The following is a 72,089-nucleotide window of genomic DNA, read 5'->3' as shown; positions in this document are numbered from 1 at the left end:
TATGTTTATACTGTGAATTGTCAAGAATTGTTATTAAAGCTGTTGCATTCATCAATCACAAAACCTGTCTCTCTGTCTCATTTGTTGTTCAGTGGGTTTAAATGAATATGTAGGGGAACTTCTTTAACCCTTTAAGTGCCAGCCGAATTCGTCATTTCGGTTCCCCCCAGTGCCAGACGTTTTTTAAGCATTTTGTACTCATTCACTTTAACAATGTTTTTTGGTAGGAAAACCTCCACGAAACTAGGGAAATTATATATCGTTTTTTTCGTCACTAATTGGGCTTCGACATACATACCAAATTTTATAACTTTTCTGGAGATATGATGTGTATTTTGGGTGAAATATGTAAAAAAAAAATAAAATTATGAAAAATTTCTGTATATTTTGAGGTTTTTTTCCATAGAAAAGTTAATTTTACTCACTTTTTTTTATTGTTTGTAAAAGCCCTGATACTCCCAATTCCAACGATACCAAATATGTGGTGGTACCCCACAGTTCCTGTCCAGAAGTAACCCCCAAACTAAAGCAATACTTAGTACAATATCACACCAGAACAAAGCAGAAAAGCGCTTGTAACAGTTAATGCAGCATAACTTATATGTAAATCTAAAATATCCCCTCATGTTTGGTATCTTTAGAAACTACAGACCTTCAGGTTTCTAGGTGCAATGTAGTTTTCACTCAAAAGCCAAATACCTTTTGTCAGTGCATTGTGAAATTTGGAACTTTTTATGACATTTTTTTTTTTTTCTAAAACGTAAACTTGGACGCATGATCAAATGTGGATTTGACAAAAAAAAATCTCATAAAAATTTTCTAACAAAGGCATATTTGAAAGACAAACTTCTCCTGAATAAAATGATGCCCCATATGTATGGGTGCACATAAAGACATGGGCACCAAACACTCCAAAGCAGGGGCAATGCACAAGGGCAATTACAGCTAAAAATGTGGGGGCTGCGCTCTATGTGCACTTCCTGCAGTTTTTCAGTGTTAACCCCCCCTACCTGTGAAATAACCCCCACAAACTATATATTTATGAAAAGTGCACACCTTCAGCTATTCAGAGACACCACTCTTCTCTTTCTACATGGAAAATTGTGGCCGCAGTCCCTTGCAGAAGTTAGCGCTTTGGTCAGAAATCAAGGAAAAACTAGATACAAACCTAGATTTCTCCCCAAAATCTCCATGGCAACTACCAAAAACTTACTAACCATCAATCTGCAAGTTCCCCTGAATAAAACGATACCCCATATGTATGGGTGCACATAAAGACGTGGCCACCAAATGCCCCAAAACAGGGGCAATGCATAAGGGCAATTTCAGTTGAAATTTTGGAGGCTGCGCTCTAGGTGCACTACCTGCAGTTTTTCAGTGATAACCCCCCCTACCTGTGAGATAACCCCCACAATCTATATATTTACGAAAAGTGCACACCTTCAGCTATTCAGAGACACTATTCTTCTCTTTCTACATGGAAAATTGTGGCCGCAGTCCCTTGCAGAAGTCAGCGCTTTGGTCAGAAATCAAGGAAAAACCAGATACAACCCTAGATTTTGGTCAGAAATCAAGGAAAAACCAGATAAAAACCTAGGATTTCTCCCCAAAATCTCCATGGCAACTACCAAAAACTTACTAAACCTCAATCTGCAAGTTCCCCTGAATAAAACGATACCCCATATGTATGGGTGCACATAAAGACGTGGCCACCAAATGCCCCAAAACAGGGGCAATGCATAAGGGCAATTTCAGTTGAAATTTTGGGGGCTGCGCTCTATGTGCACTACCTGCAGTTTTTCAGTGTTAACCCCCCCTACCTGTGAGATAACCCCCACAATCTATATATTTCCGAAAAGTGCACACCTTCAGCTATTCAGAGACACCACTCTTCTCTTTCTACATGGACAATTGTGGCCGCAGTCCCTTGCAGAAGTCAGCGCTTTGGTCAGAAATCAAGGAAAAACCAGATAAAAACCTAGATTTCTCCCCAAAATCTCCATGGCAACTACCAAAAACTTACTAAACATCAATCTGCAAGTTCCCCTGAATAAAACGATACCCCATATGTATGGGTGCACATAAAGACGTGGCCACCAAATGCCCCAAAACAGGGGCAATGCATAAGGGCAATTTCAGTTGAAATTTTGGGGGCTGCGCTCTATGTGCACTACCTGCAGTTTTTCAGTGTTAACCCCCCCTACCTGTGAGATAACCCCCACAATCTATATATTTCCGAAAAGTGCACACCTTCAGCTATTCAGAGACACCACTCTTCTCTTTCTACATGGAAAATTGTGGCCGCAGTCCCTTGCAGAAGTTAGCGCTTTGGTCAGAAATCAAGGAAAAACTAGATACAAACCTAGATTTCTCCCCAAAATCTCCATGGCAACTACCAAAAACTTACTAACCATCAATCTGCAAGTTCCCCTGAATAAAACGATACCCCATATGTATGGGTGCACATAAAGACGTGGCCACCAAATGCCCCCAAACAGGGGCAATGCATAAGGGGGGGCTGTGCTCTATCTGCAGTTATTTAGTCTAAACACCCCCATACCTGTGAAATAACCCCCACAAACTATATATTTCTGAAAAGTGCACACCTTCAGCTATTCAGAGACGCCACTCTCCTCTTTCTACATGGAAAATTGTGGCCGCAGTGCCTTGCAGAAGTCAGCGCTTTGGTCAGAAATCAAGGAAAAACCAGATACAAACCTAGATTTCTCCCCAAAATCTCCATGGCAACTACCAAAAACTTACTAAACCTCAATCTGCAAGTTCCCCTGAATAAAACGATACCCCATATGTATGGGTACACATAAAGACGTGGCCACCAAATGCCCCCAAACCGGGGCAATGCATAAGGGGGGGCTGTGCTCTATGTGCTCTACCTGCAGTTATTTAGTCTAAACACCCCCATACCTGTGAAATAACCCCCGCAAACTATATATTTCTGAAAAGTGCACACCTTCAGCTATTCAGAGACGCCACTCTCCTCTTTCTACATGAAAAATTGTGGCCGCAGTCCCTTGCAGAAGTCAGCGCTTTGGTCAGAAATCAAGGAAAAACCAGATAAAAAAACCTAGATTTCTCCCCAAAATCTCCATGGCAACTACCAAAAACTTACTAAACCTCAATTTGCAAGTTCCCCTGAATAAAACGATACCCCATATGTATGGGTGCACGTAAAGACGTGGCCACCAAATGCCCCAAAACAGGGGCAATGCATAAGGGCAATTTCAGTTGAAATTTTGGGGGCTGCGCTCTATGTGCACTACCTGCAGTTTTTCAGTGTTAACCACCCCTACCTGTGAGATAACCCCCACAATCTATATATTTCCGAAAAGTGCACACCTTCAGCTATTCAGAGACACCACTCTTCTCTTTCTACATGGAAAATTGTGGCCGCAGTCCCTTGCAGAAGTCAGCGCTTTGGTCAGAAATCAAGGAAAAAACAGATACAACCCTAGATTTTGGTCAGAAATCAAGGAAAAACCAGATAAAAACCTAGATTTCTCCCCAAAATCTCCATGGCAACTACCAAAAACTTACTAAACCTCAATCTGCAAGTTCCCCTGAATAAAACGATACCCCATATGTATGGGTACACATAAAGACGTGGCCACCAAATGCCCCCAAACAGGGGCAATGCATAAGGGGGGGCTGTGCTCTATGTGCTCTACCTGCAGTTATTTAGTCTAAACACCCCCATACCTGTGAAATAACCCCCGCAAACTATATATTTCTGAAAAGTGCACACCTTCAGCTATTCAGAGACGCCACTCTCCTCTTTCTACATGGAAAATTGTGGCCGCAGTCCCTTGCAGAAGTCAGCGCTTTGGTCAGAAATCAAGGAAAAACCAGATACAACCCTAGATTTTGGTCAGAAATCAAGGAAAAACCAGATACAAACCTAGATTTCTCCCCAAAATCTCCATGGCAACTACCAAAAACTTACTAAACCTCAATCTGCAAGTTCCCCTGAATAAAACGATACCCCATATGTATGGGTACACATAAAGACGTGGCCACCAAATGCCCCCAAACCGGGGCAATGCATAAGGGGGGGCTGTGCTCTATCTGCAGTTATTTAGTCTAAACACCCCCATACCTGTGAAATAACCCCCGCAAACTATATATTTCTGAAAAGTGCACACCTTCAGCTATTCAGAGACGCCACTCTCCTCTTTCTACATGAAAAATTGTGGCCCCAGTCCCTTGCAGAAGTCAGCGCTTTGGTCAGAAATCAAGGAAAAACCAGATAAAAAACCTAGATTTCTCCCCAAAATCTCCATGGCAACTACCAAAAACTTACTAACCATCAATCTGCAAGTTCCCCTGAATAAAACGATACCTATGTCTGGTTGCGCATAAGTACATGGCCACCAAACCTGAAAATGCATAATATTGGGGCTGCACTCTATGCACCCCTTTTTTTTTGCCTGCACCCGAATGAATGGAATACGCTCGGGTGCAGGCACATGTAGCCGATATACGCATGAAAACGCGTGAGAATGCAAAGTCTCGCGTTTTCATGCGTATATCGGCTACATGTGCCTGCACCCGAGCGTATCCCATTCATTCGGGTGCAGGCACAAGTAGCAAGCGTAGGGCTGAATTTTCGGCAAGCGTTTTTCCACTTGCTGAAAAAATCAGCCCTACGCCATGTGTGGCATCAGCCTAACCCTTGGCAATAGAAACTACCAGAACAATCTTAGCACCTCTGGACCTTTCTAGAACAACTGAAATCAAATGAAGTTAAAATGGAATAAAACCACTAAAAGCAATCAAAGAACAATAGTTGCAATGAAATCGGTGGTCAGAGCCCTGGATCCACCAATGTCACTGCAAAAGCAACCTTTTAGGGGCACTAAACACACAAAGAACAATGCAAAGATAAAACACCATAAAATCAGTAAAATCCAATAAAACCACCTAAACCAACAGAAGAACAATAATTGCAATGAAATCGGTGGTCAGAGCCCTGGATCCACCAACGTCACTGCAAATTCAGCACCCAATAGCAATAAAAAAGTTACAGTGCAATAGAATAATTCAAAACAGAAATCAATTATGAAAATGCCAAAAAAACACTAAAATGCAACCAAATAAATCAGATAATTATAGAGCAAGATCAGAAATAAAGTTTTAGTAAAAAAAAAGACTGCCAAAGAAAGCAAAGACAGAAAGAAAAGAAAAGAAAGAAAGAAAAAAAAAAAAAAAAAAAAAAAAAAAGTGTAAGTGTAAGTGTGTGTGTAAGTGTCTGTGTGTGCTTGGGAAAGTTGTAAATAAGTGTGTATGTGTACAAAAGTGTAATAATAACAAAGATAGAAGAAAAAATTGAAAAAAAAAAAAAAAATAAATTTTTAGACAGTTGAGATAGAAATAAGCAAAATAAACAGTGGTAGAGAGTTGTAGTTCAGCTTACCCAAGGCAGGCAGGCGATCAGAGGCGATCAGGGGCGATAAATCCAGCAGGAAGGCAGCAGGGGAGCTCCATCCGGTCCAACGTGCGCAGCAGGAGTGAGGGAGCCGACAGTAGGCGGCGACTTTTAAAGGGACAGCAGTGGACACGTCATCAATGCGTGTCCACTGCTGTCATTGGCTGGAGCGACGATCGGTGCGGCTGGGCGACCGGATCGGTGAGTATGTCCTTGTTCGCTCGTTGCCTAGGGGGTTGTGACGGCTTTACAAGCGCTGCGCTGCTTTAAAAGCGAGCGCAGCGCTTGTAAACCCGACAGTGCCATTGGACGTAGATTCTACGTCCCATGGCACTTTGGTCCCTTGGTACCTGGGACGTAGAATCTACGTCCCTTGGCACTTAAAGGGTTAAATATGTGGGGTTTATTTGCACAGGCCTACTTACTACTGCCCTAGTCATAAGTATTTTTTTGCTTGGACCCTATGGAAAATATTGTTCATGTATTTTGGAGCTTTTTAAATAATGGGTGTCTGTATAGCGGATCTTAGAATATTACATTATTGTTACATATCACAAATGCTGAAATCAGATCAGTGCAACTGGCATATATTATAATATACAAAATAAATATATCATGCAATCCACTCAGAAATGATGTTATTTATATATATATCTGATGGGCTGATGTTGCCCTAGAAACCACAGATTTGTTTGAAAACACAGTCCCATTCCAATGAATATAGGTTGTTTATATAAAAGCTATTTTTATACAGCGTTAGTGTATGTTTCCTAGATGTAACATTAACAACATGATGCACAAATGAAAATATACTATATATTTTGCTTTTAGAGTCCTTTTTAAATGTTCACTCTTGAAACATAAACCAGCAACTGTACTATGCATTTGGACTGTGCAGGGTTGACATGTGTGCTAGTACACTTCTAGAGTTCTTGCTCAACCAGAATGGTACAGTGTAAACCTAAAGTCAGACTTGGAAAAAATGCTGGTGGTGAAAATGCCAGTTCTTTCCAGTCTGTCGCCCATTTTTGCATGAAGTCTTTGCTTTGTTCTGAAATATAGACCGTAGAATGATCTTTATTCAACCAGTACCAGCCTCTTTCTTTGTGCCTAAGTATTACACTACAACACAAAATAAAGGCAGGACATTGGCAAAACCTAGGAGGAGAGCCTGCATGGTGGGGGCAGGCAATCAGGGTCAAAGAAAAAGGGTGTAAAGGCTTAAGGCAGTGGTCTCCATCCAGTGGCTTGTGAGCAACATGTTGCTCTTCAACCAATTGGATGTTGCTCCGAGTGGCCTTAAAACAGGCTTGGAGGCAAGTTTTAGTTGCATGAAAATCAGATGTTCTGTCAAACAGAGTCTCCTGTAGGGTGCCAGTCCATGTAGGGGCTACCAAATAACCAATAACAGTCCTTATTTGGCACCCCCATGGAAATCCTTTATGTTTGTGTTGCTCCCCAAGTCTTTTTACATTTGAATGTGGCTCATGGGTAAAAAAGGTTGGGGATCCCTGACTTAAGGCTAGTCAGCATTAGAATTTAATCTTACCCATATTTTCACAATTGGTAGGCAAAAGGAACAGGAAACATCCCGTTCCTTTAAGCATACAGTACCTGCTTTTCCTGGTCTCTTTTTCTGCTAGCTTGTATGTTGTGGGTAAAATACTATCTGCCATTGGCTTTAGTTTATACAGTATATACCTGTTGCTGTTTTACTATTTTGTGTATTGCATTATAAATCAATTAGAGGCATTCTAAAAATGAACATAAAAACTATAGCTATCAAAACTCTGCATTCAATTTCGAACTGATGAAGAGGAACAATGATATTTTTAGTGTTCTTGTTAAAAATGTATTTAGTTTTATAAAAAGCAATTTGATTTGATTTTTTATTAAATTCTTTTTTCCATTACTCTACTTATAATTGTTTTCCTTTTGTTCCCAACCCTAATAACTTAAAATTTTTCAAAATTGCTCAGCTAAATAATTCATCTTACTGCACAAAACTGCAAGGGTTTGGTTTGCTTAATGCTGAAATGGGATTCAAACAATGCAATGGGGGTATAGGGAATTACTAGAAGAAGAAAGTGGCCAGGGAGGCAAGGGAATGATAAATCAATCAAGGCATTTTAAAGAAGTCATGTAACATGTAGACTGAAAACCACTGCAAGTTGCATGAGTTGAAGGAGATAATCGTACGATAATCGGTGCGTGTATGGCATGTCGGCGAGTCGACCGATATCGCAGGAAGCTGCTGATATCGGACGACTCGCCGATCGGACCAGTTTGAAAATTTTGATCGGGCGCCATAGAAGGCACCTGACCAAAATTCTCCCTTCAGAGCTGAATCGGCAGAAGGAGGTAGAAATCCTATTGTTTCTACCTCCTTACCTGCCGATTCAGCCCTGAATGGTGTGTGGCGGATCTTTTACGATGTTTCGTGCGACCGATGGTCGTACGAAACATCGTCAGATCGCCACGTGTATGGCCACCTTTAGAAAGTTTTGGTCGGATAACGATAAAATCTTTGAATGTGTATGTGATGATATCTTTGGGGACCTACAATGCATTTCTCGGAGGCCACTTTTGTACGATTGTTGTCTGACAATTATTTCATGTTCAGAACATCCTACATTTTCTTATTTTTAGTACTTTATTCTACAATTTCAATCTGAATGTTAGCTTTAGATTGTTGCATTTAAACATATGGTTTATAAATGAACGGTCATTGGAAGATGACTAAAAACTAAACATGTATGGCCAGCTTTGCTGGTTTCTATGGGTTACTTCCCAGTTGTATATTTACCCAGTCTTAAAAAATAAGCCCAAATGTCAATGCATTCTGATCTTGACTAATTATAATGATACCTGTGTTAACTTTATGTGGGTCTGTACAAGAAACTTAATCTCTCTGTGCTTTGCTTGGGCACAGGCCTTAGATCAGTTATCTCCATTTTAAGTTCAGGCCTGCTATTGGGGTTCAGATTCTTTCTGCTCCATTGGCTCATCAAGAGACACATGAAAACATGGTGAAACCAGCCACCTTGTCATATTTGAAGGGTGATACAATTTGATCAGTTGTAACCTAAAAATGGTCTAATTTTGTTGTCCAGAGTCTCATAACTTGAAGGTTGAATTCAGTCCTTCTAATTCACTTATGTATGGGCCAAATCTAAATCCTGTTTACATAACAATTCTGCCACATCTTAATCCTAAATTTGGCACATCTCATTTAATAAGACATCAGCCTCAGATTTAGATTAACTGGCCTACAGGCTGCCCCACCCTCATCCATTGCTTGAGCCACCTCTGGGGGAAAGGGTTTCATGTGCATAAATAATTTTGTGTACAACTTTATTAATTAAAAAGATATTAGTACTAATAATATTTCTCTTTGAATAGTTGTCTTATATATGAAATAAAATAATTACAAAGCATAATTACAGAGCAAGATATGAATTATCATCTCATAACAATAAACACCAGGATTTATTGTTCATTTTGTATAAATAGAAAGCAAATGAAAAATATTTTATATATTGGAGCACTCAATCGCAATGGAATAAATGTAAAATATATTCTTCCTTTTTAAAACTGTAAACACACTATAAAAGACTATGGGGCACATTTACTAACCCACAAATCCGAATCCGAATTGGAAAAATTCCATTTGGAAAATGAACATTTTGCGACTTTTCGTATTTTTTGCATTTTTTTTCGGCGCCTTTACGACTTTTCGGAAATTGTTACGACTTTTTCGTTACCAATACGATTTACGCGAAAAAACGCTAGTTTTTCGTAGCCATTATGATTCACTCGTATCTTGTCGCGACTTTTTCATATTGAGCGCTCGTACGCGGCGGGCGAAACTTTCAGACTTGATTTTGGAAGCCTCCCATAGGACTCAATGGCACCCTGCAGCTCCAACCTGGCCCAAGAAAAGTCACCATACTGAAGCTTGAATGAATCCGAATCTTTCGTACTGGGCGCGAAGGCTACGAAAAAGTCGCGACTTTTCGCGCAAGTAGTAACGCTATGAAAAAATCACCAGATTTTGCGCAACATTCGGAATGGCAACGAAAAAGTTGCGAAATTTTCTGAAAAATCGCCAAATACCGATCATTACGAAAAAAACGCAATCGGACGCATTCGGCCCGTTCGTGAGTAAGTTAATGTGCCCCAAAGTTTTACTTTGGTCCACTTTGTGACCTAAACAATTGTCAAAACAGTTTTATTGTTTACCCATTAGGATTCTATGGGGCACATTTACTACAATCCGTTTTTCTGGGATTAAAACACGATATAGTATAAATTTGTAACCACAATAATTTCTGATGTTCTAAAATGTTTTGACAATGCTTTGATTAAAATGTTAGTGCTGAAAAGTTCGTAAACTCCACAAAAACCTTTCTGGGTTTGAAGCCTTCCATGTCTGGCTTTGGAAGCCCTCCATAGGACTCAATGGTACTTGACAGATCAAACCTGGCAAAAAGATAGTCCTGAGGAAAGTGTAACCAAAGCAGTAACGATTTTTTTTCGTGGAAATTTAACAAAAACCACGAAAAACTAATTTTAACTACGGTAACTTTTCGCATACATTCAGAAATGTTCTATAAGTTAAAAAAAATATGAAATTATCTCAAAATTGTTTAGTAAATGGGCCCCTATGTGTCTTAAATATTTTAAATTGCATTTAACATTAAAAGAAAGAAAGAGAAAAAGGTAGAAAAAGTGCATTCAGTGTCTACAATATTAAATGAATACAGAATTATGGTGGCTAAACGTAATTTGTCCCTATAGAATAACTTGAGTAAAACTGCAGTAATGTGTTTAAATATCAAACTGAATTTATGTCTTGCAAATTATTACAGGTATGGGATCCCTTATCCGGAAACCCGTTATCCAGAAAGCTCCAAATTAGGGAAAGCTTGTCTTCCATAGACTCCATTTTAATCAAATAATTCAGAATCTTAAAACTGATTTCCTTTTTCTCTGTAATAATAAAACTGTACCTTGTAATTGATCCCAACTAAGATATAAATAATACTTATTGGATGCAGAACAATGCTATTGGGTTTAATTAATGTTTTATTGATTTTTTAGTAGACTTAACGTATGGAGATCCAAACTACAGAAAGACCCCTTATTCGCAATACCCTTGGTCCCAAGCATTCTGGATAATGGGTCCTATACCTGTATAATAATATATATGATGTAATAGAGAAATATGGAGCTTCGTTGAAACTCTGTCTGCAATGGGTTTGTATGTTCTGCCTGTGCATGGGTTTCCTCTGGGTTCCTACCATACTCCAAAAACATATAGGCATGTTACATATTGACTCTCAATGATGATATGGGGACCTTAGATTTTGTATTCCACTGATGATGTGCTTTTGTTCTTTAATGATGGACATGACAATAGAAAGCATCACTGGATTCTGACTCAAAGCCTCCACATACACTGGCAGAAAGCAGCCCAAACATTTACTGCAGTCCATACATTTATACATTTAGGCACAGTATAAATTGAATTTTATCTGAAAACAAAATGTCCCTTATGCCCTATACTGCAGTATCATTAGTGTCATTGCCATGGATTGCAGAACCTACGGCACCGGCTCGAAAAAACCATAATGCTAGAGCCATATCGTTTTATTCTTCAGTCTATGAATGCTTACGCTGTGTGGCAGATAAAATATCTGCCATACACAATAGGTTAAATCTGACTCACTACCAAACAAATTATCTGATTTCTTACATGAAAATGGAAAGAGGATCTGTAAAATGATTTGAATATAAATACAAGTATTATATTTGCAGGTTGGTTCATAATTATTCTGATGTTACAATTATTTTGGAAACAATGGTTCTTTACTTTTTCTGTTACAGTTATGGGATCTGTTATGCAGAATGCTCAGGACCTTGGGTTTTCTAGATAAGCGATCTGCTAAAAAGTCATTTAAACATTAATTAAACCAAATAGTATTGTTTTGCTTTTAGTAAGGAATAATTTCATCTCAGTTAGGATCAAGTACAAGGTAATGTTTTCTTATTACAGAGATAAAGGAAATAATTTTTAAAAATGAGAATTATTTGCTTATAATGGAATCTATGGGAGATGGCCTATGTCATATTTGGCCAAGGACAGAGCAATTGCTGTTGAGTATTGATTTCTAATCAGCATTCTTCTCTAGTCTATTTGTAATCTGTAAAGTTAATATAAAATTCAATAAAATTCTTTAAATAATAAATCAGTGGCAATCTAATACTTTATACATTCTGTATTTGTTTTTTTTGCGTGTTTTTTTACTTACTCTGTATTTGGTTCTCCACTTTAAACTGCTAATTAGCTGTTAGGGCTTACTTACCATAGAAACCAGTCAGTGTTTTGGAAGTAAAACGGAAGATGGGAAGGATAGGGCCCGAGTAAATTAAAAAGCAGTACATCAAATAGCATATTATACTGGAACAAAAAAAGGAGGGAAGTCATGGAATTCGACATAAAATAAGTCTATCTATAACTTATTAACACATAGCGGCAGATTTATGGATATGTGAGTTAATGCTTCATACATAAAAACTCACCCACATTCTATTCATTTTAATAGGACTTAAGAAGAATATTTATCAACTAGTGAACCTTAACTTCCATTTATTGATAAATGCACTTCTAAAAATCCCATAGGAATGAATAGAACATGGGTGAGTTTGTATGTATTAAGCTCTAAACTCATATTTTAATAAATCTGCCCCTTAGTTTAAGGTTAACTTTTCCTTCATTCCCAATCAGCTGGGAGAGTTTGTCTCTAAATAACTAAGCAACAATATCTCTGGAAAAATGTAGGTACTGATTGGACATCATAACTACATTTAGAAACACATACATTAGGCTATACAGTATATTGCAACAGGGTCGGATGATACCATATTAACTGCCACAGTCACATCCACAAGTATGTCCTTTTATTACATGCATTGCACAACAATATAAGGAAAAGTTTAAAGCGTTCAGATCATTTGGAAAATCAGGGACAAGACACTTTAATAAAATCAAGGTTTTAAAGATTATTGAAGCAAAATGCGTAGCGTGCAGTTGGATATACTTGTTGATATGGTATGTCAGTCTACTTGTTCTCCAGCCCTATTGGTCTAGAATTTCCCACTGTGGGGCCCAAAATGATGGTAATATGAATACAAAATGGCCAATGCCTTACTAAAAGCTCTTTGTATGAGCAAAATGTTGACATTATACCAAAATATCATGCAAATAATTAATCAATTAGGGGCAGATTTACTCTAACATTTCTCTGTTTTTTTCATTTTTAAAATTCAGATAAACTTGTTTCCAAGAATGTCTGGAATTTACTAAAAAAATCTGAAATGAAGAAGCATGTGCAGGAAAAGTCGCAGAAGAGTTGTGCAAATTCAGATTTATTTTTTTTGGCTTGTCACAAGAATACTGTGACTTTTTCTAATTGTTACACAAAACCTTAAAGCAAAAGAAGGATCCTCCAGGGAAGGGACACATGCCACTGACATGATCTCAAGCAAGTTTTAGCTGACAAATTGTCGGATTTAAGATTTTAGCCATTTTGACACATAGTAAATCTTGACAAAAATCTGACAGCTAGTAAATGGCTCCATAATTTTCTATCATTGTTTACTTTTTCATAATATATACAACTGAGGGTAGTTGCAACTATTGCAATTGGTTCCTTCCTGTAATTATCTCTGTGAGCTCCTGACTGATGTGAACTTAAATATATAATTTTACAAAACAGATCTCTCCAAAGTTCTGCTACACCAAAAACGTCACTATTCTGATGGCATATGTTTTAAAGTAGAGTTACAGAAGGTGCATTTTCTTTTCTTCTTCTCGATGAGGGGCTCACTGAGCCTGCAATAAAACAGACTTTCCATAGTGAATATATGAAACATACTGGATTGTTCTGAGGTACATTGCGCCATTATATCCTATTACATTTGTTCATATATACGATTAAAATAATGAATAACACCTAAATCAAAAAGTTTCCTCAGCTGTATTAGGTGAATGAAAGTTCTGTAAAGGCTCCATGTGGAATAAAGACAATGAGCATGTTTCATACATAGAAGCAGCCACAAATATTCAAGCTCAGATCTATAAACAGTTATTAAGTTATCATGCCGCAAAATAACTATAACCAAAATCACGGCTGGTGCCTGGTTTTCTAATCTTTGAGGTACTTATAATTGGCAGCTTTTATACTTTAGTCTTTCCTGGTGACTCTTTTAAACATTACTATTTAATCAGTTTGAAAACAGAGACAGTCATTTCCAATCTGTTGATAGACATTACTGGTTTTACTGTAGCCAGTTCCAAATACCTCCTTTAGTGTTGGACCCCACTGTTAACAAGGCTTAATGCAATGCATACGAAGTGCAAATTAATTTGTATCTTTTGAAAGGTCTCTATGCCCTAAATGTGTTTAAGAAAAACATTACTGCAGAATAAATATCTAGAGGTTCTTTCCCGGTGGTATAATTAATCATGTTTCCCGAGAGTCTTCTTTTGTTTCATATTAAGTGTGACCAAATGTAATGTTAATAGTAACTGAAGTTATAAAGTGACATATTTTGAGACATTTCTGTCCCACTGGGTGCAGGATATGGCCTTTTATAGTAATTGTATAGCCTCCAATGCAATAGGTTTTTTTACAGGGGCATCATTGTACTATTATCCAAACTATATCAATGTGGAAATGTGAAAACATCTGGCCAGCACGAGCGTAAGAGACTAGGTTAAATAATGAATACAAATCATAACCTGTGATGTTGACCAATAAGAGCTGCGGAAAATGATGTTATGTAAGGAAATATAACTATCTATGATGATGGTAAGCTATTTATGGAAAAACAATAACTATACAGTACATGCACCAAATTTGCAGGCTGAAATCTGCCACCTGTTGCTTAACCTTCTGAGTAAAGTGTAAAAGGTAGAATATATACATGGTGGAACCCACCTGTCTTCAGATATTATGGAAGTCACATAATATTTTCTGGACGTTCCACAATTAGTTTATTGTTTGCCTGATTTCCTATATGGAGAGTCTTTTTTCGTGATTTAGCCAGAAAAAAAGTTAATAACCAAGGGTCTTTAATTAAGTACTATGTCTTGTGGTTACAAAGCTAAGTACTTCTTTCAAGATTATGAACTGTGGTTACAAAGCTAAGTACTTCTTTCAAGACAGCCACTTGGTTTTTATTAAGAATTATTTCATTAATTATTTTTTCATTTATTACATTGTCTCCCTTGTCCTTCCGTTGCATCATGTGGATGGCTGTGTATTATGTGTTTTGGCTTCTCCTCCTCCTTTTTTGCTTTACTGGGGCATGAGTAGAAGGCCCTGCTGACGTGCTATCTCAAAGGTTAGTGAAGTTAAATATATAGATAAATATATTAAGTCATTGGAGTTGGTTGGTCTGAAAGGAATGCAGGCAGACCTGGGGGCTGAATCATCTGATCTCCTGCACCAGCTTTATATTGTGAGGGACCTTTCTACAAAATGTGAGTGTTGCTGTTCAGTTCAAGTTGATAGATGTGTGATCATTGCTTTACATTGCACAGTAGTGTGCTCAGTAGTGTTCCTTTCTGTGTGTAATAAAGGTTTATTGTCTTCTGTCTGACGTTAGTATCCCTTACCATAATATTCTCACTGTAGCAATGCCTTCTTATACCATTGGATTATTTCTAATGTCACCTGATTCAGAGCCACCATTGGCTTTGCAAGGCAAGTCAAGTCAGTTCATGGGCTCACAACTGATCGATTTGCTTCTTCCTACATAACTGATAATATAGTCTTGATTTCCTATTTTTATGTTAGTATTACCTCACTTTTTTCTTTGTTCTGCTTCTTACCATTGCTCCTACCAAACATGCCCCAAACACCACATATCTCTCAAAGCCAATATATTCTAAATTCTGTATGCAAGCACAACCATATCCTAATAATGAAATATTTGAACTAAAACATTTTTTAAAAACCCCATTATTCTCTGTATTCAAGTCATGCACGATTGCCTAAGGTTACAGTCCTGCAACCTAAAACAAGTATTTATGATTTAGCAAAATAATGCAATCCAGCCACAGTTTGTGATGTGTTCGATCAATAAGTCTATTTTGGCTGGCAAGCACGTTATAATAAATTCTCACTTAAAGGACACTGCTGCATAGCTATGAAATTGCACATATACAGTGTAGTCATTTCTGTTCCGGAATTGGGAGATGACCCTAAAGCTATATACGTACTAGTTGTCAAACAACCATGTCTGTGCGCTGAAATTGTCTTAATTTGATATATCTGATCGTAAGATCTGGAAAAATCAATATATAATTTTCAGCAAAGGTAGGACAGTAATGTAACATAATGTCATACACAGTCGGAGACAAATATACTGATCATTGTTACAGATAAGGAACCCTTCTATATAACATAGCCTTCAGTTCAGCACTCCAGTGCTACAGTGTGCTAGCGCCACTATAATTAGCTTGGCCTGCTACAATCAACCAGCAATGTATTTTATAAAAAGGTGGTTCACTAAGCACTTGTATGCAAAATCAGATATCCCTACCATGAAATAAGTCATCCAAATAATACATATTTTATTTAACATTATAAAGGAGAGCGAAACACTAACTGACATTTAAAGGTCCTTATTTATAAATGTGAACTTGGTACAAGGGACAGGGCAGAAGGGGCACCAGGATATGGGGCCCACAAGCGCACCTTGTATGTGGGATAACTTTTGGCAGAAGCATCCTGCAGAGACAGACTCCTTATTTGAATCAATTGGAAGCGTTCTATAGTATGGTTATTGTAATGTCTTTCTGTCTTTTTCTTTTTCATCACCATTTTGTTATTTTGCTACTCCAAGGGCTGTTGGTCCAGGGTGGCACACTTGGGGATCCTGTCTACTTCACTAAGAGCAGACTATTTCTTCATTGCCTGCCTTACTATATTGAACTTCACAAGCCTGAGGGTTATTCTATAACAAATTTCTTCGGACAGTGGGGGCGCACCAGTGAAATGTTGCCCACTGGTACCTTAAAGCAGCCCTGCAGCCAGTTACAGTTTGCTGTTATTATTCTTCATGATGCTAGCTAAACAAAGCTAATCACTGTTAGTAAATTAGACCTAGTGATTTAAAATTTAATTTTAATTTAATGAAATAGTCCATCAATTACCCAACTTGCTTGTAAGCCATACACTTCCCAGTTTTCTAATGGAGATCACTGTCTCCAAAAAGGTGGGTTATTTAATTCAAGCAGGGGGACCAAAGGACATCCAATGAATAATTACAGTCCCTAATGTAAATAGAAATGTTTACTAGGTCAGACTGCAGTTAAATATGCTCTGTGAATCAGCCATAGGACTTTGTTTCTGGAGCACAGTACAACCTAAGTGCCCTAGTCTCATGGCTGCTACACTGCAAAGTGGACATTTGCTCATTTGTACTATGGCACTAAGCCCCACAAGGCTCAAAAATGGTAAGTAATGACACTTTCTGTGCCTACTCTTCCACCATACAGCTAACTACCACAAACAACAAATTAGGTGCTTAGACGGGCTCATTTACTAATAGCAGGCAAATTTGCACTAGTTCAGTAACCCATGGCAACCAATACAATAGTTACTTTTATGGATAATTTAGGTGTAACTGTACCCAGTGTTAATAAATGACCCCAAGGTAGCCTGACTTTTGTACTATCAGAGCATTTTAGTTCACCCAACTGTGTAGCTCCTGCTTCTTTGATTCCCTGCCTTTGCCTGGAAATGTATAATAACCACAGTGCCATGTAATCTTGTTAAAAGGTTACCAAACTCTATAGGTTTTTTTTTTGCTGGTTCATGATTCATACAGTAATGCCTCTGCTAGGAATGATTTCATTATCTGCTTTGCATTGGCTTGTTATTGCCCTTAGCCATTTTAAAACAATTCTATAACACTTTGTAAAGACATGAAGTATATGGGAAATAGAAAGAGACTTCTGAATCTGAAATCAAGGAAGCAAGTAGTGATGAGGGCCCCAGACTGATTCTCTCTGCAACTGCCATGTCTTATCCCCTCTGGTGACATCAGAGATGGGGCAGGTTAAACATGGTTATATAAGGAACAGTGACTTGCCAGATAGGATTGAGTGTATATTGAGTTTTTGTTGACCAGCACATCACTAGATACAAGGGAAGTACTATAATAAGTACAATTATACTGTAAGCTGTATGGGCAGGGCCACCACAGGGGGAGCATGTTGGTCTTCTGTCTGGAGGATAGGTGATGTAGGGGGCCAAGACTGCCACAAAAGGGACAAAACTTTCTCTTGAAGAGGCAAGGTTTGGCTAAAGCTGAGACAGGTATGGGCTGATCAGGGGCATGAACTTTCAGGCATACAAGCCCCACAACTTAATATGGCAACCCTGTCTATGGGACAGGGATTTTTCTTCATGTGTCGTTTATTCACTAGCCCCCAAATGTAATAAAAGGCACTAAGTTTATACATAAATGGATCTGCTAGGTATGTCATATATGGTTGGTCGATAACCCATATAAATCAGTAATACACACTTGCATATAATTTATCCATTTATATTTCCATAAGATAAACGAAACTATACACACAGATAACATTTGTACGAAACAAAGGATATGGACACCGTTCATCGCTATTGCTTATTATAGTCATCACTTGGAGGAAATTACCTGGTGGCTTTTTAAGTTTGTGGCATGAAAATGAGAGCAACTTTCAGATGATGCATGGGCATTTCTACTAAGGCAAGTTTGTGCCTGCAAAATAAAGCTGTGCTATGAGCAAGAGCCTAACAGTTTAAAGCATCCTTAGATTAAGTAAACAACCAATTAAAGCTTTCCTTGGCCTTTAATACTGTGCATGCAAAACAAATTATTTTAATGTAAGTGTCTCTTTAACCAGGACTTTTATGCATATTTATGTTAGTTTGTGAACCTTTACTGGCTGCAAATAGTGTAGGTGTTCTGAGCAGGCTGATTAGTTACTCTCTGTGCAAATGAATTTCCTGCAGGCCCTGTGTGGTTAACATCTGGGCACAATTCTTCCACTTTATCCTTCTGATTTACATCTGCTTTGCAGCTGGGGAACTTTCGTATGAGCAGCGTGGGATCACCCACCAGTCCTTCTGCTGGGAAAATTACCTGCCTCTACCAGCTCTACGCTTTATTGTTCTTTGTCACCCAACTCGGAAGCTGGACATGGTGCATGAAGTGGTTAATTTGATGGTTTGTGGAGATTCAGCGAGTCTCTGAAACTCAGAATAAATTCATGCAGAAATATCAAATAAAGAACTCCAAACACTTAAAAAAGACAAAGAATATGAAAAAGAGAAAAAGATGAGAACCCTAGAGAGTAATCAGCCATTATGGAGCATAATGAAACAGGCATGAAATCATGCAGTCTTCTGATATTTCCTTCTAGATATTTCCTACTCAGAATTACATAGTAAACCTTTTTTAGCCTGAAAATTTAAGTTTTAAAGTTTAAAGATTAAATGTTCCCGGAATGCACTTATAGAAAACACTATATACATTTCTCAGAAAACTTTTTTTTTGCTTTTAGTTATTTTTAAACAAGACATAGATCTTCGGGTGATTTGAATCTCAAAATACATAAATGGATCTGCTAGGTATGTCATATATGGTTGGCCGATAACCCATATAAATCAGTGACTGACATAGTTACATAGTTACATAGGGTTTAAAAAAAGACCATGAAGTCCATCAAGTTCAACCCTTCCAAGTGAACCCAGCACACTCAACCTATACTGACCTATCTATCCACTCACATACAGACCCATACTGACCTATCTATCCACTCACATACAGACCCATACTGACCTATCTATCTACTCACATACAGACCCATACTGACCTATCTATCCACTCACATACAGACCCACACTGACCTATCTATCTACTCACATACAGACCCATACTGACCTATCTATCCACTCACATACAGACCCATACTGACCTATCTATCCACTCACATACAGACCCATACTGACCTTATTAGGGAACAGGCAGAGGAAGTAAGATAGGAACCTCAATAAGTTTCTGACTGCACAGCGAGTTTGGGAGCTGCTAGCGAGTTTTGCATGTAATTTAAAGTGTTGCATGTAGATTAAGTGTATAGTAGGCGTTAAAAACAAAAAAGGCGTTTGAAACTTAAAAGGCACTATACAAGGGATTGCACTCGGGAGACTGTAAGTACCCAGTTGCAATATGAGTTCCAGTATGATTGCTGGTGTTACTCAGTGTGCATCTTGCCGCATGTATGTGGTCCTGGAGCAGCAGTTCCATGCAGCATTTACTTGTGAGAGATGCAGGTGGGTTTTCCTCTTGGAATCTGAGGTGCAGAATCTAAGAGGGGAACTGGCAGCACTGAGGGCAGCTGCAAACATGGGGGAGAACAGGAGGCTCACTGAGCAACCACTGGCAGGGGCCGGTGCAGTGGGGGGTGGAGAAGGGACAGTGGAGGTTAATGAGGGAGACAAATTTGTAACAGTTAAGAGGGGCAGTAGGGGACACAAGGGTAGGGGGGCTGGTTCACAGCTTGTACAATCCAACAGATTTGCCATTTAGGTGAAGATGCTGGGGAAGACAGCTCTGAGCTAGTATGTATGGAGCGGGCTGACTCTCAGAGCACCCTGGGAGCCGGCACCTCTAATACAGGTGGGGGGAATAGTGCTAGGAAGGGAAGGCAGGCTATAGTTGTAGGGGATTCAATTATTAGAAAGGTGGATAGGGTAATTTGTCGCAAAGACCCTACATGCCGAACTGTGTGTTGCTTGCCTGGTGCTAGGGTTCGGCATGTGGTGGAACGAGTGGACAGATTGTTGGGAGGGGCTGGGGAAGACCCGGCGGTCTTGGTACACATAGGTACCAATGACAAAGTTAGAGGAGGGGGGGAAGTCCTCAAGAACGATTTTAAAAAGCTAGGTGCAAAGTTGAGGGCGAGGACTTCCAAGGTAATTTTCTCAGAGATATTACCTGTGCCACGAGCAACATTAAGAAGGCAGCGGGAGCTTAGGGAGATTAATGCGTGGCTGAGAGATTGGTGTAGGGAGGAGGGCTTTGGGTTTCTCCAGAACTGGGCTTATTTCTCAGTCGGCTACAGGCTCTTTGCCAGGGATGGGCTGCACCTCAATGATGATGGGGCAGCTGCTTTGGGGGAAAAGATGGCTAGAGGGTTGGAGGAGATTTTAAACTAGGAGTGGGGGGGGAGGGTGCAGAGGGAAATTCTGTGGTAGACAGGATAGATGAGGTAGTGGGCATAGTAAGGGAAAATGGGGGAGGAGACTTGCTTCGGGATACTGATAATGGCAGGGAGGCCCATAAGTTGTTTACACGTCATTCTCACGCCGGAACCAGTATTAAATGTATGTTTACCAATGCAAGGAGTCTGACTGGTAAAATGGGAGAGCTGGAGGTGCTGGCGTTGGAGCGGAAATATGATGTGATTGGAGTTGCTGAAACTTGGTTGAATGAGTCTCATGACTGGGCAGTTAATATTGGGGGGTATACATTGTTTCGGAGGGACAGGGGCAATAGAAAAGGAGGAGGAGTGTGTCTGTTCATTAAGCAGGAATTAAAAGCAAATATTAGGGAGGAAGTGATGGGGGGAACAGAGGGAGCTGAATCCTTATGGGTTGAGCTTCTCACAGATAGTAAGGAATCTACCAAACTAATTGTAGGGGTATGCTATAGACCCCCTAATGTAAGCGAAGAGGAGGAGGCCCAGCTCCTGTTGCAAATAGAAAAGGCTGCTAGTTTGGGGCAAGTGATAATAATGGGGGATTTTAATTACCCTGATATTGACTGGGGCAATAGTACTGCCAGGACAGTAAATGGGAACAAGTTTATAAACTTGCTGCATGACAACTTTATGTCACAAGTTGTTGAGGAGCCAACCAGGAACCATGCTATACTAGATCTAGTGATCTCTAATGACCCAGAACGTATAGCAAATGTGCAAGTGGTTGAATCCCTGGGTAATAGTGACCATAATGTTATTTCATTTGATGTTTGGTGCAGGAAACAAATTTACACGGGGGCAACAAAGACACTGAATTTTAGGAAGGCAAATTTTAGCTCCTTAAGGGCAGCGCTTCAGGGCATAGATTGGGGCATTATGTTTTCTGATAAAAACACAGAGCAGAAATGGTTGTCATTTAAAATGATATTAAATCATTACTGTTCTCAATTTATTCCATTAATAAGAAAAAGTAGAAGTGTTAAGAATCACCCTATGTGGCTTAACTCTGAGGTAAAGAAGTTAATAGGGAGAAAAAGGAAAGCTTTTAAGAAATATAAGTCAGAGGGACAGTAGCTGCGTTTAATGATTTTAAACACTATAACAAGTGTTGTAAAACAGCAATCCGGAACGCAAAGATAGAAAATGAGGAGCGCATCGCGGCCGAGGCCAAGACTAACCCCAAAAAGTTTTTTAAGTATATTAATAGTAAAAAGATGCAGGTTGAGGGTGTGGCCCCATTGAGTTATAATAACAATATGGTTACAGCGGATACAGAAAAGGCAGATGTGCTTAACCAGTTCTTTTCTTCTGTGTATACAGTAGAGGAGCCAGTGGGCCAAGTCCCACCCAATAGCTGCACTGTTGCCTCAGCTCCAACTACACAGTGGTTGGCACAGGATATGGTGCTTAAAGGGTTACACACGATAAATGTAAACAAGGCACCTGGGCCAGATGGAATACACCCTCGGGTACTGAGAGAGCTAGGGGCAGAATTGCAGTGGCCCTTGTTTCTGATATTCTCAGACTCTCTTTCATCAGGTATGGTACCTAGGGATTGGAAGAAGGCGAATGTCATTCCCATATTTAAAAAGGGAGTAAGATCTCAGCCTGGCAATTATAGGCCTGTAAGTTTGACATCCGTGGTGGGCAAGTTATTTGAAGGCTTGTTAAGGGATCACATTCAAAATTATGTAGTGGAGAATGCCATTATGAGCAGTAATCAGCATGGCTTTATGAAGGACAGGTTATGTCAGACCAATTTAATTGCTTTTTATGATGAGGTAAGTAAGAAGCTGGACAGTGGGGATGCAGTAGATATCATCTATTTGGATTTTGCGAAAGCATTTGATACCGTTCCCCACAAACGACTGCTTTCTAAGCTAAGGTCTATTGGTCTTAGTGAAGCCGTTTGCACATGGATAGAAAACTGGCTACAGGATCGGGTACAGAGGGTGGTTGTTAATGGTACATTCTCTACTTGGAATAAGGTCCTCAGTGGGGTCCCTCAGGGTTCTGTACTGGGTCCACTTTTGTTTAATTTGTTCATAAATGACTTAGGGGAGGGTATTATGAGTAATGTATCAGTGTTTGCAGATGACACAAAACTCTGCAGACCAGTCAATTCTATCCAGGATGTGACATCCCTGCAGCAGGATCTTGACCAACTGGCAATCTGGGCAGCTAAGTGGCAGATGAGATTTAATGTGGATAAATGTAAGGTCATGCACCTGGGATGTAAAAACATGCAAGCCCCGTATACCCTTAATGGGACTGCACTAGGCAAATCCATAATGGAGAAGGACCTTGGAGTCCTTGTAGATAATAAACTTGGCTGTAGCAAGCAATGCCAGGCAGCAGCTGCAAGGGCAAACAAGGTTTTGAGCTGTATTAAAAGGGGTATAGATTCACGGGAGGAGGGGGTTATTCTTCCCCTTTACAGAGCACTGGTAAGGCCCCATCTAGAATATGCTGTTCAGTTTTGGTCTCCAGTGCTCAAACGGGACATTACTGAGTTAGAGAGGGTCCAGAGAAGGGCAACTAAGCTGGTAAAGGGTATGGAAAGTCTCAGTTATGAAGAAAGACTGGCCAAGTTGGGTCTGTTTACACTGGAGAAGAGGCGCTTAAGAGGTGACATGATAACTATGTATAAATATATAAAGGGATCATATAATAACCTTTCTAATGTTTTATTTACCAGTAGGTCCTTCCAACGGACACGAGGGCACCCACTCCGTTTAGAAGAAGGGAGGTTCCATTTAAACATTCGGAAAGGATTTTTTACAGTGAGAGCTGTGAAGTTGTGGAATTCCCTCCCCGAATCAGTCGTACTGGCTGATACATTATATAACTTTAAGAAGGGGCTGGATGGATTCTTAGCAAGTGAGGGAATACAGGGTTATGGGAGATAGCTCTTAGTACTAGTTGATCCAGGGACTGGTCCGATTGCCATCTTGGAGTCAGGAAGGAATTTTTTCCCCTCTGTGGCAAATTAGAGAGGCTTCAGAAGGGGTTTTTTGCCTTCCTCTGGATCAACTAGTAGTTAGGCAGGTTAGGTATAGGCATTATGGTTGAACTTGATGGACGTATGTCTTTTTTCAACCCAACTTACTATGTTACTATGTTACTATGTAAGACAGGCATAATTGGCAATGGGCAAGACAGTCAAAGCTGCCACTGAGAGCAAGCAGGATAGGAAATACAGGCACTGGAGATACTGGTACTGGAAACAGACAATATCCAAGTCAAGGTACCAAAAGGATTAAGCTGCAATCAAGTTCAAATACAGGCACCAGGCAGGCTGCATTCAAGATACAAGGTCAGGAGAACAGGCCAACATCTAAAATTACAAAACCAGTAGCAACAGGGTTCTTAGGAACAGGGTAGCAAGGACCTGCAATCAAGCAATTGCACTGGTCTTATCCTGGGGTAAGGGACTCACCATATTCTCCACCCTCTGCCCATATGGTGTCAGTGTTTCTGCACTGTGCCCATGCCCCCAACTAATATATCCAATGCATTTGCATGAACTACACTTGGTTATCAAGTGTCTGCCCAATGTGTTTTGCTGCCCTGACCTTAGTTTCCCTTGACTTTGTCTCCTCAGCTGACTCCCCGGTACCTCTCCTACTAGTCCTCACTCCACCCCACCGGCTTGCCCCTTTGTTACTCCTAAAAATTTCTTACATATTCCCAATAGACAGATCATCCTCTGCATCACTAGCACACGCTTTGCTCTGTAAATACACAGTTAGTAAATATACAAATTCCCACACTGAACAAACATGTCTGCTATTCCTAGAAATTTCTAACATAGTCCAAATAGAGAAATTATCTATTTTCCAACTTAACTTGTAAACACAATTATTGATTTTAGATTGTGACATTTCCCTTTACGAAACTAAGCTCACACTCAAGGCCAGCTCTGTGTTTATTCTATTATCTGTTGCCATTATTTATTATTACTAGTGCTCATCTAAAAAACAGCCACACATTGCCGCCGCTTTCACTGCAGACTAAAAGTGCAGAGCTTTACGGAAAAGGACAATTCTCACAAGCGGTTATTGAGAGCTCTGGGAATTGGGAAGTGCAAATAAGAGAATACTGTGCATGTGAAAAGTATCTATTTTCTGTGCCTTTAAAACCAAATGGTAGAACATAAATAAGCCACTTACAGGTCCTTGGGCGAAGAAAAGCTGTTTTTATTTCGTATTCACAGTTTATCATGGGTATCAAATGAAGCTAGAGGTTCAACTACCCGACTCATTAGTTGGAGCCATTGTTAAAAATATAGAATGCTCAGTGACTAATACCCAGGACAAAAGAACAGGTGAGAGAGTCTCTAGTCATTCACCTGGGGAAATAGCATTGTTTTGTCCAGATGTCTAAGGGTCACTTTCAAAACAGAAAGCACTCAAGGGATTTCTACAGCTACGAAGAATCTGGCTTAACCTGACACCACCGACTCTAACAATCTCCTATCTGTGGTTTAAGGTTTTATATTGTTGCCAAGCAGCTATTGCAATATCACACAATAAAACGAATTCAACACTAATGTGGAATCTGAGTTCATGGGCGATGTTTCCAAGAGATGAGTATATTTAAACCAGGTTATTGGGCTGTGCTGTCCAGTTATTTGACGTTAATTAATGTTATTATCCTGTGGCTGAACTTCCAGCATGTCTGAGCTTTATTTTGTAATGAGGGATACATTAGAGCAGGGGCTCCAGTGTATGTCATTGAAGATGCAAAAGAAATATAGTCCTATATATCTTCACAGGGATGTAAATAAAGGTAAGTCTGCTGGTTTCTATGTTCTGCCCTGGTGGTTCTGACTTGTAAAACAATGTAGCAGAAACCATTCAATTGACAACCATATAACAAAAGCATGCAAGGCTGATGTCTGCTACATTGTTCCAAGAAACAGAACCAACAGTGTAGAAAGATACAGGCACTTGCAATTACATTTATACATAACTTTTAAAACATTTAAAAATGTGTGGTGAATGTATATTGGAAAGGTGCTTGAATTACATTTTCTTTCATCAGGCAACTTTTGATTCAAGGGTTTATATGCCCTTTATAATTTGATATTTGTTATTTAGTTGCTGAAAAATAAGGGGTCTTTGTGTTATTTAGATCTCCATAGCTTAAGTCTGCTAAATAATCGTTTGAACAATAAATAAACCCAATAGGATTGTTTTGCCTTTAATAAGGATTCATTATATCTTAGTTGGGATCAAGCACAAGGTAATGATATTATTACTTAGGAAAAGAAAAACATTTTGATATGATTAAAATGGAGTATATGGGAGAAGGCCTTCCCTTAATTCAGAGTGTTCTGGATAACAAGTTTCCACATAACGGATCCTATAACTGTATAACTTTCCTGTTATAATGAGGGTGCAGACCAATGTCTCTGTTTAAGCCAAATCTTTCTGTACATGCTATGAACAAAACTGGGAATAGTTCCTGCTTATGCCTTCAGTTTTTATATCAATTTATTTGAATGCACCATGACAATATAAGTCTATGTACAGTATGTTCACACTACAACAAAATTAAGGATTAATATTGTCTCTATTTTGATTCATCCCCTAGTATACGCATGCCCTGGGAGAGGAAAGTTGACCCCTATTGGCCCAGATCTGATTTAAATCAAGAATCATACTGATACCTTAGCCCCATGGGGTAATTTGCAAGGACACTTTAAAAAAAGAGACACCCCCTTAATTTTAACTGATTATGATCATTATTGTTAGAATTATTGTCACTGATACTTCTTTGAACCCCTGGCATAAAGCAAGACAAGGCTTCTGTTGTTGCCGGAGAGGAAACTGAAATAGCCTCATAGTAAATGTGTTCTTTAATACAACCAACAAAAGGTGCCAATAACTATTAATGTAAAGTGCTGCAAAATTTACCCTGTGTGTGTGTATATATAAATACATATATATATATTTCCAAAATGACACTGCTTCATAGCATTTTGTTCAGGCAAAGGTTCATTCTGACTGCAGTTTCCCTTTAACCATTATGTGAAACACAGAAGGATGATGCAGTATGTGACATATAATAGTGTAGCTGGCAACCATTCCCATGCAGTAGAGGAAGGTGATCTGCAAGCTCTAGAATGTTGGCTCAGATAATAGATGTGACACAAGTGAAAGTATGTGACAAAATGAGGACTTCCCTGCTCTTTGTTCTGGGATCACGGGTTCAGGATTTGAACAAACAGCGCACTTCAAAGTAGGAAGCACAGGGAAAGGGAGGAATCACAACGTTTTAATAAATAACAACCATACCCAATACAGGGTTGTTTTTCTTTTATTCTCCTTTATTGCATACTTGGCCCATTTAGACATATATATATAAATAAACTTACAATTGTCATAATTTTGGCCAAAGCCCACGCTATCTTCTACTATCTGTTTAACCAGAGTGACTTTGGAAGATATTGCTAGATACAAAGCAATGCCTCCTCCCTCTCAGGCTGGGACCTTTGAGATCTGAGAGCAGTGTAGCCTCATCACTTTCACTCCCTTCCTACTAAACATTGGCAGGTAACGCAGACATAACAAATCTTATTATGCAGACAAGGAAGATCCTCCTTGAAGGAAAGTCTTTTAAAATTTCACATGGTCTCCAACAAAAATAAACCCTTGAGGATAATTTGTTGGTTGAATTTTTCTCTCGTAGATTTTAAAGCAGCAAAATATCATTAAACTTATTTTAAGGTTTAGCTGCTTTGTGGACTAATGCTTAAACTCAAAGCCTTCTTACATGCAGCACCTTCTTGTTTAATGGGCGGTCACCATGGAAGATTCACTCTCATGATAAAAAAGGCTCAGAATAAACATAAAGACAAATGCCAGCTGCTGAACAAGTCAGTAAGCACAAAATAAAACACGGAACTCAGGAGTATCCAACCACAAAGGGAGACAGGCCATAGGCTTCCTTCTCCCATGTGGCTTAACTCACCAAATATTGGATAAAGCAAATACTACTGGCAGTAAAACACCTCCCCCCCTTAAATGAAATAAATAACACTAAAATAGATGAGTATGATAAAATATACAAACAGCAATATAGTTTTATCTGTCTGTTTTCTCCAAACTTAACCACTTCTTAAGAGAGGGCACAAGATAGGAAATAGGAAAATATAGGGATGGGAAACAAGCCCTGGTTTGGCCCACCAATCATGTTCCACCCCTTGTTCTACTGGGGGGGGGGGGATGTTGGGGAGAGCTTGGGGCTAATTGGCACTAGTACAGTAACTCATAACAACCAATGGACAATTAGCTCACACCAGGACACTGCAGATACTGTTATGAAAGTAAATATCTGATTGGTTGCTATGGGTTACTGTATTGTGTGCAGATTGTTAGTAAATGAACCATTGCGTCCATAGAGTCATGGAGTAAATACCCTAGAGACTGTAGGTTCTCTGTACATTTTATAATAAGCCACTGTTTGATTATAATTAAATCAGTAAAAGCACAGTATACTCATTTGCTATAATTCAGCTTCCAATAATATTTTTAGTACGGTAACAGTCAAAATGCAGTAACACATGCCTTTAAACATGCTAAACAGTAGCAGCTCCCATTACATGTGAGAAAAGGTCTGGTGGTTGGATCTTTTGAATGACATTTCATTACAGGGTAGCACACACTCTACACTGTCCAGGTTTATATAAAAGCCCATCTTCAAAAAAGTCTCTGCCGTTCTTCCCCACTGCAAACCAGCAGGAGACAGAGAGGCCAAAACAGGATGTATTCTTAATGAGGCATCCCGTGTTGGTCCAGGTCAAATTTATTATGTACAAATCTGGCTTCATCATTATGATGAATTTAAAGTAGCTGTCTTTTTTTGTGTCACGCTATCAATTTTTGCTGATGCCATATTTTTAAAAAAATTCTTATTATTAGATTCCTAACTTTCTTTTTCACTTAACCCTAGAGAGACCTAATTTTGTGTTTCAGAGGGATTTTCTTCTTATTTTATAATCATTTGTTCCTTCAGATCACGCTTTTTATCTGGAATTCTTGCTGAATTTTATCACTTTGTAAAAGCTTTACTTGCTGCAAATCTTCTTAAAAGAATAGTTTTGCACTTAGATTGCAAGCTCCTGTGAAACATACCCACTTTCATAGCATTTATATAATATTCAACACAGCAAAGAGAGATACAAAAATAGCAAATTAAATAAGTCTGACAATTATGTTTATTAGAATTTCATACTGGAGCTTCAAGGAGCCGGGTTAAAAAGAGGACCTAAAGCATTTAATTTTAAGGTGAACATATACTGTCTGACTTTCTTGCGATCCACTCATGTGGCCCCAGGGCATGTCAGGTTTGATGTGGGTGCCCTATGAAATGTATCATAGACCAAACACATCAAGGGTTGGCTCCTGCTACTTCAGGCTCAGGGAGTATTGCCTATTTGTGTCTGTTAGTTACCCTCCCATATAGATTGTAAGCTCTACGGGGCAGGGACCTCCTTCCTCTTGTGTCCTCGACTCTTAACTTATAGCTGCTGTATTTATTATTATACTTTGTATTTATCTATTATCTTATTAACCCCCTGTTTGTATTAATGTATTCTACTGTACAGCGCTGCGTACATAAGTAGCGCTTTATTAATAAAGATATACATAGGGAGTAATCTCCACACACTGTAATAGGAGACCTAAGAAGACCAGACTGTCATAATGGATAGAGAAAGAGCCAATAGGGTCAACTAACATAAGCTGCCCCAAAACAGAGGGATGATTGGTCAAAAATTACTACATTTTCTTATCACTTATATCTATATGCAATGTCTATATTATTTTTTTTTCTATTATCAATCAAATATCCAATAGGTGCTCAAGTCTTGAAGATACAGCTGGCGGTCAGGGTACTGACTCTGTATTCAACAAGTGTTATATTGTAGGCAGAGTAATGAAGGGTGCATTTCAAACATCATTTTGTTCGATTTTTGTTGGGGTTAAAATTCCATTTAAATATTTGAATAGAAGTTCTGAATCAGAGGCCACAGCACCCAGACAAAATTGCAAAACAGTCTGGTCTGGTCAGATTAACTCAGTTGCATGGAAAAATATTACATTATTTTGCATACCTTTTGAAGAGCCAGGCAGCATAGTGCATTCCATTGAATTTATTTTGTTTTTTTGCTGTTGGCTCAAGCTTTAAATCCTTACATACAGTTAAACCAAAAACACTCTATGGTTATATTTATTAAATTACTATTTGCTTTATAATGTTAGTTGCAGAAATAATAACCTTAGCTGTAAAAGATTCACTTGATGGCTCTGTGGCTCACTTTGCTTTGCTATGAATATATTTGTCTTTCAGAACAGAGTTGTTTTACTAAGGGTTTCTTTGTATATGATGCAACTAGTATTAATAGCAATAGCATTGGGACAATAATGTGCCCTTGGTGTGGTGACCATGGGCCTATTTTGTTCTGCATTTCAGCACTTAAGTGATTTTGAGCTTGGATGTAGGTTAGTTAAGCAGACTTTTTAGTGTCATTTTAAATATTGTTTACAAAATGAAATCTATCAGTTCATGTGCTGATTTTTGTTCTGCACCTTGGGTATAGTATTTTTCTACCATCATTACATCCATTAAGTTTAACCTTTTGTACAAGTGTCTGACTTCTAGCTGATCTGGAGAAGAAAAACCATCTTATAATCTCCAATATTGTAAGCTCTACGGGACAGGGACCTCCTTCCCACTGTGTCTCATACCACATGGCATTTATTCCCTGTGCATTTATATATATTTATTGTATTTATTTATTTATTATAACACTTGTCCTCCCTGTGTGTAATTTTGAATTTTGTAAGATTGTACAGCGCTGCGTACCCTTGTGGCGCTTTATAAATAAAGTTATACATCCATACAATCTGGTTTAGGAAGGAAAAATATCCTTCGTAAATGTGGCCATACACAGCTACCGATTTGGTACTTCCAGGCTGAGTTGGCAGCTTATTGGCTGCATACAGGGGCCCTCCAACTGTCCTGCCTGACCCATATATAGCCAAAAACATATGCAAATATTGATCTGGCAAGTTTAAAAATCTCATTGTGGATGAGGACCACGTGGACTTGCTTATGCAGTCCTCATCCGACAGGCTGCATTCACCGCATTGTGATCTAATCATTTGGCCTGAGGGCCAAACCTTGAGGCCTACCTCAAGGTAGGTATGTCGGGAAAAGATCTGCTTATTTGGTGACCTTGCCAAATGAGTGGATCTTTAAATGTATAGCCAGCTTTACTTTGAATGGGCAATCAGATGGGTCCTGGGATCAACTATGTCTTTCTTTCAAAAACCTTGTATTTTCTCAGTTTCCAGAAATATTTTTTGTACCCCTTTGTCCTCCAAAAGTATTTACTGGTAAGCCAAGCATCACATATTTTACTAAATTCAATAATATTACATTTCTGTTTATTATATTAAATTAAAATTAATGATTATGCCTTTTTCTAGAGCATAACACCTTACTAGTCCTTTCTGATGCTATTTGGCAATGTGAGCTACAACTAAGTTTATTATGCAGCAGTACCCCTAAGTTCTTCATTAGGTGCAGGAATAAACAAAAAATTATAAGTGAATTAAATCGAACTAAACAAGTCCAACGCTTCGGCAACTCTGCATGGGATTCCCAAACTCACCTACATGTTAATGTGACTTCCTCTACCAAAACCTTCCTGTAGTCAACATCCTATCTCTTCTGCACACCCGCACTACAAATCCTGTATTTAAATGTCTGTGTCCATTTTATTTGACTCTTTTGGCACTATTTCTGTTTAAACTGCTATCAAAATGCCTGGTTCCTGATCAGACTTCCCCTTTCCTACCCCACTGGAAAGTGAATATGAACTAATGGATCCCTGTGGGAGAAACACTATGTGCAAACTGAGCTTGGTTTCCTCTGAAAACTTTGATCAGTTACTGATACTCTAAGTGCTAAGTGAATTCATATTCCATAAATAATGACAAGAAACAGAAAAGGTATTGAAGTCAAAGAAAGAGGCAGCAGATAGAAATAATAGCAAACTGCTCTCATGGTAAATATATTTTACTTGGTTTTTTTTTGTATTTGTAGGCTAAAAATTTTATCATGCTGAACTTATTTTAGAACAAAACATGCAGGTTCAAGGGTGCTTTTCCAAAACTCGGTAACAGTTGTTAATCTTGATAGCCTTTCTGAAAGATCTATATTTGTCATAGGTATCCTGCCATGCTGGACTTTAAATCCCAATGGTTAGAGGACCTAGAAGGACTTGTCTTTGTTCATGGCCTTCTTCAGCTCATGATCTGATATTAATAGGGCAGATTCTGCCCTTGGCAGGAAGTTCTGTGCAGACCCATTATGAGATCTGATTGTTAGCCCACAAGTCAAATTATTAGATCATATCATATTGGCCATTCATATGGATTTCACTCCCTTGATGATTTCACCAAACAAATAGATCTTCCTTTGTGTGGCCCGTTAAATGTCTTCACTTGTTAATATTAAAAAAGGTATACCAGATATTCTTTAAATAGAAAATATACCTCCTTTTGACATGAACCAATATACTGCTAGCAATAAATATAAATGTATCTTTTTTGTGAAGTGAAGAGCCATAATATATAATTTCATAATGGAATTAAGTGATAGAGGAGTTGAATCCCTCTGTAAAGGTGCCCATACACGGGCAGTTTAAACTGACAATTAGGGTCCTTCAGACGAATTTGGCAGCTTATCTGCCTGTGTACGGGGACCCCTCACAGGCCTTCCTGACCAATATCTGGCCTAAAATTGGGCAGATATGGATTGGGCAGGTTTGATTTTCCTGTCGCATCGAAGATCACATTGGTTTATTGATGTGGTCCTTGCTCTGACGGTTCCTATTCCCATCATTGTAATTCGATATCTATTCTGTAAAGTGCTGCGTAAATTGATGACGCTATATAAATAATAATAATAATAATATTGCCACCTTAGGTGAGAAGGGGAACTGTTCCCTACAGCACAGGCAAACTCTCATGGTCACTTCTTTTAATCTGTGGAATCAGTATGTCTGTGTAAAAAAATCACATTTAGTTTTGGAAGTTCAGATAGTGTTTATGCATCTTTTCAACTGAATGCTCTTCATTTCTGTCTGTTGCTTATTGGTGTGCTGCTCTAATAACCATGTTTGAAGAAAAACCCCATTACTTCTGAGTTAGACACTTATCAACATAAGCAAGAGAATTCACTTACATAGAATTGTTTCGACAAAACAACACAGGTTTCCAGGGTCAGATCAAATAAGCCAGCGTCTCCTAAATGCTTTTAAAAATCATTCAAATGTATATTTTCATATTAAAGGCTGCTGAACATTCAAAATAATATCTGTAACATTGTATTTAATATGCCCTCTTCTTAAATTTCTTCTTCTAAAAAAAATGTAAATACTTTACATAGTCTTCTAAGTAAATTAGTGGAGTGCTTACATTTCGAAGTCAGTTACTCTTGGCAAACCATTCTTAATATACTGACCCAACATTCTGCTATGGGTTATAAGGAATTATGATTGAAAGAAATAAAATGTAGGGCAAATTAAAAGTTACTGTGCATAAGGGAGGCATTGCTTCATTCACTCTCAGTTTATCAGAGCAAGTATATACTGTATGTATGTATGTCTGAATATTTTTATTTATATAGAGCTACTGTATCTGCAAGTTATTTCTTTCTTGTGGTTATATGTTTCTGGGAATCTTGTAGACTACAACACCCCTGGCTATAGATTCTGGTACATGTTGTTCATAATGGTTTGAATTTTGGCCTTCCTAACAGTGCCTGTTGGAGCACTACCCCACAGGGCATCCAACAGAAACAGAGAGTGGAAAGGGGCTAGGTGGCCTTCCCTGGTGTGTTCCAATTGGTCCATTGGCCTCAAGGGGTCAGTTATGGATGGAGTTAATATTTGAAACCCAAGCCTCCCTGTTACATGAGCAACCAACAGGATATGGCCAAGGGATGGGGCAGAAGTATAGAAGTGGGGTAGAGTGTTTCTTAGGATACAGAATAGGCCCAAGTCCTTTCAGCTTAGTAATATTATGTCTTTAATTTTGTGTTTGTTGGGGAATAGACACATCAGGTGTTGCTTAGTGTGGGTCCTAGGGCTGTTAAAGGGGTATTCCACAAGTTGCCTTGTACTTGGCAGTAGAGATGTAGCGAACTGTTCGCCGGCGAACTAATTCGCACGAAAATCGAGCCAAATTTTGACCTCTCACCCCAGAGCCAGCAGATACATGGCAGCCAATCAGGCAGCTCTCCCTCCTGGACCACCCCTGGACCACTTCCTTCCATATATAAACCGAAGCCCAGCAGCCATTTTACATTCTGCCTGTGTGTGCTTGTTGAGTTAGCATAGGGAGAGAGCTGTGCAGGGGTTTGAGGGGCAGTTTAGGTAGCTTTGCTGACTAGTAATCTACTTTCTACCGCTCTGTATTAGCACATAGGGAGAGAGCTGTGCAGGGGTTTGAGGGGCAGTTTAGGTAGCTTTGCTGACTAGTAATCTACTTTCTACCGCTCTGTATTAGCACATAGGGAGAGAGCTGTGCAGGGGTTTGAGGGGCAGTTTAGGTAGCTTTGCTGACTAGTAATCTACTTTCTACTGCTCTGTATGTAGCTGCTGTGGGCAGCTGTCCTGCTGATCTCATCTGCTGTAACCCAATAGTCCTTGTAAAAGCAGTTTATTACAAAAGTTTAGAAATGTAGTGTGATTTCTGCCCTTTACAGCACAAAACGCAACGCTATGTCAACAACGTATTTTTCAGAGAAATTTTTGCCCTTGATCCCCCTCCGGCATGCCACTGTCCAGGTCGTGGCACCCTTTAAACAACTTTAAAATCAGTTTTCTGGCCAGAAATGGCTTTTCTAGGTTTTAAAGTTCGCCTTCTCATTGAAGTCTATGGGGTTCGCAAAGTTCGCATAAGTTTGGCAGAAGTTCGCGAACGGGTTCGCAAACTTTTTTTGTGAGGTTCGCTACATCTCTACTTGGCAGTGCTGCGCTCTGTAACTTACACCAATTTTTTGCTTTTCTTTTTGAATAAGCACTAAGGGGTGCACATTTGTGCCTCTTAGTGCTCTGGCACTTGCATACAGAGCCATAGTAACTAGACCCCCTTATAAAGGTAATTCACTTTGCCTGGATGCATATGGCCAAGGCCTACCCCTCCTGAATAAATTAGTAACCATAGCAATCATCTCATAGCAAACACTAAATACTTTTGACATATTACAGGGTTAGATTCACAGGGTGACTTGGTGGAAGGGTGTTGGATTGTGCTTGTCAATTTATTGTGAGGCATGTCAGGAGTTTTTATAAAAGTTTCCCAGTAGTTTTTGGAAAAAACAAATGCTGTATGCACCAAATCCACAATGTTTAAACTCTTCCAAATACTCATACCTCAATAAACATGCAGCAGAGTTGCAGCCAAACCCTAATTTTCTTATTTAATTAAGAGAAAAATAAATAAATTGCATGAACTCTTAATCAAATTATTGTTGTGTTCATTTGACCAGAGGTTTAAACTGATGACTTTCAGATTCAGCGTGGCTGTACACTTGGGAATCCTTATCTCAAGTCTGACCCAAATCCTGGATTTGGCTCATCCCTAGAACAAAAAAATCACATCCTGTGTTTAGTAGCATAGGCAGATTTTTTTTTGTCCGCAAGTTGTGCTGCTTTTATCCTGAAGTTCCTTTTGGAAAGTTTTCTGTTAATGTAGAATATGGGCCTTCATGGAAGCATTTTCTTATTGAATGAATGAATTTACGGTAACAGACATAGGGGCCGATTCACTAAAGTGCGATAAAACGTGCGTTATTTCTAGCGTGCGGTAAAATTTTTATCGCGTCTTAATTTTCGCGACTTTTCACACGATTCACTATAAGCATACTTGCGCTATTTTACGCACAATATTGCATGCGTTATTTAACTTGCGAAGACTATTTCCATGCGGTATTTGACAGTACATGCGCTAAATAACGCACTCGAACAGTCGCCGCATATAAATAGTAGCTTAGAAATAGTGTATAAAAATTGTTGCCGCATATAAATAGTAGCCACATATAAATGGTAGCATATAAATAGTAGATGCTTATAAATAGTAGCCACTAGTGATGAGCAAATGTGTTCTGGTTATCTTTAGTGAAAAATTAGCAAATCTTTTGAAAGATCCATGAAACGGCAAAAATGTTGTGTGGGCAAAAAAATTGTTGCCCGCGACTAATATTTTTTGACGCCTGTGTAAGTTTTTGGACGTGCTGTGAATTTTTGCGTGCAAATTTTTTCATGCGTTTTGCCATTGGCAGATTGTTTTGCCATTTCATCACTTGTAGCCGCATTTAAATAGTCGTGCGAATAAACGCACCCCATGTTAGCCATACACGCCAATACTTGCGGAAAATTACTGTATTAAAAATGACGATTTCGCTGCAAACTGGCAGCTGCGTCACTCTAGGCGAAACACATACTTGAATAAATAACACTGCAAAGTCCATATTTTATTGCCAAAAGCTCATTAACTGTACTTTTCTATAATTATCGCCTGCCTGAAGTAGGTGTTAATTTTCGCATAGCCTAATGCGATATTTAGCGCACCTTACTGTTTGTGAATCATGCGATCGTATTCTTTTCTGTGCGCAACTAGTGCATGCGGTCGCGCGAAAAATAACGCATGCGATATGGCCCCTTAACGCACGCGATAATACTATGGTGAATCGCGCGCTAATTATCGTGTCTAATTTAACGCAAAAAAGCATGCGATAAATTTTATCGCACTTTAGTGAATCAGGCCCATAGTGATTCTGCCGGTGACATACAAATAATTACACTAGATTTACATCTGGCAGTTCTGCGCGGGAGTTTGCCTGCCTTAGCCTTATCCGTATTTGTGTGTATCTAGGGGGGGTGTTGTGTTGTAGGGTTTAATTTCAGGAGTGGCTCATGTCCTTGGTTTGTCAGTAGTGTTGGTATTCATGTGTTCTACCCACAATAAACTCCAACAGTGTTTAAACTGTTTAGTTCCCTCCTGCTGCTCTCTGAGCATGGAGGTCTAATTCTTTTCAGCTGCCATTGTCTCAGATGTCCTTTTACAGGAACAAAATAAGCCGCAAAAAATTTGTTGCACTACTGTGAGTAGAAGCATTTTGTGTAAAACTCTTTTTTTTTTGTTACAGAGATTATCAAACTGAATTTATTATGGCTGCTGAGTTTAACCCTTTGGAATCTGTAGTTTACGGTGTAAATGTGAGTTAAAAAGTGGCATGAAAGCATTTTACCCCTGTAACAGCCCATTTGTATTGACAATACACTGATCTGGTAATAATCTGGGAACTATTCAGCACAGGGGAGAGAGACAATTTTGCTATGCAACAAAGCTCAGAGTGAGCCCCCAGGCAAGATAATCAAAGTACTAATTACACATTATTATAATGAGTTATGATTTAAAGATTTAATTTCAATTACATCAGAATCCCCTGCAGCTCTCCAGCTGTTGCTGAAACTACAACTCCCAGCATCACACAACTAAGCATGCTGGTACCTGTAGTTCAGCAACAGCTGGAGGGCCACAGGCAAACCTTCCCATTTTCTCAAATAATATCTTAAGGTTCAAAAGAAGCTAGGCTTGCCAGCAGGTGGGGCTGTAGCTGGATTTGGATGCACAGGGCCCTAAAGGTGTAACAGTGGGACCTAGAATCCTGGTTTGGGGGAGAATACTGCAACTAAAATTTGTGGGATGCTTTCATTATTAAAGCACACACTCACATATTATAAAGTATCCCATATACAGGATCCCATATCCCATTATCCAGAAAGTTCCTAATTACAGGAAGGCCATCTCCCATAAACTTTATTTTCAGCAAATTATTTTTTATTATAATTGTAAATTGTAATTTTTGAAAATGATTACCCTTTTCTCAGTAATAATAAATCAGTACCTTGTACTTAACCCTAACAATCCTTTAGGGTTTATTTAAAGCTTAAATATTTTTTTCTAACAGCTATGGTGATCCAAATGACAGAAACATCCCTTATCCAGAAAACCCCAGGTCCCAAGTATTCCGGATAACAGATCCTTTATTTGTACTTTATAATGCCATATAATAAGTCAGTTGTATCTTTGCAGTGTTTGCCCCTGTGAGTCATATAGCTCTACGGGGCAGGGACCTCCATCCTCTTGTGTCTTTGACTCTTAACTGATTGCAACTGTATTTATCTTGTATCTATCTGTATTTATTGTTGTACTTTGTATTTATCTATTATTATCTTAATAACCCCCTGTTTGTATTAATGTATTGTACTGTACAGCGCTGCGTACATAAGTAGCGCTTTATAAATAAAGATATACATACATACATACATACATACATACATACATTTGAGGCTGTTCTATAGTTCAATATTCCCAGAGGCCTTAGGGCCTGCTGCCTCTGTGGTTCCCTCCTTTGCTTGTTCACTGGCCTCACAATGTACACGAGGAACCCAGGAAAGTAACTGCAGCACAGATAGATGAGCTGTGATTTAATCACACAGTAAAAATAACCGGCCACATACCCTGTTTAAAAACTTGCCTGCTTCATTTCTCGGCTCCATTACAAAATAAGATTATAGCCGAAGACTTTCTTTAAGGAGCTTTACTCTCATCTTTCAGCGACTTTGCTGAGATCACACACTGTACGAGTGTGTTTATTAAAGGCCTCTCTGGCTGTGCATGCACAGCTTCTCAAATCTCAATTGGAAAGTTGTTTTTGTAATGCTTATCTGTCCTCAAGTCCTTGACCTGCATGTAAACACATTTGGGCAGGAAAACCTCAGGCCAAGACCCTGTGTCCTTGTGTCAACAACAGAGGGAAAAAAAAGAAGCCAAAGTGACCACAGCTTAACCTGAACTGGCCTGGAGTGCCCTCTGCTGCCCTTTGACCAGTCACTTCCATAATCTTTGGCCTGCTGAAGGAACACTGAGCAAGGAGCGGAAAAACCAGTGAAAGTGAGAATAGATTAACCTGGTAAAAATACAAGCATTGATAAACAGCAGACTTTCACTGTGTTTAACTACAATACAAAGTGTTTCCATGGAACAGTCAAGCTTTAAAGTGAGTTGCTTCTAAGCCAGGATGAAATGCCTGCTGCCCTCATATTGCTACTTAAGCACCCAGCTTTTCTTTAGATGCTGGCTAGGGCATCTGGGAAATGGGGATTAGCAATGAGTGAATCTGTCCTGTTTCACTTTGCCCAAAAATGGGAAAAAACAAATATGCGCCAGTTTCGAAAAAAAATCCCGCCAATGGTGAAATGAAGAATTTAGCAGGAAATCCATGTCTGCCAAAAAATTAGCTCATCACTAATGGTGATGATTAACCACAAATAGCTCTCACGCAAAAGGAAAGGAGTGATCATACAATTGTAAAGTTTCCAAGCATCATTTTCATGCAGCCCTTAATAATTTATTTTCTATCATTAGTATCTGTAAGAACAGAAACACTTATACTGGGTAATTTTAGTCTTTAATAACCGGTACTGCTTGTTGACCCAAGATAGAGAAGATCTCTCAAAAGATAATCTTCAAATTTAGTTTTAATGGAAGAAAAATCCTAATATACTAGAGTCCCCAATTTTGGATTAAATAGGCATAGACATATCTAGGCATTTCAGTTTAAAAATTAGATAGTGCTGGATGAAGCTGCAGTTCTGCTTTAAACTCAAGAGCAACATAATAGAAGTTCTGTTATGAACATAAGAAATGGGGATGATTATATAATCCCATCCCCGAAGCACCATTACATAGTCTTGCATCATAGCCTTGCTTCATAGGGCCTGTTGTCTCAGTGGAAACAGTGTGTGCACACCCCTTGAGTCCCTGAGTGCTCCTAAGACAGTTACACAATATTATACCTTCAGCATGTCCTCAGTCTACTTTTTGGCCTCCTCTCTTCAAACACAGCATCAACAGCTCTAATGTAAGTTAAGCCATGGGCATTCAAGAGAGATGCTGAAACTACCTCCCAGCTTAAAGTACTAGTGATTACTCCAAGGCTCTCCTGAATTGTGGAACTTCTTATTATTTTGTGTAAAGAAATCTAATATTAGCCAGTTGTAGCCATGACTATTTATACATAGCTAGGTTTGCAACCCATCCCATATTTTTCTGGCCTAACCTTCGTCACCATCCGCCCCACTGGTTGGCTAAAAAATGTTTAAAAGGTGCCAACCCTATACATAGCTCCTGATAATACATAAGGATGGGAATGTGGACTGACTGATGATATTGAATCATTGCGTGTGAGTCCTACCCAAAGGCATGGGCTCCAATGCTCATGTGTCCAAGGCTTTCGCCAATAAACAGCATGTGCGGACAGATCCACCTTCGCCAAAGCTAGGGTGAGACCCACCAAGTCTTGGCCTGGGGTCAAGTCCAGAGGACTATGACACCCATTCAGGTTGCACAAATCAGACACAAAAAGGGTGCTGAAGTGAGCGGTGCAATGCCATTGATTGCCTTGGTAAGGCTCCAGCTGGCGGCCGGAAAGAAAAAAAGGAAAATAACTCCCACCTGCCTAATGGCTGGGGCAAAAGAAATGAAGCATGATTGGCAGAAGGGACATGTGCATAGCCCTTAATCAAAAATAAGCCAGCAGCTCTTCCTTATGGGAACACAGCTCCTCTGCTTTCATCAAGCTTCTGCCTGACAACCTAAAGGCCAGAGGACCAAGTGTTTCTCATTTCGATACTACACTTGATCTTAGCCAAAATGCTGGGAATGTGGAATGACTGTTAGATTGCCAGCTTTTAACAAGAACTCAGCTCCTGCTTTCCGACTAGGGACATGACCAGACTGGAACCCAAGGCAAAGCAGGCAGGAATCTGATTGGGGATAGGAAAATGACAAGTAATAAGACTGTGGCAAGGCCCAGGGGCAGCACAAGAGACATGAGCAGGACAAGGTATATAGGAATAAACATTAGTAGGAGCTAGACAGGGGGAAATAGGGGGTATGTTATGGCACTCTCTTTCTAAAATTGTTATACTGGTTATATGGAAAACAAGATCACTATAACGAAATTTTGTAACAATGTTGATCCAGGGACTAATTTCCCTTTTTGGAACCAGGATAGAATTTCTTGTTCTGAGGAAAACTGGAGATAACTTCAAATTATTCTGGATTAACCAAGTGCAAGGCAGCCCTTCACTTCAATTAAATGTACAACCCCTGTAATTAAGCCTCTGAACTCATCTTTATTTATCATTAGGGCCTACATGAACCCATTATAAACAACATTATCACTGATAAAAACTATTTAAACACAGTATGAAATATGCCTTATTTAAAGTGAGATATTGCCCCCAAATATTGTGCGATTTGCAGAAACCGTGGAGGATTCCCAGAGAAACTATCGCTTAACTGCCCACAAAGAAAAGCAGCAGGAAAATGATATGTATGTGCCGCGCTTCTAATATCAATGTGTTGCCAAACTTGGCTGCTCATTCCTTCGGTGATATATGAACCGCTGCCAGTAAAGCTGGATGCCAGGACAAGCAGCACTCCTCCTCATCCCTCGCCCGCAGGACACAAGCTGGCATGGACTTATGAAATGTTAGCGATAACAGAGGCACCCTGCAGACAGTGCTGCTGAGAGGAGCAAGTGCTTCCCGTGTCTGACACTGAAACTGGATCCAATTGCACATTAATGAGGCCAGTGATTAATTTTACTGCAGCAGTAGTTACTGAAACTCATTGGACTTCAAGGGCATATTGTCACTGTGCTTGAATTCTCTGCCCACACTGAAGACAGTGCTTAATATAGCCTAACCTGCATGTGTGGAAGTTCGGCCGACAGAATATTTCACATAGGCAGATAAGTTCCTTTTCTGACACTATAACACTGCAGCAACCAACTGTAGGCTTACTTTCATTTTTTCCTAACTATTTTTGACTTATTTAATCTAATTGTTGCTGTAGAATAGAATGGTCTCTTCTTAGCAACAATTTCTTATTTATTTTTTTAACAACAGACATTACTACTAACAAATAAGGATATTTGAAGCAACCAAGTTCCGTGAACATATAAAGGATCAACTTCCTTCTCTAACTGGCATGGAATTCCAAGGTACATTTCTCTGTGTATTTCAGCTGTGGATATTTGATTTGAATGAGAGGGTAGGGATGTAGCGAACCTCAAAAAAAAAGTTCGCGAACCTGTTCGCGAACTTCCGCCGAAAATTGCGAATATTTGCGAACTTTGCGAACCCCATAGACTTCAATGGGAAGGCGAACTTTAAAAAATAGAAAAGCCATTTCTGCCCAGAAAACTGATTTTAAAGTTGTTTAAAGGGTGCCACGACCTGGACAGTGGCATGCAGGAGGGGGATCAAGGGCAAAAACCTCTGAAAAATTGACACACGCCGTTTTTCGAAATGATCGGTAATTTTGCGACTTTTTCGTATTTTTCGGCGCTTTCGTAAAGTTATCGTAAGTTTTGCGACTTTTTCGGAGCTTTCGTAACGTTATCGTAAGTTTTGCGACTTTTTCGGAGCTTTTGTAAAGTTATCGTAAGTTTTGCGACTTTTTCGGATCATTCGTACCGTTATCGTAAGTTTTGCGACTTTTTCGGATCATTCGTACCGTTATCGTAAGTTTTGCGACTTTTTCAGATCATTCGTAACGTTATCGTAAGTTTTGCGACTTTTTCGGATCATTCGTACCGTTATCGTAAGTTTTGCGACTGTTTCGGATCATTCGTAACGTTATCGTAAGTTTTGCGACTTTTTCGTACCGTTATCGTAAGTTTTGCGATTTTTTTCGGAGAATTCGTACCGTTATCGTAAGTTTTGCGATTTTTTCGGTGCCGGCGAACCCAAATTGCGAACATCACGAAAAGTTCGCGAATTTGCGGACTTGCGAACACCCGATGTTCGCGCGAATTAGTTCGCCGGCGAACAGTTCGCTACATCTCTATGAGAGGGGTAGCTTTGGACAAAATTAAAAAAAAATCAGAGAAATTATTTTATTGTGCAGCAAAAATAATGAAAAGAATAAACCTTCATAAATTATATTATATGAAATATATGTTTGTTCCTGAGGAAGAGCACAGCTGGTGCTCAAAATGGAATTTTTGTAAATAAAATACTTTTTCTTTTTATAGTTCTCTTTACCTGTACCTGGGAAAGTTGGCCTAACAGTTAAGGGTAGCGCTCCTCTTCATTCCTGTTTGGTTATAATATATTACTGTATAAATGTATTCATAATGTGAATAAATACATGAATATAATTACAATACTCTTGAACACAATCTCTAGCTTTCTTTCTCTCTCAAGCATTCTTTTATCCGCTATAATTTTTATCTATTTTGGTCTTAATATTTCTCAGAACAAGAACAATGTTCATATTACCAACAGCATCAGGGTGAAAAAGAGAACAAAATAATAATGGATTGCAAATGGTTGCTCCTATTTCTATGTATATATAAAGGTATATACATACGTATAAAGGTAGAAAACAAATTCTAGAGTTTATCCTGTCCTATCTTCCATATTTGTTGAGCTTAACTGGGAGATATTTGGTACATCTTGTTTTTTCCAATTTCTGGCAATTAAAAGTGTATTTGAAATTTGGAAGATCACTTTTTTCAGAGCTTTGTTTCTGGGGATAAAACAAAGTTGTGCTGAATGAGATTGAATATCAGACAAAAGGCTGAGGCTCTCTCAAGTATTTTGGGCAACAGGATGCTTTGGATGTAAATCACTGTATGTTTTTACCCATAGTGCAACATTTATCCCTACAATTACAGCGAACTTGAGGCCAGTGAGTTGAAATGAAAGCAGTTGCAAGTGCATAATTTTTCTGCAATTGGATGCACAAAATCACAGTCTGGAGTCTCTCCCCTTATCATTTTCTTTAAAGCCACAGGTGCCCATATATCAGTGTTCCTATTCACTTAAAGGAACAGTAACGCCAAAAATGAAAGTGTTTTAAAGTATTTAAAATATAATGTACTGTTGCCCTGCACAGGTAAAGTTGTTTATTTGCTAGAGTAACAGTACTATAGCTAATATAAATAAGCTGCTGTGTAGCCATGGGGGCAGCCATTCAACCTGGAGAAAAGGCAAAAAAGGCACAGGTTACATAGCAGATAACAGATAAGTTCTGTAGAATATAATGGGGCTTTATCTGTTATCTGCTATGTGCCTGTGCCTTTTCTCCTTTGAATGGCTGCCCCCATGGCTACATAGCAGCTTTGCTTATATAAATTATAGTAGTCTTTCTGAGGCAAACACACCAGCTGCACCAGCACAGTGCAACAGTACATAATATCGTAATTATTTTTATACACTTTCATTTTTTGGTGTTACTGTTCCTTTAAGAGGCATATTTATTATAGCGTGTAAGCCATCATCACCAGTGATGTTGCCCATAGCAACCAATCAGCAATTAAATTTGAACAGTCACCTACAAGTTAGAAAACAAAAGTAATGATCTGATTCAGGAGTACCCAACCTTTCTTACTCGGGAGCCACAGTCAAATGTTAAAAGACTTGGGAGAGCAACACAAGCACGATAAAAGTTCATGGAGGTGCCAAATAAGGGCTATGATTGGCTATTAGGTAGCCTCTATGCACACTATCAACTTACAGGGGCTTTATTTGGTAGGAAATCTTGTTTTTATTCAACCAAAACTTGCCCCCAAGTCAGGAATTCAAAAATAACTACCTGGTTTGGGGGCACTGAGAGCAACATCCAAGGGGTTGGGGAGCAACATGTTGCCCCTGAGCCACTGGTTGGGGATCACTGATCTGATTAGTTGTTACTTGCAACATAACCGGTGATGTTGGCTTAAACACTATAATACATATGACCCAAAGTATTATTTAGAACTGACAGGACTCCAGTTATTAAATGCCTTTATTCAGCAGCTTTTGGGCACAGAGTAGCAACATTTCAAGCCAACCAAGCTTTCAAAGTCACAATTGTGCAATTGTGTAATTTCTGATAAAATGACATTAGCATGTGATTCTTTCGGTGAAAGTCTGTTGCACTGTCCACTGTGGGAACAATGTGATTCAGTTGAAGAAGCAGGATTTGATGATTTTAATAGAGAAATAAAACTTTCCCTTTATGGACATCCTTCTGGTCGTTTGGTGCGTAGAACTCCTCTTTTTGGATCATTGAAGAGGCAGGACAGACACTATAGCTATTGGTGCAACTACAGAAGTACAAGACATGTGCTTAGAAGTAAATAACCATTCAAGCAAGACCACACATGGCAGAGTTTGTAAATGGCAGAGTGTATAATAAAATGATTAAATAAATAGTTATTATGTGGTTCTCTCTGATTGTCACTTGGACCTTTTCATAATGTCTGCTTCTGTTTCCCTGGATTAATAAATTCACATATTTCAATATTAATATGTTTTGTGTTTTTTCAGTAAATCCATTTCTTGATATTTTTTGCTTTATTTATTTATTTATTTCTATGTGCTCTATAACTCTATAACCCTTCCAGTGAAGATTCAAAGTTCATGCTGCTGCCAGCTGTTACAAAGTCTTGTAATACTACTCAAGTGTTCTGTTTGCCTCTTTGTTCGTGATTTAATGAATCTTTTCAGTATTCTTGACTTTACAATGGAGCGCTTAAGCATATTTTTAAACCTATATGCGGGATTACCATAGGTATTGACCTCTGACCCCCTTGTAACCTTTCCATAAAACAAAATGCCTTGGAAAAGCGAGATGCTTTAGCCCTGGGATTTATAAACATAGATGTGAAGATTTTAGGATGCCAGTCCTCAGTTCTTGAGATCAAAGGGAATATCTCAACACGGCTTCCCTAATTAACAGGGAAAAAAGAGCAGTTTTCCTCTTTTCTCTGTACCTTGCTGCAAATGTAGACAAGTCAAATAAACTGTCCACTACAAGTAAAAGTAACAGATCCCTTCCATTAGGCTTTAGCCTTTAATAGAAGTTCAAGTGGTTAAAGCCTGTGTATTGTCAGAATAATAGGCAGCTCCTTTCTCAAACGTCATCGATGTCTAGTTACAAGTAACAGACATTCACAACTTATAAATGACAAGACAAGGTAACTGATCTTCTGCTGTGGCTTCTTGGGGGTGTGGGCATCAATTTCATAAGGTATTCATTTAATTAGCGCGAGATTCACTACAGTATTACCGCGTGCGGTAAGTCGGATATCGCATGCGTTATTTTTCGCGCAACCGCATTCATTTGTTTTAACGCATGCGTTAAATAGCGCGCTGAAAAGAATACTAACGCATGATTCACAATCACTTAGGCACGCTAAATATCGCATTAGGCTATGCGAAAAATAACACCTACTTGAGGCAGGCGGTAATTATAGAAAAGTACAGTCAATGAGCTTTTGGCAACACAATATGGACTTTGCAGTGGGATTTATTCAAGTCTGTGTTGGCCCCAGAGTGATGCAGCCTCCAGTTTGCAGGGAAATGGTCATTTTTAATACAGTAATTTTACGAAAGTAATGGCATGTATGGCTAACATGGCGTGCGTTTATTCGCGCGACTATTTATATGCGGCTACAATTGATGAAGTGTTTCGCCAGGCATGGATTCGCGGCAAATTTTTGGAAGTTTGGCGAATTTTTCCACGGCAAATTTTTTCATGCGTTTCGCAAAACAATCCGCCAATGGCAAAACGCATGAAAAAAATTTGCTGTGGAAAAATTTGCCGCATGTCCAAAAATTTGCCGCGAATCCATGCCTGGCGAAACATTTCATCAATTGTAGCCGCATATAAATAGTCGCGGGGGCAACAATTTTTTTGGCCGCACGACATTGCGAATTTTTCGCTCATCACTAGCAGTTACTATTTATAAGCAGCTACTAATTATATGCTACCATATATATGTGGCGACAATTCATATGCGGCTACTATCTATTTGCGGCAACTATACGCGGGCGTTAATTAGCGCATGTACCGCCAAATACCGAACGAAAATAGTCTTCGCAAGTTAAATAACGCATGCAATATCGCGCGTAAATTAGCGCAAGTATGCTTATAGTGAATCGTGCGATAAGTCGTGAAAATTTAAACGTGATAAAATTTTTAACGCACGCTATAAATAGCGCACGTTTTATTGCATTTTAGTGAATCAGCCCTATTGAGTCTTACCCCCTTCACACTAACTAAATTATTGTTCTATTTTTTCTGCCACTAATATACAAATATTACTTCATCTTAATGGGAAACACATATGGAGCAAATACATGTGCATACATGAAAGATATACAGAGTAACCAGCCTGTGGCCCTTCCAATGCCATTGAACCAAAATTCCCAGCATCTAACTAACAGCCAAAGATCACTAAGGATATCTTGGGAGGGCTGGACTTGGGTGTGCAGGGTCCACCGGGGTTGCCACCGAATGTGCCACCACACCCCACAAGAGGACCCCACCACCTGCCAACCTCCCTTCAGTACACATACAGTATATTATACTTTGGCGCAATCGGGGAAGGAAGATCAGCAGGGGAGCACCAACTGGGGTCAGGTCTGGGACCGGCCCCACCATTTTTTTTCCAGTGCCCCACTGACCCAGTCTGACCCTGTGTCCTGGGAACAGCCACTTTGCTCTGCATCACGCAGATGTCTCCTCTGCATAGTGAGCCAAGTTTGTGTAACAAAGAAGGGCCAGGAATTAGGAATTTAGGACTTAGGAATTCAGTAGTTAAAGACTGGCCCAGCATCAGGGTTGGCAGCAAATTCTCATTGTTGAAACAAAATACTCAGTACAAGTACATGAGCCAAGGTGCCAGGGCAATGATAATCTATGGACCTGCAGGCCGATAGCTACTGAACTAATGCAAATTAGTAATTTATTGGATATTTGTGAGAACTTGTAAACTAGTGCATATAGGGGAACATAGAGTCTATATAGTAATTATTTCAGAGTACGTTTTTCTTGGATATCCAAACACTGCTTCCCTTTTGGCAGTGTATAGGTTGCATTAGTCTTTCTGTAAGGATAAGCCTCTGCAGAAGGTGTAAGGGTATAGAACAAAAAGTCAGCATTGCATTTTAAACAATAACAAGATTAAGTACTGGTATGCAAAGGAGTGCTAATCAATTAGCAATTGCTTTAATGTGTTAAGTAGTGCTAAGTCCAACTTTGTCTATGCAGCACGGGCAATCCCTGCAAGTAAGCACAGGACTCCTAAACTCACAGGCACTTTATCCTCATAGCTTTCAATTGAGGTACAAGAAAGGAGCATGCAAGCAGGCACCCGTAGGTCACATAAGTGTATGTGCCTTCAATGAAAGGGCCCAAAGTGTACTTATCAGCACAATATTATATTAGTATTCCATAGCACAGGCCTAAGAAATTGAGCCTGACAGTGACAGATGCAGCCCCACAAGGGAAATGCACATTGTGGGCAAAAAAACATAAGGGCTAATTTATACACAAGTGTTAGAGCATCAAGGGGCGAACCCTTTGTGCTTATTCAAAAAGCACATGGATCTAGGGTTTACCAGTGTCCAGACTGAAAATTCAGAACTAGGTGCAGACCACAATGTTGCCTGGCACAAGACTGCCCTGTCCTTACTACATGCCATAGGCCAGAAGCTTAGTGCAGGGCTTGGTTGTGGCCCACAGGCACTTCCTTACTAGCACTTCTGAATAGCAGGAAGGAAGTGGGATCATAAAGAAAAGTGATAAAAATTGTCCATTGCATGTGTGATAGGGACCTTACATTGGAAGCTCCAGCAAATGTGTATGATGTATTTATTTGTCCTGTAAAATATGTTGGTGCTATACAAAGAATAATAAAAGCTATGATATAAAAAGCAGTGTTATAGCAAAGAAAGCAATTTTAGAAGCTGTAAGAAGGTTTTAGAACAGACTTCTTCAAAGTTCTAAAGGTTGGGTGATTTCCCCAAGCTTGCACAAGTACTCTGGATTTATTTGTGACAATGATGTTTTTAAAGGCACTCTTGTCCAATAAAAAGTTTTTACTTGTCCCCAAACACAACTGGTAATTATACATTATATATTGCTACAATTTGTAATGTAGAAAACTTGATTCACTTCTGGTTAGAGTCACATTTTACGTCTGAAGAAGACAGTCTCTCTACCTTTTTCCAGGCATATTATGTTCAGAGTGTCTGGAAGAATCAATAACCCTTATCTGAAAGACTCACTTACTTTGACAACACCGCTGAGTGAAGATGCCTGTGATTTGATTTAACCAGGAGAGTGGAAATGTTAAGAATGCCAATGCAGAGCAAACAAATCCACTGAACCTTTAAAATACAGAGATGTAAGCAATGTGAATTTCTAACAGGATAGAAAAGCATGATGCATTATTGAAACTTGTGACGTTAACAGGGAGAGGCTATTTGCCACTGGTACCACCCCACCTCCACTGCCTAAAACTGGAAACAGGTAAAAGTATAATAGCCTGGGGAAGATTGGTATAAAGAATGCAAATCTGCTTTTAGTCAAACTTGTATACCATTTTTAAAGTTTTACTGGAATTGATCTTTAAATGGGGCTGGGATGATGGGAGTTGTAGTTTAGGGATGCTGGGATTTGCTCTTTGCTCTTTAGGGATGCTGGGATTTGGACAACTTCCCTGGTTGAATTTATTGAGTGAAAAGAGTTGTATTGTACCTCAGTCTTCTGCTAATGAACTCCAGACCATATTTTATTGGACTCTTGTTAATGAATCAACAAAGGAAAACACACCCTGTCCAACTAAAAAAAAAGGATGCGCACCATAGAACTAACTTCTTTCCAAATCGCACATTGGAGAGTGCTCTTTTCTACTGGCTTAAATCCATCCAGTTTCCCTCAAAATTGTGGGTTAACCCTCCAGTTGCTGTGAATCGTTTGCATTTTCTAATCTGTGTGGAATACTGATTGATAACTTTCTGACACTGGCAGATTAACTATATGTTGAATGCTCTTTTCTGTTTTCTAATGGGAATTTTTAGGGAAGAATTAAGATGCACCATTCTTCTCTCGCTGTCTGAATCCTATTTATCTGGCTCCAGTGTGCTCCCTTCAATTCAAACATAGTATGATAACCTATAAAATGGTAAAGGATGCATGTCTTATAGAAGGGGTCTAGTGTCACAGTGGCATGATTAGAACTAAAGGTTACACTAATGGCAGTCATGGAAAGCATACAGACCTATAGTTTGTAATAAAATAGAAAAAAAGGTCAGTTGTTGCTAAATCAAGTTACTCAGCATTCCAAGTGACATCAATTGTTTGCTCATATATAGGTAAATGTATCTGCTTGTCCATCATCAATCCAAAACCAAGTGTATCATTCCTGATGTAACAGCCTCTGCTCTTCTGGGAAGGCTTTCCACTAGATTCAGCCTAAAGAACTTTAGTAAAGTTGGGCATTGATGTTGGGCAATTAGACCTGGCCTGCAGTCTGTGTTCCAATTTATTCCACAGATGAGTTGAGGACAGTGCTCTTTGCAGGCCATTCTAGTTCTTCCTCTCTCATAGGTAGAGACATTCTTTACAGAACTAGCTCTGTGGACGGTGTTATTATCTTGGTAAAACAAGAAAAATGAACTTTACAGAATTATTGGCATCATTATTATTATTAGTCAAAAAATGGTCAAGGATGTCTATTGTTTTCAGTGGTACACCCCATATCCCTATTTATTCTCCACCAAACTTTTCATTATGCATTTAAACAAGTAGTGGTCTCCAGGCATCAGTCAAATCCAGACTTTTCCATAAACTGCCAGATGATGAAATACCATTTATCACTTCAGAGTCTTGTTTGCACTACTCCTGAGCCCAGTGGTTGTGATCTATATACTAATATAGCTAGAGTGTAGCATTTCACATGGTTGCACATATGAAAATGAATTCAGAGTGCGAGGGTAGGGTAAGTGAAGTAATTCCTTTTATTTCAGGGAGCTGTAAGACAATAGGAACATTCACTTAGTCCTACACATGGAAAATGGTGCATCAGGTAAAAGTTCCTAAACTTCTAAACATATACAGTACTTCTATACAAGTATTTCAGTACACAGGTGCTGGAAATATAACATATCTTTCTGCATAAACCAGCATTAACTATTGTGCAACGTGTGTACTGGTTCTGCAGGTATAACTGTCTGGCTGCTGTAACTCACTGCAGGCTGTCTTTGCTGGAGACAATATAAAACTGGTTTGCAGTGTCATATACTACCTGTAAGATAACAGGATCATTCACTTTGTCCTGCACATGGAAACTGGTGCATCCGGTAAAAGTTCCTACCTTAGCTCTACACTTTGTTACTGCAGAGGGAACCTGAGCAGAAAGTGTTCCTAGAAAATACAGTCTCACAGGAAAGAAACTGTAAGTAAGTGCTGAACTTGTTCAAAAGCACACATTTTATTAGGGGGGGTGTATATTAACCTTATACCTCTTACAACATGGTGATGTTAGGTTTGTTTGATTCTGGTCATCCATAAACCCCCACACACCCTCGGAATAACTCACAATAGTGTTGATCCACTAAGGTGCGTTAAAACAAAGGCTATTTATAGCATGCGTTAAAAATTTTATTGCGTCTTATTTTTCCCGCTTTGCCCGCACGATTCACTAAAAGGATACTTGCGTTAATTTAGATGCGATGCTGTTTGCGCTATTTAAGTCGCGAAGACTATTTTCGTGCGGTATTTGACGCAACACATGCTAATTAATGCAGCACGCACAAATTGTCACCGTGTGCGAAAAAACACACGCCATATTAGCTATACACGCCATTACTTTCGGAAAACTACTGTTCTGAAAATGACCATTGCCCTGCAAACTGGAGGCTGCATCACTCTAGGGCCAACACATACTTGAATAAATCCCACTGCAAACTCCATGTTGTGTTGCCAAAAGCTCATGAACTGTACTTTTCTGTAATTACCGCCTGCCCCAAGTAGGGGTTAATTTTCGCATAGACTAATGCGATATTTAGCGCGTCTAAGTGTTTGTGAATCATGTGTTAGTATTATTTCTGCGCGAGAATTCACACGATGCGTTAAAATTAGCGCATTCGGTTAGACGCAATTTAACGTACGCGATATGTGACTTAACGCATGCGATACTACTTTAGCGAATTGCGAGTTTTTTTCGTGTCAATTTTAACGCAAAAAAGCATGCAATAACGCTTATTGCACTTTAGTGAATCAACCCTAATGTGCTCACATTTCTTCCAAAGATCATCTGAATCATTTGGACCTCAGCAGTGAGGGTTCCAATATATTTTAGATGGAGTCTCTGTATACTTTTGGCTGTAAATGTGTCTGGATCCTTTTGGCCATAAAGTGTAAGTTCTAAATTTCGTAAGTAAGTGATTGGCAACTAGTTTTCTTTAGTCTACTACAGGTTAGGAAATAAACAACAGGATCTGACCCTAAAGCTGATCTGTTGGATTGTATTGCATTTATCCACACATGATACATGAATGAGTCCTATGTATACTATGTACTTAATTATTTTCTATTTTGTTCATGTTTTTTTTTTGTAAAAATTGCTTATCAGAAGAGGTTCATTATAACATAACAATATGCACCAGTATTTCTTGCTGATCTTAATGCAATAGAAGAACAAGTATAAACCTTCAAAGAGAGAACTAACCAGCCCTGGGAATGCCTCTTTATCTGCCTTCGCTCTTGATAAAACTCACTGCATTGCTGTCAGTAAAAGGCAACTCCAGTGAAAGTTTGCTGGCATGCACTATGGTAACGTCAGCTTGTTTGAAAGCCGTTCCTTCTTTAATTATTTTTGAAACAGAGATTACGATGGCGTCCCACGTGTGATAAGTGATCTTATCATGACTTCAATGTAAAACATGACAGCATATGTGGACAATCTGTTCTACGAATGGCAAAGTGTTTAACATTATTTTTCTGTAATTGGTCCCAGGGCTGATCTGGCTTATAAAGTCTTTTGCATAGAGCTTTTAATTAACACCACTGATAAAGCACATCTTGAAGAAACTGCACTATGATGAGTCTGCATTGGTTTAAAAAAACACAACATGAAATAATCACTTTGACCTTGAACTCCAAAAGGCCCTAAAATCAAGCGATTTTACACTCTAAGCTCCTTAACAAGCATGTGGATTAGTGGAAAGCTGCACACAATGTTCATATTTAGTATGCGAGGAATTGCAGAGTATGGAAACTTATAGATGGCACAAGCTGCACTTATACAGCCTGTGTCATTTCTATTCTCTGGCTGAGTGAACTGATGGCATTCACAATGGATGGCATTCTATCGGTAATGAGATTACTGGTGCCTTGGTAAGATGGAAGCTTGTATGTGCTGCACAGGCTGAACATGATATAAACCAATGGAGAAAATAGTTTTGAATCAAACCTGAATCTAAAAAATGTTATCATTCCTATGAGGATGGTTGTGGAGTGACTCCTTTTATCATATTTTACACTTTCTCATGTTCGAAAGGTAGAATAGGAACAAAAATAGATCTGTTGGCTTAAAGGAGATATGAAGTTTAACTACAGAAGAAGGCTAGAAATTGTGGGCTTCTGTACCAGCCGAAGGCAACCACTGCCCTTTAGCAGGGAAGATCTGTGCCCCAAAGATGCCCCAGTAGCCCCCCATCTTCTTTTCTGCTGATTCCCTGCACATGCTCTGTGCTGCTGTCACTTACTGAGCTTAGGGGCCCACTCACAATATACTGTATATATAGAATATAAATGTCACGGTATAAGACTTGATTAGTCATTTATAGAGGTTTACACATGGCAGCATGGCAGCTTTGAAACAGTGCATTTGGCATCAGAATTTAATGATTAATATCATCTGATTTAATGCAATTTAATGATTAATATCATCTAATATGACAAAAAGGGGCAGATTTATCAAAATGTGAGATTAAAGCTGCAACACCTGCAACACAGCTAAACAAATAGGTTGTTGTAAAGCATTTAATACATTTCTGTGCTTAATTTCCAAATCCCTTCCCTTGTATTTTTTTTTTATCAAAACATGATTCATAACACGCCGCTGTTTATTTTAAAAGTAGAACTCAATCTGCTTATTGTGGAATGTTTTAAATACACCTGAAAATACCATACTGTAAATATCACATAGCCATCTGCCTACAGCCAGTTGCATGAATAAATAAGAGCTTCAGTCAATGAATAAAAACTAGCGGCATATTCATGGATGAAGACTTGACCTACCCAAATTAAATCATAAGTGGTAGAACCTATTAAATATCATTGCCTTGTTTTAGTCGAATGATCCATGAAAACATGTTATGAACAATGGCTTTGTTGCATGGAAGGATTTGCATGAGATGAATTGTGATAAAGAGACGCAGTTCATTCTGTCTGACATCTGGAACTGAAAATGCCAGGAAGGAGCAATATTTTATTCCATTAATACTGAAGAAATATAGGCCTGTATTCAGTGCAGGCCAAGTAGGTAGCATATGTTAGTGCTGTGTTGTGTATGTTTAGATTAAAAACATTTTAGGAAAGTTAGATATAAGGATCTGTCTAGCTTTAGGTTCACAGTTATGAATGTGATTGTAAATGTTATTTCCATGTTCATTATAAGGGCAGGAGAAAGGGTCTCTGAAGCCCTAAGATAATGTGGCTTTACCCTGAACTAGGTTTAGTTTTAGGGATGGGGAGAAAAAAAATGAAAAAAAAGCCAATTGTCTAAGAGGGAATCCTTGGAATGGGGATTTAAGATTCAGAAGCTGAGTTAAAGAGAGTGTACAGTCAGAACATCTTGATAGGGAACAGTTCTCTTTGGCTTTCTATTGCAATGTAGCCTAAATTACTGTGCAGACTAAATGGCCACAATCCTTGGGAAGCAGAGACTGTGGTACTTCTCCATAGTGGTAGTGTATATGTAGCTTTGGATATTTATTTCAGAAGAATAATGCAGATTACATTGCAAAGTAACATATATGCATAATCTACAAGTAATTGTGCTTTAATGGATTTTTCATTAGAACACACACACTAAAATTAGAGAAATTCACTAATAAAAATAACCTCTAACCTAATAAACACAAAAGGGTTGGGAAAGATATCCTAGAAGCAATTAGGGAATTGAAACTATGCTAATCATGAGGCAGGCAAGAGCAAAGAAGATTATGAACATTTTGGGGAAAATGACACCCTCAGCCGCACGTGACTCTGGGACTTGGCTACAAGAGTTTACACTGTCACCTTACACAGGTTAAACTAACATCAGAGGCCCCAAACATACCAACCCCCAGAAAATCTATTTGCTGCTACCATCTATCATTAACAGGTGATAGAAATCTAATACGAATATCTCCCTGCTGTCTACAACAAGTAATATTTCACTATACACAAATGTATCGCACACTCTATCTCACTGTAGTTAGGATTAGCTTCTACTAATTCCAACAAGTACTCTAGCAGCCAAAGGGTTCAACTACAGTCAAACACTCTCCCTGGCTAGCAGTTGACTAGTTAATAACAGATAAACAGATAACTTTCCCTTTGCCCACAGGCAAAGTGTTAAATCAGTTAGGCCCAAGCTTTTATACAGGTGATGAGTTCTTTTAGAACAAAAGAACAAAACATATTAAATGTTATATTTTATATTACAACAATAAACAGTGCATTTACAGGTACAAAAATATCTTACAAAGAAGAGGCATACAATTGCAAACAGTGAATAAAAGGGAAATAAATCCCAGAGAAACCCTAGGTACCAAATTAGGAATTTCCTCCCAAGGCAAGAGATGAAAACCTGGGTACTAGTGATGAGCAAATTTTTTTGCCAGGCATGGATTTGCAGTGAAATTCCGAATTTCGCAATCTGTAATATTTTTTGTGAATCTGTGACAAAAAAGTCACCAAGACAAAATTGGAGTGAGAAAAAATGGGCATTGACTTTAATGCATTATTATTATTATTAACATTTATTTATAAAGCGCCAACATATTCTGCAGCGCTGTACAATATTTGGAGTAAAAAAAAGAAAAGTTGCGCGTAAAAAATTTGTCACATGTAACATTTGTCACCTATTGACCAGCGCCAGATTTCAAATCCGGGCACCCCTAGGCCGCCCCCCATTCACGCCCCCCTTCCCCCGCACGAACAAGCCTCTCTCTCCCCCCCCACTGACTCAAGCGCGCAGGTATTTAAACTCCCATATGGAGCAGTGGGGAGAAGTCCCCATTGCTCCGTATGGGAGAAAAATGTCAAAATTTTGTTGCGACCCTAAATTGCGACCCTAGGCCCAGGCCTTTGTAGCCTTGCCACAAATCTGGGCCTGCTATTGACTTCAATGCGTTTCGCATATTTTTTGGCAGTTTTGTGGATTTTTTTGGTGACGCCAAATGAAGCAGATTATTTTATCACTTCTGGGCACATACCCCCAAACAGAGCTGGGTCCTCGGGTATGAGCCATCATACCCATCACCCGTTTTTATGGCCTGCTGGAAAATTCTCCCCTCACCCTCATTACATTATGCATGAGGAGGGAGTGTCCAGGAAAGTGTAATTAACTCCCCTGTTAGGCGGTTGTTGGTTTTAGGCCCATTTTCTGTAGTATACCATTGGGACTTGCCAGTACCCAATATTATAATGAAAATATGGGCTTGCTGTGATCCATACGTGGGCAATAAGAAGGATACCAAACATGAGGGGTGTCTCTTATTCCAGCCCCCCAGAAATGATTCCCCCTAATTGGTGGGTATAGGCTGGCCCTGTTTGGTATCATTAGAATTCATGTGATCAGCATGTGTGAACCCTGTAGCAAAGGAGATATAGATTATTTTCTATTATCCATATTTTCTCAAATTATTGATCCCCCTGCTGCTCTAGGTCCACAGCTCCCTTTCTTTGATCAATAGATCAAAGAAACCAATTGTCCCAGCTTCCTTAATCAAATGGCCGGCTTCTAAATAGTTCTATACGCCTTTCCACAGGATCCTGCTGGAATTTATTATTAAGGGCCTCTTTGTGGGCCTGAGACTAAATGTTTACAGGGTTAACCCTTATATTGCAATAGCAATACTGCCGTTCCATGACAAGGAGAAAATGGTGCACACGGCAAAATTATTATATATCCACAGCACACAATTTGAGGGCTAATTTAAACATAGAAATTAGTTTAAAAATACAGGTGCCTGTCTGGAAAAAGCAATACAGGTTCCCCCACACACACTGCTCACCGCTCAAATCTTTTGGTCCAGGTGCAACCTGCCCCGGACCCTGCGCTCAGGTGAAAAAACTCACGGCCAGGGGTAACTCACTTCCAAATAAGAAAGCATTATGCTTACCAGATAGTCCTGTTGACCCGGGTGCTCCTGCCCCGAGTCCGTAGCCAGGGGACAAATCTCGTTACAAAAGTTCACACATTGGCAGTGCACTCCAGGTCAGCATAAAAAAGCCACAACAGGTGATATTAAAATCGATCAACCTTTATTTGCACATCTAAAAAACACAGCTTGAGGTCTTACGCGTTTCGTGACAGCGCACTTCCTCAGAGACCTCTCTCCATTTCTTACACATAGGAAATATATACCCATAATCCCACCCATAAAATTACCATGTCCAATGGCATCCGTTACAAACATATACATATTCCAAGAACTAATTAGATGTGCCTGTTAAGTAGTTACGGTAATTGTTCACACAGTTTTATATCCTGAATTTTTCAGATAGTCAGTTAAAAAAGAAACCACATAACATTATAATGACAGTTACAATCCTTTAGATAAACACATTGTTGCAGCAAATTAATCAAACTATGAACTGCTTTTAAAAGTAACAGCTTATATCAAATGTTAAATTCAGCCCTTGAGGTTGCCTTGTGCACAGTTTATAAATCCACTTCACTTCTGCCCTTAACAGTTTTGATTGTATATCGCCCCCTCTAGGTCCTGCGGTCACCTTTTCAATTCCCTGCAGTCTCACATACCCTACATTACCATTACTGCACTCACTAAAGTGCCTGGAGACTGTTGTAGTTTCACTTCTTGATTTTATTAAGTTTAAATTCTCTCTAGCCCTCTCCTTTAGTGGCCTGGTGGTACAGCCAACATATTGCTTTAAACACCTCGTGCAGGTAAGCAGGTATACAACTGACTTAGTATTGCAGTTTATATAGCTCCTTATATCATAGCGCTTATTAGTTACACTACATACAAAAAAATTCGAGACATGTACTGCTGTGCACGTCACACATTTCCTTGCACCGCACCTATACATCCCTTTACTTTGTAACCAAGTGGTTCTTTGATCACCCCGCACATACAAACTAGGAGCTAAAATAGAACCCAAAGTGGGAGCCTTTCTCGCTACCATCCGGAAACCTGAATTGAGAATTCTTTTAAGGGCTTGGTCAGTAGTATCACAAATATAGGATGCCAATCTCTTCACTAACGGCTGAAGCAATAGATCAATCATCTCTGAGAGACCCTCATTCAATGATGAGACCCCAGATATGATTGGTCTACCTTTAGGTGGTATATCCCCTTTATGAACCTTGGGGAGGTGGTAAAACACTGGTATCTGGGGGTGCTCGGGCACTAACACCTCCCACATACTCCTTGTTACAAGACCTACTTTTTCACCATGTAATACCACCTGCTTCAGCACTTCCCTAAATGGTGCTCTTAGGAAGTGTCTTCTGAGGAAATGTAAAGATTGCAAAGGCTGGCAGCACTATAACCTGGAGACAAGAGATGAGGATATGAGATAATAATAGTATCATTAGTGATGCCCATGGGGGGGGGGGAAATCTATGCTGGACATACAAAATGCATGATCCTATGGGTTATGTGAAGGAGTTTTCAAAGAGAAGCAGAATATATACAGAGAGAATGATAGAGTTTGTTGATGTAGATGAGCTGAAAATGAAGTTTTTATGATTGACTAGAGAGAAGGGAGCCTTTTAGTCATAAGAACAGCCACTAGGGCAAGCCAGCATGTAGAATGATTTAGTGGGTTTAAATAACTGGCTCTTGGGCATTGGATCATTGACATGATTAACCCTGATAACAAAGTAAAGGTCTACACCTAAAGGAATAAAAGTTTTCCACCATGTATATAATTATTATAATTATGTATTATAATAATTATTATTAGAAATAGTTACTGTAGTTGTAAGTAGTAGGTATATTCTTATAGTTATGTTTTTTGCAGTAGCCAAAGTGCACAATGTCAGTAACAGCTTTCCCATCCAATTCACTTGCATCTATGGTTGCAAGCTATAAATGGAGCCCTAGAATTAGCAGCAGATCAAGGTATTTATGCCTGTAATTGGGTGTTATTCTTCAGAGCAGAGTGAAGCACTAATGTTCATCCCAAGTGCACAAATGCTAAGGAGAATGTATAGGATATCAATTCAGGAAAACATCTAACTATCAATTGTATGTCTATGTGGCTTCAGCTTTTAGGCCTAAACTCAATCATTAAAGCTGCTATCCCTAAGTACTCATTGCCAGAATGTCTGGCTCTCTTCTTTCCTAGATAATAGATTGTAGATATCTATTGCCCCCTGAAAACAAACTTTATTATTTACACACACAGGCAGAAACATGAAACAAAGGGATAACAGTTCATTGCAGTTTAATTATACAGTAAGTTCTCTTACAAGCTCATTCCTCTATTGCCCTAGATATTGGCCCTGTTATACAGAACTATCAAAGAAGTGAGGATACTAACATTCCTTGTCAGGCTGCTGATGCTGGTGGGCAAGAACTATATATTGGATGGCACCCATGCCATCATTTTACAATGCATGCACAATATAACTAGACATAATTGTAGCTCTAATTAAAATGACTTGTGTCAATGGGAACTCTTCTTTAACATCTGGTTTGTGGGTGGTGGAGGCAACTAGGGTGAGAAACACTGATTACATATTCTCTCCCTACGGAATCTTATAAGGAATGTGTGTTGAATATATTTCCTTGTATGATCACTATAAGCACTGTTAATAATAAATGAATGCTCCCTCTTCCTCTTTGACATATCTTAGTCTTCCCACAATCATTGTTTTTATGTTGTTTTTTTTTGTTTTTTTTATATCTGTATTTGTCGACGTATAAAATATCTTAAAAACCTTACCAGTTGTTCTGCCTTTTCCTAAATACAATTGCATAATTCCTTGGTAATAAGTATAAAGAAATGGCAGCATTTCCCAACGTATTCTCTATTGCATATAATGGTATATGTTTTGATTGTAAGTATATCTGAATATACATGTTAACATGTAGTTTATTAAATATGGGCAGGAACCTTAGCTTTGTTGTTAAATGGATCACACTTGGATTTATCAAATGTTCACTTTTAAATAGAGTAAATCTATAAACCTTTTTTATACAACCATATAATGTTCAGTTACTAAAATTATTTCATCCCTCTGCTTATGAATTATTTTTCTGGGGAGGAAGGGGCATAGATTTTTTTTCTTGTGTTGTTTTTTCATATTGCATGGTCCCATCTGTACTGCTGTCTTCATGAATATGCATGGAATCAGATATGACAGTGCCCTGCACCATTAATAATCCTGTCATCTGACTTACACAGCAGAAAGCTTCAGCCCATGGCTTCTGGTAGCAAAGGCAGCCTGAAGGGAAAAAAAGGCCATGCTTCTTTTTATTGGGATTAAGTGTCTGAAAATTTTGGCAGGGGGTTCCAAGAGAAGTGGGGGAGGGAAGAGAAGAAAAGAGTTCGAATCAGAGAGGGAGTAGAAGGAAGAGAAGTCTCTCATGAATGCTATGACTTGTTAGAAGCCTGAAGTAGTGGGTGTTATGGTATGTGAACTGACCTTGGTTGCAGCCACTGTGGGTAGCCCTAGCGTTTTTTTGTAAAAGAAGCAATTGCTGCAGAGGTTTGGATTTCAGCCTTTCCAGTCATCAATCATCTCAGCCTTTTCTCCTCTTTGACAGCATAGTACAAGGTCTGACATTTGACACTCAAGGCTTCAGGAGGAGTTACGCACAGGCACAAGCTGGGCCCAAGGGCTGCTTCAAAAAGTGACAGGTTTTAGAGAAGCTGCAAAAAAAAAACAGTAATGAAATATATGTTTATATGTCAAAAAGTATGCTCATTATCCACTTCTTCCACAAAGACACGATGATATAAAGGAAATTTGCACTTAAATACGTGTTTTCCTTATATTTATTTAACAGAGAATTCAACTTTTCCTTATGCAATAGATTGGAAATGTTAAACTACATTTAAAGTATAAAAGACTCAATATATATTGCCTATCTGTTGAATACATTAATATTCCTCATACATTATTTAAACCTTCAGTGATTCAGTTATATCATGTTACATATTTCATTAGAATTAAGTGTATGGGAGGAGCCTGGGTTTTTTTCAGCAGCCTGGGGGTTTTTTGAGCCCATATACACAAATAGGTTCATAGGGTTTCCACCTGGCCAGCATTTTACCTGGCCAACCAGTAAAAAGGATTTCTGTTGCCAATGTTATTAAGAGCTATGAATATCCTTTAAAATATATATTTATATAAGTGATGTCATCAGGTTTAATTGGAGCTTAGTGATGTAATTTGTGTCACATGCGTGAAATGTGTATATTATAAAATAAATATATATATGTACCCCCTACTGTAAAATATAAGCATATTTTATGTCACCAAGGTGTTCCATGACCATATAAAGGTATAAGGCTGAAGGCCAAGTGCTGTTATACAGGTCATGGATCTCAGAGGTGACAGTTATGACATAGTTGAGAAGTGATTATAACTGATGACATCACCAAACACCATTTATAATGATATAATTTGTAGGAATTTCATGGCTCTTGTGTATGGTATGGGACCTGTTATTCAGAATGCTTGGGACCAGATAAGGGGTCTTTTTGTCATTTGAATCACTTTACTTAAAGTTTACTAAAATAATTTAACCATGAAATAAATCCAATAGGATTGTTTTGCCTCCAATAAGGATTAATTATATCTTAGTTGGGATCAAGTACAAACTACTTTTTTATTATTACAGAGAAAAAGTGAATCAATTTATATAAATTCAATTATATGATTAAAATGGAGACTATTGGAGATGGCCTTTCCGTAATTTGAAGCTTTTTGGATAATGATGTAAATGATGAATAATCTCTTTAAAGCACTGTGGAAATGTGTTGGTAATATATACGTAACAGGAAATAAGTAAATGAAATAAATGACAGGCTTCTGGATAATGGATTCCTTACCTGTATATGTATATGCATATATAGCACTTATCTTCAAGCCTTTATATGGTCATGGACCCCTCTGTGACTTTTACAATCCTTATGTTTTGGAAGAGGGGACAATTTATATAAATCAGTTAAATTACTTAGTCCCTGTTGCTCAACCCTATGAGAGATAAGGAATCAGACAGGTGTTCAATCTGCATTATGAAATTGTTTATCGGTAAATATTTCTCCATGTTTTACAGTGTTGCCTTATTTGTCTATTTATGGCACTTCTTCCACCTAAAACATGGTATTTCACAGCACTTCCGTTTCATAGAAACTGAATCTACAAGGTGGAACCTTAGATATACCTTACTTTTCAGTGAAAGTATCATGCATGTTAGCCTTAGCTCACTTTTTGATACATTAGATTTAAAATCCTGAACTTAAATCTACTCTTTGATATTCTATAAATATAACATGCTCCTTCCTATGTAATAACCCTGTCTTATGCACATCATTTTACAGATCAAAAGCAACATATATTAAAGACTAGAACCAGTAATGATCCTTGATTTGCCCACTGGTTACTTGCCCATATGCTGTTGACTGGAGTCCCCTTTTAAGGTAGTCGGTGGGGAAAGATCACGTAACCAGTAGCTAAACTCTTGCCCATATCAGTGTTGTTTGGTCAAACATTAAGCCTTGCAGTTTATGAATTAATATACGGGTGAAAGCTATTACTTAGTGAAACAGTTCAAACAGTCTTTAAACAGAAAATCAATGCTGCTTTGGATCTTGTTACCTAAACAACACATCTCATAAACAACACATCTCAAAGCCCACCTAATGCTTTTATGACTTCCGCTCTTATGTTTAGAATTACTTGACACTTTTTTTATATGCTGTTTGTTTACTTTCCATTTTATTTTATTGGCTGAACATGGAAAAAAAGTGTGCAAGCGTATACATAAATATAGATAGAACAGGGTATGTTTCAATTTATCTCCAGTCATTGTACTCTGGAAAGACAATACCAGTTTTACTTATTTCCTGTTATTGATTCCATTTGCATATAAAACTGTAGACTGACACTCATCATTTGATTCTATTTTTGTTGAGAGGCAAGCTCCTTATGGCTTGACCTTGTGCACTACTTGTGGGTACAGAAATCTATTAGGAAAATAGTGTTTTAATATATTTGAGTGTGTATTGTTTGATATTCAAGGGGCAGGAAGTAGACAACTACTAATTTGAGCTACCAACTACCAAATTGAGCTAATCCAAAGGTTTGGCCCTCAGGCCAATGACTGTATCTTAATATAGGTCTACAGTCCAAGCAAGGGTAGCACACCACACAATGGGGGTTAAAGCCTGGGTTCTAGTGATGGCCGAAATGTTTCGCCAGGCATGGATTTGCAGCGAATTTCCACGTTTCGCCATTGGCCGATTGTTTCACCAAACATATGAAAAAATTCACTTCAGAAAAATTCGCAGCGCATCCAAAAATCGCACGTCAAAATAAATAGTCATGGGCATCAAAAGAATAGTTGCACGTCAAAAGAATAGTCACAGCGTCAAAATAAATAATCGCAGCGTCAAAATATCACGCGGCAAAAAATAGTCACGAGTGGCAAAAGAATAGTCGCTGGTGTAAAAGAATAGTCGCGGGCAACAATTTTTTTTTTACATGCAACATTTTTGCCATTTTGCGAATCTTTTGAATTTTGGCCAAACGGGACAGATTCGCTCATCACTAATGAGTGCTACTGTAATAAAATCAAAATACAAATGCAACAAAATATACAGTAGGCCTATGTAGACAGAAGAAGAAGACACCTCAACAAGCTTTGTTCCTTGCCTGATAGAATTTTCAAGCCCTCCAATAGATGACCAATAAACTACCCACCTGGCAAGACCACCAGGTCTTTCCAAAATCTAGTATTGACAAGTGTATGGACAACTTTTGTGTGGAATAAAAAATATTTGAATCTAGCTGGGTTTAGGAAGCCATTTCACTCCTACATTCTACTGTGTAAGGGTAGTCCAGAAGTCCAGAGGTTTTTACATTTAATGAGATAACTTTACTTTGATGCAAGCTTAAATTAGAACAAAATTTGATATTCTGATACACAAACAGATGCCTATAGAATACAAAGCTGTTTTTACTGATCTCTGTTTTCCATAAAAACTCTTTTGTTGAGCTTAAAAGAAAAAAATCCAATTCAAGATGAGAAAATAACATTGCAGAAAAACAAGATATTGTTCTGTTTTTAATCTTTTCAACTGCAGGCAGTGGGAAGCATATAGGTCAACTAGCCAAGCTAGTTTTTAGTTCTGTACACTGTCTCGCTTTCAAAGAACACCAACAACATCTACAGAATCTACAGAGGTCGGTCATGCTCTTGGGTCTAGAATCACATTGTGCTTAAAAGAATATAGCAATAAAACTACTGCAATAAGTTACGGGTGTACATTTTATACAGTCTGAGAACGTTAGGTCTGATGTAAAAGCCAATCACATCAGATACTCTGATCCCATCATATCCCAAATGGGCAAAGCCTTGCAGGCAAACTAGTAAAATACTGACCTTTTGAGTTACTGAATCACCTTTGGCTGCTTTTCTTATGACTGAAGACTTCTCCAGAGTGATATGCAAGTTGAAGAGATTTTTTTTGTCCTCTGAATATTTCACATACTGTATAAACATGGTGAAAATGTCAGAAAATAATTATAGACTAGCTGGGGAAAATGGAAACAATTTATATATAGCAAGACCAGCTAATGATTCAATCAGTAATGTGCAAGAGCATAAAACACTATGGGCCCAATTTACTAATGTTCAATATTTTTGTCGAGCAGCAACAATGGCTACAGCTTGGTAAAAAATTACTGTTTTGACTTAATTTGTATTTTTTTTGCAAGGGGATGGTTCATTTTAGAAAAGAAAACATTTACTTGTAATTTGCGTTGGGAATTAACCATTTTGAGGGGTGTTGAAGCCCAGCACAAAATGGTGTTTTAACTAATCAAAGGAGTCAAACATATTGCAAAGAACTGACACATTCATTAGATTTAATATGAGTGTAAACTCATTACACACTTTCCTGGCTGTCAGGAAATTTTTCCTGACATTCAAAAAAGAGTTCAGGACCCATGCTAACATTCAAACGGGATGGGAATCGTTTAGTAGTCTGCTGCTAGCCTTTGGACTAAATCCAGAAACACTAGGCATGGTGGAACAATGGTTAACATTGCTGCTGTACAACACTGGGGTCTTATATTTTAATCAAGCTAGGGCACTATCTGCAAAGTATCTTCTCCCAATGCTTGATTGGGTTTCCTCTGTGTACTCCAGATTCCTCTCACACTCCAAAAAAGCCACCAGTTAACAGGTCCAGACTGGCAATTGGTGGATTCTGGCAAATGCCAGAGGGGCTGGCATAAAATGTCATAGACAGTTACTATTTAGTGGGCTGCTGAAAGTCTGTTTGGGACTCCTCTGAGTACCTGAAGTCCCAAGTCCCCTATTTTAAAGGAGAAGGGAAGGTAAAAATGAAGTAAGCGTTATCAGAAAGGTCTATGTAAATACAGACGTCTCTATCAAAAAGAAACACAGGATTTCTTGTCTCCTTTTTGTAAACATGTTCTTAGGGTATCTGACTTCCTCTCTCAGAGTCTGCAGTTCTCTCCTCTCTCCCCTCTCCTGCTCCAACTTCCCATGAGAATTCATAAAACTCACCCCCCCCCCACCCTTAGAAATGTTTAATCTGAGCTACCAACAGCTAGAGTTGCAAGTAGGAAGCTACTTAAAATGGCAACTACAATCTTAAACAAACAGGAAAAGCTTCTAAGGCTCTTTACTCGGGTATGATAAAGCTTTCTGCAGAATAAATATAACATTCTAGATGGCACTAATGTGGCAAATCTATTGGCAGTAAAATGCCAAAATGACTATCCTTCACCTTTAAATCCCAGTCCAGACCTGCCAGACAGATTAATTTGCTCCTCATAAAACTGATCATATTGTGTGTAGAAGTTATAAGGACCTTAGATTGTAAGCTCCAATGGGACTAATATACATAATGTATAATCTCTGTAAAGGACTATAGAATATGTTGGTACTAAATAAAAAGAGGAAAACAATATAAGGATATTAAATAAAGGTTTGCAAAACTGAGCTGAAACTTGAAAGAGTGATAAAAGAGGACCTATCCTAGCAAACTGTGGCCTAAATTGTTGACTAGCTTTATGGAGATGGTTTACAAGAACAGGTGGACTGATACATTTTAGGGGTACAAAAAAATAAATATTTAGCATCATGGTCAACTGTAGACCAATTATCTGTCTGCCTGTCATTGCTCACAATTTTATTTTTTGGAAACCAATCTGGCTGACTGAGTTTATACAAAAGTGTCAGCGATGCCTAAACTTTTTGAGAGCATGTACTACATTTCACCATTTAAATCTACTATATTAGAACATTTTTAAACACACCACATATAAAACTAAATTGAATTTAATATAATGCACTTCATTGCACGGTTTGACCCTGAATTGAGAACCAGTACATTAAACAGTTGGATACAATCTTACATTGAAATGAATCATTTCCGTAGAAAGAATGCCCAGAAGCCGATCACTTGAAAAAATAAATTTTACATTTGAAATAAACTATTTTATCCTGTAAGAAAATATTGAATTAAATCTTGAATTTGTAACACATTCAGTTACTGTTATTGTCTTGAAATAGCTTGGTAGGTAATAGAAATATTACACTGTATTTTGGCATGCCAGGGTCCTTTACCTCCTGTGCTACAACATTTGAGAAATGCCATACTTGGTGTGAATAAGTCAAACAAATCAATAGGTGGCACCACAGTGTGCTAGGAAGTATTTCACTTTATTCATAAACCTAAAACATTTCTTCATGGAGCAAAGACAGCTCTTAACTTACTGTCTTATTCAATTCAAGGCCCCCTGCAGATAAAATGCCACGTTTTGCCTAGCCCAGTGTGGTTTGTGATAGTTTGCCCATACATAAGAAATTTACAGAGCTGAAACTAAAGCAATCAATTTCAGTTCCAATGATTTGATCAATACTAAGGGGCTGATTTACTAAAACATGAATTCGAATCCGAATTGGAAAAATTCCGATTGGAAAACGAACATTTTGCGACTTTTTCGTATTTTTTTTACGACTTTTCGGAAATTATCGCGACTTTTTCGTTACCAATACGATTTGCGCGAAAAAACGCGAGTTTTTCGTAGCCATTCCGAACGTTGCATAAAATCTGGCGATTTTTTCGTAGCGTTAAAATTTGCACGAAAAGTCGCGCCTTTTTCGTAGCGCTAAAACTTAAAAGGCGCGACGTTTTGTGCAAGTTTTAACGCTACGAAAAAATCGCCAGATTTTGCGCAACTTTTGGAATGGCTACGAAAAACTCACGTTTTTTTGCGCAAATCGTATTGGTAACGAAAAAGTCGCGATAATTTTCGAAAAAAATCGCAAAATACCGATCATTACGAAAAAAACGCACTCGGACGCATTCGGCCCGTTCGTGGGTTAGTAAATGTGCCCCTAAGTATTCTGAGAGAAGAGGACATGTTAGAGGCTGATTACCAGATCTGTTATAAATAGCCAGAAAAATAACCTGAGGGACCTCCTTAGACATTATAAGATTTAAATATGCATCTCTTTAACAGTGAAGGAATAATTCAGAAGTAAAAAAAATATATGATCTATTATCAAGTACACACAGAACCATCCCAGCTGATTCAGGCTTGTGGAACTTGTAGTTCAGGAACAGCTTATGGGCCACGTGTTCTTCACATCTGGCCTAATGAGCAGGCTGCTGTTGTGCACCAGTTTTCTGTGTGTGTTCCTTTTCCCAACCTGTAAGATGAAAGCAATGGATTTTCCAGTAGTTCTGCATAATGACTAATTTGTATGAATAACAAGGACTCAACTAGAGATTTAAAGAAGAGGAGAAAAAAAGAAGCTAGGGGAAAATCTGATTCAGTCTAAGTCCCAGTGGTATGCCACATTCATTTTACCAGAGAGTTTATTCTTTAGTACTTTCATGGACTGACATGAGGGAGGAATTCGCATGTCAGGACAGATAACATCTTTCTGCTGCCAAAGGACTCTATTCAGACATGCATGTTAGTAGGTTGATAACTTATTCTGTATTGCAGAGAACTCAAAGATAGACATTTTTTCTTTTATCTCCATCTCTGCACTACCTGAATACTAAAGATACAGGGAAACAGCACAATAGATCTTAACTCTCCACTCAAACAGTACGGACCAACCATGGCTATGAAATGCAAACCGACAGAGCAAACAGCTGTATAGTCCTCAGCACATGTAGCAGTTCCCCAGTTTTACGGCTTCTACCCAAAGTAATACTCTGGCATTCGAACATGAGCAAAGTTACAATTCAAATGCAAAAATGAGCTGAAAATGCTCAATAGTTTGAAAAGATGTGGAGCTTAGTAAAATAATGTCTTCTCCAAGCACCCATATTTCAAACCAAGAGATCTCAGCTATATATATATATATATACATATATATATATATATATATATATATACATATATATATATATATATATATATATATATATATATATATATATATATATATATATATATATATATATATATATATATATATATATATATATATATAGAAAATAATCATCTGTGGCCAGCACACCCTTCAATGTTTTATCAAAATGTTTTTATTGTAGATATATTGTTAAAACCTGGTTTTAACAATATATCTACAATAAAAAATTTTTGATAAAACATTGAAGGGTGTGCTGGCCACAGATGATTATTTTCTATACAGACATAATTTTGGCTAGCACCCCGCAGAATATTGAGCCTTGGAGTGCGGACACCATTTGGATTGATATATATATATATATATATATATATATATATATATATATTAAAGTGAAGAGGGGTGACGGCACTCACAGGAATTTTCAAGCTTGGAGACATCAGATGAGGTGAAAGAATTGAGTTTTTTATTTAAAAACCTCAATTCTTTCACCTCATCTGATGTCTCCAAGCTTGAAAATTCCTGTGAGTGCCGTCACCCCTCTTCACTTTTGCATTTTGCTATTTTGCACTGGCACCCAGGTAGTATCTATTGCTATTGGTGTGCAGCTTAGAAACAAACCTTTTCATCCTACAAGACTTTAGCTTCAAGTCTTCAGATTACGTTTGTAACACCCTGATATTGAACAGCTGACAGCATGTTTTATTACAGGTAAAATCCTTTGCTCTATGCCTCATAGATCATTGCATGTTCTCCATATGCATTTATATCTGCACTACGTGGATATATGTTGGCACTGATCAGTAATAAAAGTGTGGTAGAAAGTAAAAAAGGAATAATCATATATGAAAATAGGGTCTTTGAAATCCTCTCTTCATTTATACCTAAATTATAAATATAAATATCAACTGTATCTTTCTGTGCAAAGTGTTACAACATGTGTTCTTCCTCAATTTGTTCTGCTGGTAGGAAAAGTAGTCAATATTTCTGGATGATCATATGTAAGACAATCCAATTAAAAAAAGGGTTAAACTTCCTGAAGATTGAAAGGCAAATTTGCTGATTACTTAAAGGGGTTGTTCACCTTTGAGTTCACTTTTAGTAAGATGTAGAGAGTAATATTCTGAGACAATTTGCAATTGGTCCTAATTTTTTTCTTATTTGTAGTTTTTTAATTACTTGAATTTCTATTCAGCAGTTTTCCAGTTTGGAGTTTCAGCAGTTATCTGGTTGCTAGGGTGCTTGTTTGAATGGAGTTGGTTGAAGGAGAGACTGATATAAATAGGAGAGCACCTGAATAGTAAAATAAGTTATAAAAAGCAACAACAATAAAATTGTAGCCTCACAGAGCAATAGATTATTGGCTGCCGGGGTCAGTGACCCCCATTTGAAAACTGGAAAGTATCAGAAGAGGAAGGCAAATAATTAAAAAAACAATAAAAAATAGATAATAAGGACCAAATGAAAAGTTGCTTATAACTGTCCAATCTATAACATATTAAGGGGCACATTTACTAAGACAGGAATCTGAACCGAATTGGAAAAATTCCGATTTGAAAACGAACATTTTGCGACTTTTTCGTATTTTTTTGCGATTTTTTCGGCGTCTTTACGACTTTTTCGTTACCTATAGGATTTGTGCGAAAAAACGTGAGTTTTCCGTAGCCATTCCGACAGTTGCGCAAAATCTGCCAATTTTTTCGTAGCGTTAAAACTTGCGCAAAAAGTTGTGCCTTTTTCGTAGCGTTAAAACTTAAAAGGTGCGACGTTTCGTGCAAGTTTTAACGCTACGAAAAAAGCGCAACTTTTTGCGCAAGTTTTAACGCTACGAAAAATCGCCAGATTTTGCGCAACTTTTGGAATGGCTACGAAAAACTCGCGTTTTTTCGCACAAATCGTATTGGTAACAAAAAAGTCGTAAAGACGCCGAAAAAAATAGCAAAAAATACGAAAAAGTCGCAAAATACCGATCATTACGAAAAAAACGCAATCGGACGCATTCGGCCTGTTCGTAGCTTAGTAAATGTGCCCCTAAAAGTTAACTTAAAGGCGAATCATCCCTTTAATGTAACACATTGTTTAGGACCTCATCAGAAATGATGTTACTAATTTTAAAAGTGCAAGTAATACAACAGCTTGGCAACACTGACCATAACATTATCTCATTTAATGTTTATTGCAAAACATAAACATTAACTGGGTCAACAAAATTTTGGGAAATCAGACTATCACCTTAAGATTAAACTTTAATGAAATGATTGAGACTTTATGTTTTCAGCTAAATATACACAACAAAAAGGGTTGACTTTAATTTTTAAATAATTATTATTACCCTTAGAAACGAAGTGTAAAAAGTAGAGGCGATAGATGCTCTTTAAAGGAGAAGGAAAGTCTTTTTGGCATTTTCCTGCCAATAGATTTGCCACATTAGTGCCACCTAGAACACTATATTTATTCTGCAGAAAGCATTACCATACCTGAGTAAACAGCTCTAGAAGTTTTTCTCTGTTTGCTTCAGATAGCAGCTGCCATTTTAAGTAGCTTCCTGCTACAGCTCTAGCCTTGGTAGCTCAGATCACACATTCTGATGGAAGGGGGAAGCAGGAGAGAGGAGAGAGCTGCTCAGATTCTGGCCCCGGGAATGAAGGATTTTTCTGAGAAGTCAGATACCCTAAGAACATGTTTACAAAAAAGTAGACAAGAAATGCTGTGTTTCTTTTCATAGAGGACATAGTGCAGCTTTCCTGTGAGTGCTTATGGCTGTATTTACATAGACCTTTCTGATAAAGCTACAATGGGTGTTGTAAAGCACAAATCAAGAAGGCAAATATAGAAAAGATGGAATTGATTGCTTCACTGGTAAAGGCTTATATAGTTCGACTTAACTAGGGGTTCTTGTGGATAATGTACATGGATATATAAAGTAAGGCCAAGAAGTAGCAAGAAAGGCTTGCACATTTAATTTTATATTAAAAGAAGAAAGATAAGAAAAAACAAGATGCACTTAAAGTGCGTAAAGTATTTTTTACAAAGAGATCTGTGAAATTGTGGAGTAATTTTCCTGAAAAAAATATATAGATCTTATACATAGATTCAGTAGACAGTTTTAAGAAAACATTAGATACCTTGGAGGAAAAGTGAGAAATTACATGGTTACTGAAATGAACCAGAGCCTGGTTTGATTACCCCTAAGTCAGCAAGGTAGTTTTACCCCCATTGAGGCATATATATTGCTTCACACAGACTTTTTTTTCACCCTTTTCTGAATCAACTAGCAGTTAGCCAAAAAAGGTTGACTTTGATGGATGTGGTTTTTTTTAAAAATTCAGTCTAAAGTACTATGCTATTATGCTAAGTGATATTAAACAGCTTTTGGGAACGTAATTTAATATTTTGAAGGGCTGTGACACCCTATGTGATGATTTGTATGTAGTTAAAACTAAGCAATAAAGAAATATTTATAATATCAATATTCCACATCTACGTGTTCTGCATAGTATAGCAGCATGTTCTATCACTTTTTTGTGATTGAATAACCA

Source organism: Xenopus tropicalis, chromosome 3 (assembly GCF_000004195.4).
Source record: "Xenopus tropicalis strain Nigerian chromosome 3, UCB_Xtro_10.0, whole genome shotgun sequence".
Lineage (NCBI taxonomy): Eukaryota > Metazoa > Chordata > Amphibia > Anura > Pipidae > Xenopus > Xenopus tropicalis.
Note: the sequence above shows the minus strand (reverse complement) of the source record.